At 47.0% G+C, this 72,089-nt stretch overlaps 1 protein-coding gene across 2 annotated transcripts; it reads left to right on the top strand.

Moving 5' to 3' along the window:
- The first annotated feature begins 15,367 nt into the window (after positions 1 to 15,367).
- On the top strand, positions 15,368 to 70,031 carry LOC135913124 (rRNA methyltransferase 1, mitochondrial-like). 2 transcript variants are annotated; one of them, XM_065445808.1, is made up of 10 exons: positions 15,368 to 15,509; positions 15,727 to 15,893; positions 21,475 to 21,772; positions 38,429 to 38,499; positions 40,274 to 40,328; positions 44,057 to 44,136; positions 45,966 to 46,059; positions 56,845 to 56,980; positions 65,122 to 65,238; positions 68,981 to 70,031. In XM_065445808.1, exons 1-10 carry the CDS (start codon positions 15,492 to 15,494, stop codon positions 69,019 to 69,021), a joined length of 1,077 nt encoding a protein of 358 aa, XP_065301880.1. In that variant the 5' UTR covers positions 15,368 to 15,491; the 3' UTR covers positions 69,022 to 70,031. The 2 variants fall into 2 exon arrangements, with proteins under 2 accessions (XP_065301880.1, XP_065301881.1); XM_065445809.2 differs by lacking the exon at positions 15,368 to 15,509 and adding an exon at positions 15,520 to 15,655.
- The last annotated feature ends 2,058 nt before the right edge of the window (positions 70,032 to 72,089 follow it).

The following is a 72,089-nucleotide window of genomic DNA, read 5'->3' as shown; positions in this document are numbered from 1 at the left end:
GACGCAAAAGCTTCTCGCTCAGTCCTCGTCGGCGTATAGGGGTCCAAACCCAAACACGGTCACCGGGCTGGTACTCGACGAAGCGTCGTCGGAGGTTGTAGTGTCGGCTGTCGGTACGCTGCTGGTTTTTGATCCGTAGGCGGGCGAGTTGTCGGGCTTCTTCGGCGCGCTGTAGATAGGTAGCGACGTCAAGGTTCTCTTCGTCAATGACGTGCGGCAACATGGCGTCGAGCGGCGTCGTCGGGTTCCTGCCGTAAACCAACTTGAACGGCGTGATCTGTGTTGTTTCTTGCACCGCCGTGTTGTACGCAAAGGTTACGTACGGCAGGACCGCGTCCCACGTCTTGTGTTCGACGTCGACGTACATCGCTAGCATGTCGGCAAGCGTCTTGTTCATGCGCTCCGTGAGACCATTCGTCTGCGGATGGTAGGCAGTTGTCCTCCTGTGGCTTGTCTGGCTGTACTGCAGAATGGCTTGGGTGAGCTCTGCTGTAAAAGCCGTTCCTCTGTCGGTGATGAGGACTTCTGGGGCACCATGTCGCAGCAGGATGTTCTCCACGAAAAATTTCGCCACTTCGGCTGCACTGCCTTTTGGTAGAGCTTTAGTGTCAGCAAAACGGGTGAGATAGTCCGTCGCCACGACAATCCACTTATTCCCGGATGTTGATATCGGAAACGGCCCCAACAAATCCATCCCAATCTGCTGGAATGGTCGGCGAGGAGGTTTGATCGGCTGTAGTAATCCTGCTGGCCTTGTCGGTGGTGTCTTGCGTCGTTGACAGTCTCGGCATGTCTTTACGTAACGGGCGACGTCGGCGGTCAGACGTGGCCAGTAATACCTTTCCTGTATTCTCGACAGCGTCCGGGAGAATCCGAGGTGCCCAGCGGTTGGATCGTCGTGTAGGGCGTGCAGTATTTCTGGACGCAGCGCTGACGGTACAACAAGAAGGTAGCTGGTGCGGACTGGCGAGAAGTTCTTCTTCACGAGCAGATCGTTTTGTAGCGTGAATGAAGACAACGCGCGCTTAAATGCCCTAGGGACAACGTCGGTGTTCCCCTCCAAATACTCGACGAGACCTTTTAGCTCCGGGTCGGCTCGTTGCTGTTTAGTGAAGTCTTCCGCGCTTATTATCCCAAGGAAGGCGTCGTCGTCCTCGTCGTCTGGCGGCGGGGGATCGATGGGGGCGCGCGATAAGCAGTCGGCGTCGGAGTGCTTTCTGCCCGACTTGTATATTACCGTGACGTCGTATTCTTGTAGTCTGAGGCTCCACCGCGCCAGCCGTCCTGAAGGGTCCTTTAAGTTAGCTAGCCAACACAATGCGTGATGGTCACTGACGACTTTGAATGGCCTGCCATAGAGGTAAGGGCGGAATTTAGCTGTAGCGCTTAGTTGCTTTCGTAGCTGTAGCTGTAGAATAGTTGCTTTCCGCTTTTGACAGCGACCGGCTAGCATACGATATCACCCTTTCAAGTCCTTCTTTCCTCTGGACTAGGACGGCACCGAGGCCTAGGCTACTGGCGTCAGTGTGGATTTCGGTATCGGCGTCCTCGTCGAAGTGCGCAAGTACCGGCGGCGACTGCATGCGTCGTTTGAGTTCTTGAAATGCCTTGGCCTGAGGCGTTTCCCACTTGAACGCGACATCACATTTGGTTAGATGTGTTAGCGGCTCCGCGATGCGTGAAAAGTCCTTGACAAAGCGCCTATAGTAGGCACACATGCCAAGGAATCTGCGCACTGCCTTCTTGTCGGTTGGCTGCGGGAACTTTGCGATGGCAGCTGTCTTCTGTGGGTCGGGGCGTACTCCTGATTTGCTGATCACGTGGCCTAGGAACAAAAGCTCATCGTAAGCGAAACGGCACTTTTCCGGCTTCAGAGTGAGCCCTGATGACTTGATGGCTTCTAACACGGTCGCAAGCCGCCTAAGGTGATCGTCGAAATTCCCGGCGAAGACAACGACGTCATCCAGGTAAACAAGGCACGTCTGCCACTTCAGTCCGGCTAACACCGTGTCCATGACGCGCTGAAACGTTGCAGGCGCCGAGCACAGTCCGAATGGCATGACCTTGAACTCGTACAGGCCGTCTGGCGTGATGAAGGCAGTCTTTTCGCGATCTCTCTCGTCGACTTCTATTTGCCAGTAGCCAGACTTGAGGTCCATCGACGAGAAGTATTTAGCGTTGCAGAGCCGGTCCAATGCGTCGTCTATCCGTGGAAGGGGGTACACATCCTTCTTCGTGATCTTGTTCAGTCGACGATAATCGACGCAGAAGCGTAGGGTTCCGTCCTTTTTCTTTACCAGGACTACAGGAGAGGCCCACGGGCTTTTCGACGGCTGGATGATGTCGTCGCGCAGCATTTCGTCGACTTGTTGCCTAATAGCTTCACGTTCTCGCGTCGAAACTCGGTAAGGGCTCTGGCGGAGTGGTCGAGCGCTCTCTTCGGTTATTATGCGATGCTTTGCAACTGGTGTTTGTCGAATCCTCGATGACGTCGAAAAGCAGTCTTTGTATCGTCGGCGAAGACTTCTGATCTGTTGCTGCTTACTCATAGGAAGACTTGGATTCACGTTGAAGTCTGGTTCGGGGATATTGCTCATCGGGGTAGATACGGCTGAATCCGAGAGGACAAAGGCATTGCTGGTTTCCACAATTCCCTCGATGTATGCGATTGTCGTGCCTTTGTTGATGTGCTTGAACTCTTGGCTGAAGTTGGTTAGCATAACTTCCACTTGCCCTGCGCGGAGTCGAGCGATCCCTCTTGCGACGCAAATTTCACGGTCGAGCAGTAGATGTTGGTCACCCTCGATGACGCCTTCCACGTCAGCGGGTGTTTCAGTGCCGACGGAAATAATAATGCTGGAACGCGGAGGGATGCTCACTTGATCTTCGAGCACACTCAAGGCGTGTTGACTACGATAGGTCTCCGGTGGTATCGCTTGATCTTGTGACAGCGTTATCGATTTCGACTTCAGGTCGATGACTGCGCCATACTGATTCAAGAAGTCCATGCCTAGAATGACGTCTCGTGAACACTGTTGGAGGACAACGAAGGTGGCAGGGTAAGTCCGGTCATGGACGGTAATTCTTGCCGTGCAGATCCCTGTCGGCGTAATCAGGTGTCCTCCAGCGGTACGAATTTGGGGGCCCTCCCATGCAGTCTTAACCTTCTTCAACTGGGCGGCGATGTGTCCACTCATTACGGAGTAATCGGCCCCTGTGTCGACTAAGGCAGTGACTGCGTAGCCGTCGAGAAGTACTTCGAGGTCGGTGGTTCTTTGTCTGGCGTTGCAGTTGGGTCTTGGCGTCGGATCACGGCTGCGTCGTGTTGAACTGAAGTTGGAACGTCGCGTCGTCAAGTCGTCGCTCGTCGGTGTAGTCTTGCCTTCCTGACTTCGTCGGGACGGCGGCGTGTCGTTGTTATGTCGTCGAGATCGTTTCGTCGTCGTCTTCGTCGGCGGCGGAGGATCTTCGTCAGTTCGACGAACAGCAACCGCACCTCCATCGGTTGCTGCTTTTAGTTTTCCGGATATGGGCTCGCTGACCGGCCCCGGGCTGGGCCAGTGTATGGTCGGCGCTGCGGCGACAGGTAGCGGCCTGGTGATGGCGAACGGGATGGCCGTCGAGGGCTCCACTGAGTAGCGGCGAGGTAATCGGCGATGTCACGTGGGCGCTCGCCAAGCTGTGGACGCGGCGCGTTGACGGCGAAACCTCGCAGTCCCATCTCCCGGTACGGACATCGTCGGTAGACGTGACCCGCTTCTCCGCAGTGGTAGCAGAGCGGGCGGTGGTCAGGAGCACGCCAGATGTCCGTCTTCCTCGCGTAGGTGCGCTGGGCGACGGGTGGTCGTGCTGGCGGCGGCGGCGGCGGCGGACGACGAAACTGTGGCGTGACAGGGCCCTGGCGTGGTCGCGGAGGGGGTCCTTGACGGCGTGCGACGGCGGCGTAGGTCATCGCTTGCGGCTCACGCTGCGGCGATTCAGGGGCTACTCCAAGTTGTTGTTGGAGTTCCTCACGCACGGCGTCGGCAATCGAAGCCACTTGAGGCTGTGATGATGGGAACAGCTTTTGTAGCTCCTCCCGCACGACAGCTCGGATAGTCTCGCGTAGGTCGTCGGCGGCCGGTGACTGAACTCCGACGTAGTTTGTCGAGATCGTGCGACGGTCGAATTGCCGGTTTCGCATCTCGAGTGTCTTCTCGATGCTGGTGGCCTCGTGAAGAAACTCGTCGACGGTCTTCGGTGGGATTCGTACCATTCCGGCAAAAAGTTCCTCCTTCACACCACGCATCAGCAGGCGGACTTTCTTCTCCTCGGGCATTTCAGGGTCGGCGTGGCGGAAGAGACGGCTCATTTCTTCCGTGTAGATCGCGGTCGTCTCATTAGGTAGCTGCACCCGGGTTTCTAGTAGCGCTTGGGCTCGTTCTCGGCGTACGACGCTTGCGAATGTCTTCAGGAAGCCGCTTCGGAAAAGTTCCCAGGTTGTTAAGGTGGCTTCTCGGTTTTCGAACCACGTCCTGGCCGCGTCTTCCAAAGCAAAGAACACATATCGCAGTTTGTCGTCGCTGTTCCAGTTGTTAAAGGTAGCGACTCTTTCGTACGTCTCAAGCCAGCTTTCCGGGTCCTCGAAAGTTGAACCGCGGAACGTCGGAGGCTCCCTGGCCTGCTGCAGCACGACGGGTGACGCTGGGGCTGCCATTGGGGTGGACTTGGTGGCCATCCTTCTCGTCGTCTCGGGCAAAAGTCCGTGTTCCGGGGGCAGTCCTTGCAGCCTGCGGCTACCTCGCTGGTTCTTGTCGACGTTGGTGTCGTCCGAGTGAGGGCTTGGGTCACGGCTTTGTGGGGGCGTCCGGTGCATGAACGCAAAGCACCTCCACCAGATGTCACGTGGTGGTGACATTAAGAACACAGTAGCAATACTGTGATAGACAAAACTAACTTTTATTGGGCGAACCTGTGCCCACAAAACAGGCTACACTTATAGCACAACGATAGCGGCGAACACGGTCGGCGATCGTCGAAAATCTGATCAGCGGGTCAAGCGCGTCGGCTTTTATAGAGCAGTCGTCGAATTTTCCAGACTAATCGTTCGGACCCGCGTGCCTTCCACAATGTTCTACACCATTCGCGTCGGGCGATTAAATCAGATAACATAACTTTCGGCGACAACAGCCAGGGGATAGAAGCATCGATACCTTTCCAGAAACTTCGGATACATGCAAGCGCGTCCCGCGCTGTGCGATAAGATTTGTTAGGTGGCGAAACCTGGTCGCCCGATAAATATAAATACACGTGTCAATATATACCTTATGTACCTCGATTGAACCAATCCCAGCTAACTGCAATATATCCGGTGCTCTTTAGGCGCCCGTATCCTTGCATGTTCTCCACAGCAACGCTATTTGGCTGTGACCAACGTTGAGCAGCAGATATGGCTTACGCAAGTGAGGAAAGAGCGGATATGGTTTTGGCTCTAGGTGCGTCAAGTGGACATAGAAGGCGCGCAGTTGAGCTATTTCAACGCTGCCATCCATGTACGCGTCCGAGCTCAATGACGATTGTGCTTGCATATGAAGCGCTGAGAGTGACTGAGGCTTTTACGAGGAAACGGCATAAATCTTCAATCCTGGGCGAGGACGTGGAGAAAGATATGCTGTCAAAGTTTTCTTCAGACCCACATGCAAGTGTTCGTATAGTGTGGATCGAGTGTTAAAGTCTTCGGTGTGAAGAGCACTTAAGAAGAGGCAACTTCTTCCGCACCACGTGCAGATGCACCAGATGTTGGAGCCCCGCGATTTCCAAAATTGAAAGGACTTTGTAAACTGGATTATAATCAAGACGGAAGAGGACCCAGGCTTTGTCAACAAAATACTGTGGACCGATGAAGCTGCCTTCTCACGTAATGCTCCAGTGAGCATCCACAACGCTCACTATAGCAGCGACGAAATCCTCACTGGGTTTTGAAGACACATCACCAATATCAATGGTCGGTTAACAGAAAGCTTTAGTTTAGGGGACGCGAGCGGCTTGCGTGCGCAATAACTAGAGGCGACGGTACCGCGCATGCGCAGACCCCTACGTCTGTGTCTGCGCATGCGCAGTACCCGCTCCCCTATTTCATGCGTGCGCAAGCCGCTTGCATCCCCTAAACTAAAACTCTCTAATGTATGGTGTGGAATTTACGGTGGCACTATCTTTGGCCCCGTGTTTTTTGATAACACGCTTGCAGGCGAAAGATACGTCAACGACCTCCCCGATGGGGCGCTTGAGAATTTTCTTTGCGAAGTTCCGTTGGCTATAGGATCAAGGATATTTGGTATCAGCATGATGGTGCTCCCGCGCACGGCCGCAGCAAAGCTTGCGAATGGCTGCATGAAATATTCCCGCAGCAGTGGATTGGACGGCATGGGCCCATTGCTTCCATGGCCGGCACGGTCGCCAGATTTAACTCCCTTCGATTTCTTTCCCTGGGGATAAAGGTTAAAGGGTATCCTTTCTCAAGGATAAAGTATACCGGACACCAACCTCAACATCAGAGAGCCTAAAAGAAAAAATAAGATAAGTCTGCAACTCCATCCCTGATACCATGATCAAGAACGCCTCGGAAAATGTACCTATTTCATGCCAAATGTGCATTGCAGCAGGTGGTGACCTCTTCGAACATACATTATAATCAAAGGGCACTCCTTGGATTGAAGGTCACTGGAAAATCATACCGGCCCCCTAACGCCGCCTCCCCACCCAACCCCATTATACTCCGTCGGCAGGCTGCTAGCTTTTCCCCATTTGAAGCATAAAAAAATAAAGCTATGTTCTTGTTCTCTTTCGTCTCCTTAGACGCCTTATCGCTTGGGCAACGCTCGGCCAGCAGCATGCCTTTGTACCTTATACCTACACCAGGCATAACGCCCTGTCGTGGGCCAGTCTCGCTGCAGTCGACCTTGTTCATCCATCGCACGCTTGAGAACAGCACAATAGCAGTGCGCAAGCGCCCCGTCACGTGGTATTTTGTCATATTTCGCGGGCTTTCTTTGGAACGCGGAAAAAGGACCACGTGAGATATATCCTGTTGGAAACAATTTGGGAGAAGTTTCTCAAGGTGCTCTACAACTATGCGCATAGCACTTTCGGTCTGCAGTCAATACTTAAAAAGTTGATTAATTAAACATAACTAATCAATTAGTCCATCCATCTATTAACACCTGCGATAGAAGTCGGTGGTAACTCCGTTAGACAGGATACCGGTAAGCTATATCGCAGGAGACGAAAGATCTGATCAAGAAACGCCAATGTATGAAAGCCTCTATGCCTACAGCTAGAATAGAACTGGCAGAACTTTCGAAGTTAATCAACAAGCGTAAGACAGCTGACATAAGGAAGTATAATATGGATATAATTGAACATGCTCTCAGGAACGGAGGAAGCCTAAAAGCAGTGAAGAAGAAACTAGGAATTGGCAAGAATCAGATGTATGCCTTAAGAGACAAAGCCGGCAATATCATTACTAATATAGATGAGATAGTTCAAGTGGCTGAGGAGTTCTATAGAGATTTATACAGTACCAGTGGCAGGCACGACGATAATGGAAGAGAGAATAGTCTAGAGGAATTCGAAATCCCACAGGTAACGCCGGAAGAAGTAAAGAAAGCCTTGGGAGCTATGTAAAGGGGGAAGGCAGCTGGGGAGGATCAGGTAACAGCAGATTTGTTGAAGGATGGTGGGCAGATTGTTCTAGAGAAACTGGCCACTCTGTATACGCAATGCCTCATGACTTCGAGCGTACCGGAATCTTGGAAAAACGCTAACATAATCCTAATCCATAAGCAAGGGGACGCCAAAGACTTGAAAAATTATAGACCGATCAGCTTACTGTCCGTTGCCTACAAAGTATTTACTAAGGTAATTGCATATAGAATCAGAAACACCTTAGACTTCCGTCAAGCAAAGGACCAGGCTACTCAACAATAGACCATATTCACACTATCAATCAGGTGATAGAAAAATGTGCGGAATATAACCAACCTTTATATATAGCTTTTACTGATTACGAGAAAGCGTTTGATTCAGTCGAAACCTCAGCAGTCATGGAGGCATTGCGGAATCAGGGTGTAGACGAGCCGTATGTAAAAATACTGAAAGATATCAATAGCGGCTCCACAGCCACCGTAGTCCTCCATAAAGAAAGCAACAAAATCCCAATAAAGAAAGGCGTCAGGCAGGGAGATACGATATCTCCAATGCTTTTCACAGCGTGTTTACAGAAGGTATTCAGAGACCTGGATTGGGAAGAATTGAGGATAAGTGTTAATGGAGAATACCTTAGTAACTTGCGATTCGCTGATGATATTGCCTTGCTTAGTAACTCAGGGGACCAACTGCAATGCATGCTCACTGAGCTGGAGAGGCAACGCCGAAGGGTGGGTCTAAAAATTAATCTGCAGAAAACTGAAGTAAACTTTAACAGTCGCGGAAGAGAACAGCAGTTTACGATAGGTAGTGAGACACTGGAAGTGGTAAGGGAATACGTCTACTTAGGACAGGTAGTGACTGCGGATCCGGATCATGAGACGGAAATAATCAGAAGAATAAGAATGGGCTGGGGTGCGTTTGGCAGGCATTCTCAGATCATGAACTGCAGATTGCCATTATCCCTCAAGAGAAAAGTTTATAACAGCTGTGTCTTACCAGTACTCACGTACGGGGCAGAAACCTGGAGGCTTACGAAAAGGGTTCTACCTAAATGGAGGACGACGCAACGAGCTATGGAAAGAAGATTGATAGGTGTAACGTTAAGGGATAAGAAAAGAGCAGATTGGGTGAGGGAACAAACCTGAGTTAATGACATCTTAGCTAAAATCAAGAAAAAGAAATGGGCGTGGGCAGGACATGTAATGAGGAGGGAAGATAACGGATGGTCATTAAGGGTTACGGACTGGATTCCAAGGGAAGGGAAGTGTAGCAGAGGGCGGCAGAAAGTTAGGTGGGCGGATGAGATTACGAAGTTTGCAGGGACAACATGGCCACAATTAGTACATGACCGGGGTAGTTGGAAAAGTGCGGGAGAGACCTTTGCCCTGCAGTGGGCGTAACCAGGCTGATGATGATGGTAGCACATATGGAGGCACATTCATTGTTTAATCCCGGTCAGCATGGTTTTCGAAGGGGCCTATCTTGTACAACACCGTTGACTGAATTTGTGCACGACCTAGCAACGGCACTGGACACGCGTCTTAGCGTGGACTGTGTGTTTTTGGATTTCAAAAAGGTATTTGATACCGTGACGCATTGTTTAATAATTAAAAAAATGACCTTTAAAATATTAGTCCTCAAGTGATAGCATGGGTGAAAGATAACCTACGTTTACGACAGCAGTTTGTGGTTGTGAATGGTACTTCCAACTACCCCGGTGAATAGCAGCGAGTGAACGCTTCCAACTATACAACCATGCCGAACGTTATTTAGTGCGAAGAAAGGCTGCAGACGCTCGCGCTTCTCATCAAATCGTCCGAAAAAATACGAGTGACTTCTGATGAATGATTACACTTTCCTCTCAAAGGTGGGGGTCCCGCGCATATTCAAAGTTTGCCCAGCCGATCTTGCGCAGTCAAATCTTTCGACGAGCCGCGTTGCTTCTTCCGGGTGGAATAACGAAAAGTCTTTTCCCCAAGCTTCCTCGGTTGTTGCACCCATAAGCACAACATAAGCTAGGCAACGCCGCAATGCGCAAACGGCGCCAGCGCTAGCGAAACGCTTCCCGCCAAAACTCCGCCGCCAGAAACCAACCGATGCGCGATTTCGATACCCGCTAATGTGCTTACGGACCAAAAAAGCGCGCGCTAGCACGTGACCACGGCGCTTCGACTAATAGGAGGGTCGACTATGCGGAGGCGTGGCAGGCGAGAGAGAAACGGCAAGGTTCGGAGGAGGTCGTTACTTCTTTATTCAGGGGTTTTACACACGCGCAGATAACAGCGCCGCTGAACAAACGACAGGACAAAATGCACGCGGCGCTATCCCACTATCAAACGTGCTTGCAGTGCATATACGTATATATAGCCATGCTCGGAGTGGCAGGATTGACGCGGTGATCAGCTAGGCTTTGCAGACATTAATAATGACTGGATCGCGCGTATGAGGTTTATCTACCTGGGCGGTGAAGCTAGCACGCGATCGTTAATTAAGGATAGCAAAGACACAAAATAATTCATTTCGCTCAGTGATAACGACAAATTTTTCACTACTCTGTCTTAGCGTAAAGAGAAAAAGAAATAAAGTTGTTTTGAAATTAAAAGAATTATTGTACTTTCCGTTCACGCAATTTTTCTGTTGTAGAAATGGGAATGCACGGCTTTTCCATTCACTTTTAGATACTTTTTTGTTGTGCATAGTTCAATTATGCACAGTAAATCGTGTTAGAAATAATAATATTTGGGGTTTTACGTGCCAAAACCACTTTCTGATTATGAGGCACGCCGTAGTGGAGGACTCCGGAAATTTAGACCACCTGGGGTTCTTTAACGTGCACCTAAATCTAAGCACACGGGTGTTTTTGCATTTCGCCCCCATCGAAATGCGGCCGCCGTGGCCGGGATTCGATCCCGCGACCTCGTGCTCAGCAGCCCAACACCATAGCCACTGAGCAACCACGGCGGGTAAGTGTTAGAAAACAACACTGATTCAACGCGGAAACGTTTCAGCACTTTTCCTGGGTAAAAAATAAATAAATAAAAGGTCCCAAATACGCAAGCGTTAAGCTTGGCATATACATGTACCTAAATATACACGGAAATTTCCGCTCACGGAGAACTCCGCCGACACCGGTTTTTCTGCGACAAGGGGCCCTTAACACTGTCGCGTTAAAATGAGACCCGTGACGTCCCACCGATGTTAGGGTGGCTAGAATTGGGAGGTGTGAAGACCGCGGCGCCGCCGCCATTGCCTAGGGAGGCCCCGCTGCGCGTTCCTCCCACGGGGGGAAAATTTGGCGCTTCCGTCGGGGGCGCGGGTACGGTGGCTAGCGCGGGGACGCCGTGAGCTTGTCAGTAGCCACGGTGCAGTGCAAAGTAACTCTCGTGGTCGGTGTAGTGCAGCTGTGTTTTTCGCACGTTTCCTGATTTTTTCATCAAAGTAGGTGGTGTAAGCTGCTGTCGCTATCCCTTGACACCCTGTGAACATGTTACAACGACATGGAAGGTCGACAGCAGTGCCTTGACATTGAAAGTTGCACCCTTGAAGTTGACTTATTCACAGTGGCGTAGCAACAGGGGGGGCCGGGGGGCCGTGGGCCCCGGGTGCAAGGGGCCAGTGAGGGAGGGGGGGGGTGTCATATACGTCTGGAGACACCCCTCTTTCCGCCGGCTACACCCAGCGGGGGGGTGACAGAAGACCTAAGGGCCCCGGGTGCCACGTGACATAGCTACGCCACTGCTTATTCACACATATATTCTAGTGGATTTGAAAAGATGCTGGTAAATCTGGCCTTCAATATTTTCAACAGTGCAGTTGTGCACGCCATGGACTTACACAAAGAAAAAATTGAGCAACAGTACTCAAATGAGCCAACAAGGGTGTTCATTGACGTGATGGCTCAAGCAATTGAAGCCATGACATCACGGTTTCCAGCTGAAGCTTTGAGGTATGCCCACAGCAACTGTGCTTATTTTCGTGTGCCGGTGGTAAATGCTTTTCGTGTTTCAGACGTGGCAGTGCTCAAGAAACTGCACCTAACAGCATGCTAGCATTTCTGGATCAGTGGTAGGCCCATGCAAAAGGGACCGGCTTCTTAAGCAAGGGCACATCAGAAGGTCTGCGTGTGACCATACATTCCACTAAAGACCTCTTGACGTATCTAACTGAGGAGCTTGGGTTCAGGTTCTTGATGACTTCCCGCCTCAGTCAGGACTGCTTGGAGCGTTCATTTGGTATTGTGAGACAGTCCAGCGGAGCGAATGATCACACCACTCCTGCGCAGTTCATTATTATAATGAAGCATGCAAGCTTATGCCTTTCAGTCTGGGGGTGCATGGGGACATGGGGGGGCTTCTGTATCCCTCAGTCTGTCTATACAACCTCATTGAGACACTCGAGGACAGGTTCACTCGTGCCTTTAGCACTACGCGAGTGCACGCAAAAGTTGTCAAGAATTTCTTGCTTCTAGCAGCCAATGTGCCACAGATTGGCTGCAGGAAGCATTCCGCTGATCTAACAGGATCGGTGTCTAGGTTTTATTGTATAACACGTATTCACTTTCTCCTCAAAGGCTTAAATCAGTGTGTCATCCACAACAAAGCCAAGAAGGTTAGGCCTTGTGTTTTGTAAAAATGTGATGTTATGCAATAAATGTGTTATTTCCAATAAATATGTATTAAATCGCAAGCGCTTTGTACTTTCTAGAATTTCTTCACCAAGGTGCTGATATATTGCATGAACTTCCTCCATTTAAAGCAATGTTACAATCCCAGATATGTGACTTATGTGCGGGTGACACATTCAAGGTTATTCCAATGCGCTGGCCTTGCGCGGCGACTCCTATGAACTATACTTTCGGCAAGGAATAAGCGCGCTAATCTCGACAAGAGGTGGTCGCAAAAACCGTTGCTGTGTCGGCTGCGTAGGCCGTGCTCGGTGTTTCCATGTGGAATGAGAGCAGCGAAACATTAAATTGTCTCTGCATCTACAATGTAGAGAAAGAAGTCTGGTCAGATTCTGACGCATTCAAACGCTATAACTAAGCGCTACCAAATCATTTCCCCGCCCGGAGGTATGCCGATGCCGCGAGAAACTACGGCGCCCTAAACAGCGCCCCGGCCGGCAGCGCCGCCATGCGGCAGGAACGCGTTTTGGGGCCAGCTTCCGGAGGCCGGTCTTCACACCTCCCCATTCTAGCCACCCTACCGATGTCATCAAGAAGGTGCGCGGTTTTCAGTAAACGGAAATCTAGATTTGCGAATGTGAACAGAGTTTACAGAGCATGCTCCTTACTAAGCTGAACCGAGTTGATGTTTATCTTTAACATAGTTTCAACGACATTTTAAAGGGACAATAAAGCGAAAAGTGACGTGAGCTGTGCTAGGAAATTACCCTTTCGTAATAAGAAAGAAAGATAAAAGAAACAAAGCCGCGTTACCGCGAGAAGACGCTTGAAAAGAACAGAAAAAGACGCAAACACGAACGACGGGTGGCGACGCTGCCTTGAAATTCCCGCACCAGCGCCCTCCCTGTGACGTCAAAGATTTCGACGCCGTCCGCTCGGGCATAGTTTATATTTGTAAACATGGACCATACCGTATTCTAAAAAAAAAAGAAAGGTCGAACACCTAACTTAAATATTTAGGAGCACTGACTGAACCGCAAGGAGCGAAATGAGAAAAACAAAAGTACTTCGCCATCCGTGACGTCACCCTGAAACGCCCACCCTGGGCTTTCAGAGCGAAATTAAAAAAAGACACTGTGAACGCCCCCTTTCTGTTTCAGTAATCAATCTATTACCGCGAAATCGACGAATTAAGAGTTATTTTCTAGAGTACCTTAGCAATTTAAATTGATTCAGCGCTTCTATTTACTGTTCAGATGGTCTATATCGTTACAGTGTAACGTCGTGTAGAAATTAAGCTAGGTATGCTAGTCTTGCTCATGAAAAAAGAAATGTCTACGTACGTCATGACGCATACATCCGCCTACTGGGTCTATCGTAACCGAAAGAAACTGTTTCGTAGAAACGAGCATCGTAGTAAACTGTTTAGTGCGCTCTTGCGCTTCCCAGTGTATATATTTTTAAAGGTTTAAACCTTCATTTAACAATAGAATTGACAATTGTCTATGTGTCAGTATTAACTGCTTAAACCAGGGTCGTACGTTCCGTAACATGCATTATCACCCAGACATTTGCAATGAACACTTCACTAATCCCGAATGAAATAACCAAATAATAACCTCCCAGAAAACATAGTTTCATGCACTGACAGTATAAATCATTCCGGGAAACCATCTTGTCTGACCTTTTCAAACATACGTTTCCCCGACTCCAACCCACATGATATCTTTTTTTTCCTTGTTTACCCTACCGGCAAAATTAATGTTGTTTTTGTAATTGATTTCATTTCTTTTTCTGTTCTCGACGTTCACTTCGTTATGTTCTGATACTGTCACTTCGGGTGGAGCCCTCCCCCGTATGCCTTCAGGCCTTTGAGGTGGAAATAAATAAAACATTAAACGCGCGGTATTTCTTTGAAGGCCACTTCATAGTATGGCACAGCGTGCGCTGCAGCCTGCAACCGGACAAACAGTGTGGTGCGCTTTCGATGGCCTGGCGTCACAACGCCGAACGTACACGCCTTGACAAACGACCGACATACGCAGGCAGCTGGGTATAAGATATATTTTGCCGACCATCTTGTGACCCATGAAAGCGCCGCACACGAGCAATCAATACCGCTGCTGCACATTATGTTTGTGCAGCAACACATATCGCTCACGAGCGATGTGTTGTTGTATCACTGCGATGCATCACTGCGAAACACACAACCAAACGAATCATACACCTAATGCGGGCTTCACTGCACTGCATCGCCGCCTTACAGGTTGGAATAGCGTCGAATGAAATGTTTACAAGAATAGGAAAATGCAGCGAACAACATATCCACCAACGTAGAAATTGTTTCAAAAGTGGCGGCGACTTTGGCCTGGCCAAGGTCAATATTCGCGCCAGCGAGTTTTTTTTTCTTTCGTTTTTTTCCCATATTTGACGTCCCGAGCACGCAAACACCCGGCGACGCGCATGTCGCATAGGATGGAGAAACGCGCGCTTTGTGCCGCATCATGCAGAATCCGCGACAGGTGCCGTCGCAGAATGAACCGTTACAATTGCAAGCGAGTGCTGCGATAAGAGACAGGCACGCGTGTGCAAGACGAGCTCGAAATCGCTTACCAAGTCTTCCAGGATAATCTCATCCCGTGTGGCCCGCACGGCGCCCGACATCGCGTCGGTCTGCTGCTTTCCCGATGAGCTGAGGTTCACATGCGATAACAACATACCTGATAATGCTGCACTTTCAATAGCTGCGCGATAACAGCGCTACGTGGGTGTGCTTGCGATGCGCGTCATGTTATCGCGCGTATTGCACATATCGAGCGAAGCGGCTGGTAGCTTCCGTACCGACGGTCGATAGCAGAAGAGAGAGGATTGAAATCGAAACTGAACGACTGAACAGCGAATTTTCTTCTTGTAGTCATTCTACTTTATCGCCTTGCCAAAGTTGTAAAAGTGTCCACGCTGCTTTAAGCAATACTGTCATTTTTTTCAGTATTTGTACAGACTAAACAAAACGTAAATAACATATATTTTGTGACAAGTAGTTGCATGTCGCACATAAATGGCGCTGCTGTAGTACTCGTAAAAACGCGCAATTCAAGCGGTCAACCTTGGCGCAGAAAACGTGCTCGTGTTTTGGTTTGTGAACATCGCGACTTTTCATCCTACTAAAGCGATTTGTCCAATGGCTCGTCCGCTCACTGTGAGTGAAGTTTTTTTCGAATGTGCCCAACCTTTTTTTTTCTCTGTGGACACTTGCTAACACGTGATACGCTTGAAACGCTTGCAAACCACGTGTAAAACCGAGAGGCCGCTTTGTCCGGTTTTTTTCCCCCCGTTCCCGGTGCTGTAAGGTTTTACAATGCCGTTTTTTTTTTTCGCATCTTCTTTGTGCTTACATGTGGCCTTTTCTTGTGCAGGCCTGGATGCAAGGGCTCTTGAAGACGTCGTACCTCAGCCCCCCATCCGTTTTGAATGCTTGTTTCTCGCGTCAGTCTAACCCGGAAGAGTGGGATGCACTTAGCGGGGATCTCCTGGCCATACACTCGAGGCGTGAAAAGGACAAACCAGTCTCCAAAAAGCGCAGGTACTTTAGCCCCCTGAACCCCAAGACGATTTGAGTGTTTGTGATTCGTGCATTATAAAAACTGAATCGATTATACAAACGTTGTATAGACGCAGTACACTCCGCTTAACGGAACTCGAGGCGGAAAGGAAAAGTGCTCCCTTTATTCGAATTTTCGTTCCAGCTGAAGAAACGAAAGTCAAGATGTACGTCATAAAAGCGTAGAGGTTTAGGGTTCTTGTTATATGGGGGCAAAAGAAGGCATAATTGGACGCTGCTTCATTGTCGCATATTGTTTTACGCAAATTGTGCGTTTACGTCAGGCAAATGCAGCTGAGGCTTCGCGAAGCCGCTGTGTATGAAGCAACACTGCAGGATAACAGCTCCTGCCCTTGATGCTTGTGCGTTACTGTAGCACACACAGGATAGCAACTTTGTAGGTTATCACAATTGTCATGCCCGTCATGTTGTCACTTTGACAGGATTAGCCACTTTGATGACAGCCATTATCACATCTTCCTAGTGATTGAGACACTGTTATTTGATATGTTCAAATTGTGTTGTGCAGCAGAAAGTGTACACTGTCAAAGGGCACCCTCAACAGGAAAGTGCAGCGTGTAGATTACGCACTGGCGCTCGTGCCTGCAAAGCATCGAACCACTCCACAGCTTGAAAACAGCTGAAATTTGAAACGAAAGCCTCCCTCTTGAGGCAACTCGGCGTACTGCAGAGAATCAAGGTTGAATGCATAAACACTTATATGCAAGCTGCACTGCCAGCAACATTGCCGATTATCGCACGTGGCTCAATAAATTGTCTAATGTGGAACTCGCAATATAGTGGCTGGAAGGGTGCTGCATGGCAGAAAAGAAAGATGCGTAGCTTGTGATATTAACATGGATGGCCCCTTAGGCCTGTTATGGAGGAACACAGAGAAGGACTGTCGATTTCAGACACTAATAATGGCAAAGGGAGGGAGTCGGTTTTGACTGAAGTTCACCTCCTGGCAGTGTGGCGATGCAACTTTTCTATTTCTCCTGAAATGCTCCCAATGCAGCAGCACTTTATAACCACATGACAGCACTTGCAACATACTGGCAAGCCTTGGAGCACCCTAAATAATTTAATATAATAGCTTTTTTAAGAAATAGTTTTGGTTTGGTTTTCCAGATGGTAACAGTGTCGTGACATCACTACGCTGGTTGCCTCGTGGGAGCAGGACGTTGCCACATTTTGGCACTTGCTACGGTTCACTCGGTCGTCTGCCATGCTGCTATATCAGGCCTTGCAATGAGTGGCAGCACAGGAGGCAATCCAGCGAGCTAGAAAATTGTTGTGTTGGTTATGTCAGTTAATCCAGTATTTTCATTTGATCTTTTCATGTGCTTTGCTTTAATCCCTTTCCTGCTGTTGTCTTTTGAGGCTAGCAGCATTCTTATGTAGAATTCCAATGGTAGAGTCTGAGTTGGCAACCGGCTCCGTGAGTGAGCACGCCACTACAGCATAGAGCAACGCCTCCAAATGCGCAATTGGGACACAAGCCCTGCAACAAGGGCAAGAATGTGGTAAGGGCTCATGCACACCACACAACTGAATATGCAACTACCCAGCATGGCTTGCGTGCCAGAGGTGATTATCATCTGCTGTCTCCACCCGCCGCGGCGGCTTCTCCGCAATGCAGTGTGTTTGAGCAGCATGCACGACACTACGAAGATGTAGACAGGCCACAATGGGAGATTTATTTCCTGAAAGGCAGGGTAGAAGCAAACATACAAAAAAAAGTGCAAATGTACAAAAAAAATGTGGAAACAATGTACAAAAATGTACAAATATAAAAAAAGAAATACAGAACCCACGTCCAGTGGGAATCGATGTAAGCAAAACTTTCTGTGCTGTTTGCGTTTGTTGATGGTATTTGGCGGAGATATTGATGGCATAGGACAGTGGTGATGGGATGTCAAATGTTACCTTGCCTGCACCACTTATGTTTGTCCAAGTAGTACATGGAACGCAGAGAGACTTCTCGTGCATTCACTCATTCCTTTACTGAAGAGAGCCCAAATGAGCAATGCTTTCTGACGATGCACTTTGTTTCTCCCCTGTCATGTTAGGTGTACTGCCACGAGTGCAGAGGGGTAAGGTTAATCACCCGTTTCCTAACTGCGTCGGGATGGGATTTAGTTGTACCCACTTTCTGCCTCCTCTCTCTCTCTACTCCCTCTCTGTTCTCCCTACCTCCTCAGTGTACTGTCGTTGCTGTTGCGCGTGAGCACAGAGGCAAGCACTGCAGCTCCTACAATGCTTTTGCGGGGGTTCACGCCTAATTACAGCATCCAGCGGGCATTGTTGCGTTCTCCAGGGTGTGTCAGAGGGCACCCCCCGATGCCGTGGCGTGCAAAGCTGTAGCAGCAGCAGGGGAAAAGTTCAAGGAAGAGGCAAATAAAGCTCCACTTTAATACATGAGCAAAATATCAAACTTTTACAAATTGATTACTTCTGCATTGCGGCTCTGCACATATGGCTGTTGGCATTGGTGAAGAAAAGGAGACACCCTCCAAGATAACATGTAGAAGGACAATTGAAAGTTTGATGTACTAGACGCCTAATGAAACGCATAAGGGAACGGGACAAGTGGATCTGGCCAGAGGTAAACGGGACACGAAACTAGTATCACACACATGGTGACAACACCGGTAGGCTCAGTGTCGGGTGCTGGGATTCTAATTGTCGAACTCAAATCATTATATGAAGTGAAACAGCCCTTTCCTTAGCAGACAGCATGGCTTTGCAGACTACCATATTCGGAGCTGTTCTTGCCAATTACTCGTTGCTACAGTCACTGGTTTGTGGCCTAGTGGACTTAGCAGATTGTATTGTAACAATCTTAATTTCCACGACCCTTCTCAAGATGTATATAACACAACCGACACGAGTCGTCAACTTCTACTATTGTCAGTGGTGAGTAGGGCCATTCATGCCAATCAGGGGACATGCTGCATCCACAAGAAGGTCACAATTATCTTCGCTTATAGAAAGGAGTTCTTGGCTAGATGTGACAACCGGAACACAACTGCAATAGGTAATGATACCTGTTGCAGCATGTGGACATGATTCAATGCAACAGGAACTCCGGGCACTCCAGAAATCTGCAGAGAAGCAACAAAATTAATGTCTTGTAGTCTCGTAAGCAAACTGAATCGCAAGAATTAAACAAAAGCGGCATTATCATTACTAATTACAACTACTCTGATTAGGCACAGACCACTTTCGTAGAACTCCATTTGCAATTTCTCCATGTTTGCTGGAAATTTCACGACCAATGGCCCTAGTGGTCTGATGCACCAAGCTTTCTAAGAGGTCGAAGCTGCTCGCTACATTCCGCTTGCAGGTTTTATTGGCTGCGTGCCTGCACAGGAGGTTACGATGCATACTCTGACAAATGTACAGTGGACTGATTTTTTAACAGTGCTGCATACCGCACGAGTGTCAACCAGCCGGCTGGTCAGCATCTTCTAACTGCGTGAAGCGGTGAGATCAGCAAGAGTAGCACATGTGCACCTACCTAGTTCTCTGGAAGCGCAAGTGTCGTCTGCTAGGCTGTCTCCATCAGCACAGCACAGCCCCTGGCATGATTAACTTGGTGCAAGCTCCCCGCCTTATGGGAGATAGCGGCTTCCAGTGAACTTGGTGCATGTGGCTTACTTTTGCTGGTCTTGTTGCTTCACATGGTTGGAAGGCGCTCACCGACCGGCCAGTCGCCGCTTGTGCGGTACTGTTAAAGGGCCCCTCACCAGGTCTAGCCATTTTGAGCTGACAAGCGCAGAGCATACATTGTGCAGTAACGATCGTGTCTGCAAAGTGTTACATGGCTACGCGCCGTGGAAAGATCTGAAATTTCAAACTGAGCGCCGTTTTTCCTTCTCGCGGCTGCCGCGCTCCAAGCCGGACGGTGACAAAATCATGCCCCTGCGCCTACGTAATCGTGTCTGCATTGTGACGTCGCTCGTGGTGACACGCGACTTCGAGAATTATTCAAGACAACATTTGTTATCTGTGTGATCTGTTGCTTGAATTGACGAATTGAAGTTTAGAGAAATAATAAAACACACAAACGGAATTTCTGTGTTTGTTGTTTTACTTCGCACTGAAACGAGAGAGTTGTACTTCCGATTCATCTGTTTGTTGCCGCGGTTGTGCAGTCATGTGCGCAGGTACCGAAACAATGTAATTTTCTACCTTGTTGCAGCTCATGATCATGCTCTGCTATCCACTTGTTCCGCCGCAGTATTCGTGTAGCATTGAATTATACCGCTAGTCATGTTTCCTTGTGCACAGCACGCAAAGTCATGTGCTGTGCGAATAAGACAACAGCTTGCGTGCAACGCCATCGACGAAAGTGCGTAGCGCAAAAAAAAAAAAAGGAAGAAGAAAATGAACAGCGACAAAAAAATGAAGGCGGGGCCTGTGACATATGCGTCATACGATCCTCGAGGTCCGATATGAGAGAATGCAGGGAAGGAATTTCGCTTGGGTAGGCTAGACGGAGCGAGTGGAGAGAGTGTCTTGCTTGGCAGTGGAGCCTGCTTGCTGAAATCATGAGTTCGCAGCACTGAAATATTTCTATCTCGGCTATTAATGAGCCGATTTGAAATTTTTTTCCGGCAGAACGCTCCCTAGAGGACACTTAACTTCTAGTGTAGAACCAAAGTTTGCTATGGGGCTTGGTGAGGGGCCCTTTAAAGAGTGGGTCAACTGTACCTGAACACATGGAAGAACATTACATATACAAGTCAAAATAAGCATAAATACTGATGTTTATAATATTATAGTCACTACTGGTCAAATAATAAGTAAATGTATTAAACAGTTTCCACAGATTTACCTGGTACCCCACCGTGCCTGTTTGATGGGCACATCGAAGAGGCAGCAAAGTTAGCGAATAATCTCTCAACTACTTGTCGTGTCAGCCAGAAGTGCCTGTGAAACTGCCATAATAGCAGAATATTTATTGCTAAACTATTTTCTTTGCTATCGGTATGTTAGAAATTTTGGTACCTCTTCATCCGAGTAGCACTGAACAACGCCCTCGACACTGCCGACAACTTTTGATCTTGACAAGGACGCGAAACAGGATCTTGAAGGATCTAAGTGGTCGCTTCAGCGTTGCTGTCAGATGCAGCCCTACACAAATCCGAACTTGAAGTGTCGCATTCAGAGTTGTTGCTCTTGAGTAGTGCAACCCAATGTAGTGGTGTCTGTCGGTACTGGAATCCCAGTGTGAATAGAGTCATGCTGGGAAGAAACAGGAAATGTGTCAGCCGAGAGTTCCGGTCCGCTTCGCCGATTTTCGTAGAGCAGTTTCGGCTGCCCTGCAGAGTGATCTTGCCTCTTCATGTGCTCTCAATCTGCCATTGGAACCGTCTTTCTCCAAAAAGCAGAACATGCTGTTCCAGAAGTGCTCTGAACCTTCCATTGGAACTCACTATTAAACAAATGAGTAAAACTACACCTATCATTTTCACATTGTATCACTCTCTTTGAAAGCCAATAATGCGGACAGTGCTGTGTGCCTTATGTCGCACTCCCTTGCATGTGTTCTCAGTATCAGAAGACCAACTCTGAAGGCAGCGGAGCAACGTCCAAGCAAAGAGCAGACGTCAAAACCAGGCCTGGGCGCTGAGCACGTGTTTGGACTGCACCCCGTGCTGCTTGCGCTGCGTGCACGCAAGCGAATCCTGTACGAACTGCATGTTGATGCTGGAAAGCTGTCCAGTGCGGGCAGGCTGGAGCAGAACCCATTGCTGCTGCAGATACTGGACCTGGCCAAGGAGCAGGAGCTTCCCGTCAACGGGTGCCCGCAGAGTCGCCTGGAGCAGTTGTGCAGAGGTGCAAACCACCAGGTGGGTGAGGGCGTCATGTGGCACATGTGAAAGTGCCATTAAGCACAAAGGCACATTAAAGAGGGATGGTGTTAATAACCCTTTCTTGTCTGAATTTCTTAAATGAAGTGACTCTGTACTTCTGGATGACTAAAGTCAAGGAAAATTTCCTATAGAGTTTTCAGTAATGCATTGAAGGTTTTTCTCGTGAACTCTCAAAAACTCGGGTGTTGTTAGCTTCATGCAGTCGTTCTTCAGACTTCTTCATTCACAATCGCAATAGTGTGAAACAGGGCCACAGATTACCACATTTACTCACATAATGAGCACACCACCTACTTTTCCAATCAGAAAGTGCGTTTTACAGCAAACCTGTTAGCCTCTAGTTGGTCAGGATTTTTCGTGGCAAGCTCATCCAAGATACGGCAGCTGGGAAAGGGGTTTATGCTTGAGTTTCCACGTCACAAAATTATGTTTTCTCGTGCGTTTGAATTACATTCCGATGCAATCATGTCTGTAGGTTGTGTGAAAGTCGTAATTTACAAATTTTCTGGTGCATTTTACTTTGAGTAATTCAATTAGTTCAATAACGCACTTGTGCTAGGTGGAGGACGTACAAGAAAGGCTGTATGCGGTGCTAACGTTACTGCTGCCTAGAGGCTGCAGCCTTTCAGACAGACCTCAAACGGCAGCTGGAAAAGGGCTTTGTCTTTCAGTTTCCACATAACAGATTTATGTTTTCTTGTATACTTCAATAACAGTCTGTAGTTATGTCTGCAGCTTGTTTGTATGTCTTACACATTTTGTTTGTATGTCTGTATGTCTTACACGTACACATGTTCTGGCGCAGTTTACTTTTAATCATTAATTTAGTTCAATAAGGCAGGGTACTGGTTTAAGCTAGTTGGTTACAGTTGAAGTTCAATGTTATTTGCGCACCACTTAGAACAGGGACTGGTCCTCGTTCCAAGTGGTGCATAAATAACATTGATCTTCAATAAGGCATTTGTGCTTGGCGGACTGCTTAGAAGAATGAGGATCTATATTGCACACTTACGCACGCGTGAGCTATGCCGCTTGTGGGGGTGCTTGTCTAATGCCAGCACCAGCTTTGCTGTACATCCACTTTCGCAAGGTGCAACAAAGGCGGATTTTTTTCTTTCCTCACATAATGATCGCACCACAAACTTGCTGCCATAAAGTAGGAGACATATGGTTCGATACGGTGTCCGATGCGCTAAAATGGCATCTAGATCCAAGACATTCTATTGTGCCCTAACGCTTGGTTGGAAGTATGAGACGCGGTATGATTCAGCGTCTGATGCGCCTTAATGGCAGATGGATCTGAGGTGTTTTGCTGTGCCATAGCACCAGATGGGGCACCTGACGGGTGACAAAAGTCTCGAATCCAGCTGCGATTCTGGTGTGTCGGACACTGTATTGTACCGTGGGTTTGCTGTAGACTGGTTTGCTGTAGACTCTTTTTAGACTGCCGTGGAAAAAAAAATTCACTTAAATTTCAGAGTAGCTAGTGGCCAACTCTGCAAATGCAGTTTTGGTTTCGTATCCGATTGTAACGAGCAAGCAATTTTCGGACCTATTTTTTTCTGGAAAAACGTGGGTGCTAAATTTGGGTAAATATGGTATAATAGCCAGTGGAATTTTAGGACTCCAAAAATTCAGACTTGATGGATATTCTGGACTTGTTAAATGCACCTTCAGGGTTCCCATAGAGCTAATGAATTTTTGTAACTGATTTTGCAGACGAATTTAGGCCCCAAAGTTCAATCTTCTTAACTAAATCGCTCGTTCCAAGCCATGCTACCCAACCTTAGAGAAGCCCATGTTGGATTTTCATCTGGCTTGGCTTCCAGTGGCCCGCTGTATAGCCTCTAAGATTGAAAGGCGCATACTCTCAGGTTCGTTTGATTCGCCTGGACCACTGTGAACTAGTTCACGCGTAGCTAAATAATTGTGCAGCTCGATTTCTTCGATGCAGATGCAGTGCAGGCATTTTGTTTTTTCCGACTAGTGCGTACCGAGTGCGTAAGTTTGACAAGTCCTTAACGTCTGGTATGATCGGCTTCTGAGGTGTAAATACACCTGCACTTGCGTAGATATAGCAGACTCGCGTATGCAAGGTTTTAACGACACTTCCGCATATGTGCCGTATCGTCTCCTGCGCTGCTGTTTCGCACCTGTACGTCTGCACCAAGTCGGCACCGACAGTAGAGAGGGTGCAGCAAAATTGTGAACCAGTCCTGCGCCTTTCCTGCATCCTTTAAACTGAATGGCATGGTTCAGTGGGTGCCTTTACTGCACCGCTGAAACAAAAGGCAGTGTGTAGCACCTTGTGAGCTGGTTCAGGGGGTGCAGGCGAATTGAATGAACAGTCCTCACGGAATGAAACGTGACAGGAGAGAATTTAGTGGAACCCTGCACACTTGCAAAAGTAATCGATAGTGCGATGCCATGTCGCTGGGAATCTGGTCACCAAAGGTGACGCGGACTCCGGTCTAAGTGTACGCAACAAAATTACGTCGATGTGACACGAAGTGAAGCCGGTAGAAGGGAAAGTATGCGCGTTAGTTAACCCTAAATTGATGCGTTTCATTCCGTGAGCACTGTACCTATCAGTAGAGAGCGCGCGCCATCCTCCTGTCTCAGAGGCCATGCCCACTCTTCCTTGGTTGACAAAATGGCATGGCACTTTTTATGTTTTCTTTCTTTTTTTCTTTCTTTTTTTGGTCAGAATTATCGTCATAACCACTTAATGCAGGATCTGTCTTTTTGTCTTCATTAAAGTTTCGGTTGCTGTTTTGCACTTGTGTCCACTGAGCAGGTGTTTCAGAGACATCGTGTCTTTGTGTGTGTGGGCGCGACTTTGCAGTTGTGGGATCTGACCCGCTGTAGTTGCTTAGTGGCTGTGGTGTTGCACTGCCAAGCACGAGGTCACATGATCAATGGCTGCATTTCAATGGGGCGAAATGCAGAAACACCCATGTAGTTAGACTTAGGTGCACATTAAAAAACCCCAGCTGGTCAAAATTTATCCGGAGTCTCCCACTACAGCATGCCTCATAATCAGATAGTGGTTTTTGCATGTAAAACCCCATAATTTAAATTTCAAAATTGAATTTGTGTGATCGGTGCCACCTCCTGTGCCTTCACGAGAGCCAAGTGGTGCGAAGAAACATGGCTCGTTTCTTCTATCTCCATGGTGAACTCCGTTGGCGGAGAAATTACCCGGTGATGCTCTTGTTGACTGTATATGAAGACTACGTCACTCATGCTCAAATCCAAGCAAGTCAGATTGCTTCCTAGCATATTATGAAGCAAGGCATTATTGGAGATTGCTTTAAGCTGCTGTAAGCCTAATACATTTTTTTTATTGGCTAAATGAGTTTTCAGACTCTTCTATTTTTCTGACTAATTTTTGTTCCTCGCGGGGTCGGGAAAATCGGTCGGCAACTATGTGCATTAGACAGTGTGATGTGACGCATGGATATTTCTCAAATTTCAGGAGAAGCGATATTTATGTGTGGAAGAAAGCTGACATACGCAAATTACTGACATACACATTTTTGAAGATAGTTTGGTTGTTTTACTTGATGTCGGATAATTCCTGCAAAGCTATGATACTTACAGGAATCATTGAACCAGAAATGGTTAAGGCTAACTGCATTGAAATTTTGTTTTAAGTAAACTGGTTACTAATTAATAGTTCCATATACCGCTGAAGTAATTTTCGAAAGTTGCAGGGCTAGTAATTTCATAATTTTCTTATTAGCAGCCTAGCACCTAAACTGATGGCATGTGTACCTAGTGGTTAATGGGCGTGACCCAAATCCCAGCACTTCTGAGATCTTCAGTGCGCTGCCTAATGCCTAATTCCCAAGGTCATGTCAAGGTGTCTAGCAAGTTTGTTTCGTCACATGTACATTCGTGTATTAAACGTAAAATTTTTAGGGGTGTGCGATTATCGAATCAAATAGTTAGCATTTGAATAATAACCAAATATGTACTATTTGATTTCTCGAATATTTGATACATTCAGTGTGGAGGCCCGTGCAGTGCCACACGTCGCGTGCGCCACGGAGCCCTTGTCCTCGGTGCCACCCAAACGAGCATGTCACTTCGTTTTTGCTACAAAAGGGCTACCGAGCACGCTGCTGATACTGCACAAGCTTGCCGTGACCTTGCAGATTGTAGAATCTTTGACAGGTGGCAAATCACTCTGAACCTAACAAAAATTCAAAGTCACTTAAGTATCATTTCATTTCATTTATTATCACCTTGAAGGCCCGAAGGCATTGCACAAGGGGGGGGGGGGGCAATACAAACACGTGTAAGAGTGGTTTTGTGCAAAACAGCAAAAAAAAACAAAACGCATTGCTGATTTTGTACGACTTTAAACAATCAAAGAAAATATTGGAATTGAAAGAAGTAACACGGCAATACATTCGCAATGGAAGAAACAAAAGAAAAAGACTAAGTGGAAGGGTTGACAAGGGTAGACTATTCCGATTGGTTTATGATGGGTTCATGAACGATGTACACTGGGAACAGAAAGTTATTCAAAGTGATTTGTTAGGTATTCACTAAATTTTTTTGTGGTCAGTACAGGTAATGAAGTTGTCAGGGAGTGCATTCCAATAAACGATTGCATCAGGAAAGAAGGAAGTGGTCGTGGCAGGTGAGTGGCCGGATATACGTGCTATGGCAGAGCTGGGACTTAAGCAAGAGAAAGTTCGTAATGGTGGTTTAAGAAGGTGGTGCCTTGAGCGTGGATAGTAAAAAAAAGTGCAGCAAGCAAAGACGTGATATGATGCGGCGAGACTTCAGTGTTGGCAGACCTATCGTTTGCTTCAAGGAAGTGACACTAGTGTACCGTGAATAATGTGAAGTGATGAAGCGGGTGGCTCGGTTTTGAACGGATTCCAGTGATGCGGCGGCTAGGTAATATTAAGATGGATGCCAGACAGCAGAAGCAAATTCGAGTTGTGTACGTACAAATGTCACGTACACCAACTTCTTTACCTCTGGGGATGCCTTCTTTAGATTTCTTTGTAGATACCCGAGTGAGCGCGCAGCTTTGCGATGTATTGTTTTGATATGTGTTATCCAAGAGAGTAATGACGTCAAAATAAGACCCAAGTACTTGTAAGATGAAATGGCGCTGATGTTGACAGAGCTAATGCGATAAGTGGACTGAAAGGGACTGCGTTTTCGGGTAAAAGACATAAATTTGCATTTCGATAAGTTGAGAAGCATGTACCATTTTTCGCACCATGACGAGATGGCGTCGAGGTCACGCTGCAGGCAAAGACAATCATCAGAGGAGTTAACAGTGTTGTAAACTACGCAGTCATCTGCGAAAAGTCATAGTTTACAATGTATGCTAGTAGGCAAGTCGTTTACATAGATTAGAAATAATAAAGGGGACAGACAGGTGCCCTGAGGGACGCCCGAAGTCACATCGGTAAGAGGGGAGTGGTGATTGTTTGTGGAAGTGTATTGTGTGCGCCTGGAGAGAAATTGTTCAATCCATCTGACAGGCACGTACCCAGGATTTTTTTTCGGGGGGGGGGGGCCCACCACCTCCATCATCATCATCATCATCATTGTCGTCATCGTCATCATCATCAGCAGCAGCAGCCTGTTTTATGTCCACTGCAGGACAAAGGCCTCTCCCTGCGATCTCCAATTACCCCTGTCCTGCGCCAACCGATTCCAACTAGCGCCCGCGAATTTCCTAATTTCATCGCTCCACCTAGTGTTTTGTCGTCCTCGATTGCGTTTCCCTTCTCTTGGTACCCATTCTGTAACCCTAATGGTCCAACGGTTATCTAACCGGCGCATTACATGACCTGCCCAGCTACAGTTTTTTCCTCTTTATGTCAATTAGAAGATCGTCTATACCCGTTCGCTCTCTGATCCAAACCACTCTCTTTCTCTCTTAACGTTATGCCTAGCAATCTTCGTTCGATCGCTCTTTGCGCGGTCCTTAACTTGCTCTCAAGTCTCTGCCCCATATGTCAGCACTGGCAAAATGCACTGATTGCACACCTTACTTTTCAATAATAATGGAAAGCTTCCAGTCAGGAGCTGGTAATGTCTGCCGTATGCGATCCAACCTATTTGCATTCTTCTGTGAATTTCCTTCCTATGATCAGGGTTCCCTGTGATTAATTGACCTATAGGTAAACATACTCCTTCACAGTCTCTAGTGGCCGACTGGCGATCCTGACCTCTTGTTCCTTTGCCCGGCTATTTATCATTATCTTCGTCTTCTGCATATTAATATTCAACCCCACTCTTACACTCTCTCTGTTAAGGTCTCCAATCATTTGTTGTAACTCGTCTGCATTGTTGTTGAATAGAACAATATCATCGGCAAACCGAAGGTTGCTGAGATATCTGCCGTCGATCTTTACTCCTAAGCCTTCCCAGTTTAATAGCTTGAATTCTTCTAAGCGCGCAATGAATAATTTTGGAGAAATTGTGTCTCCCTGTCTGACCCCTTTCTCTATAGGTATCTCCCTGCTTTTCTTTTGTAGAACTAAGGTAGCTGTAGAACCTCTGTAGATATTCTTTCGTGAAGGATGAGTCAGTAAGACGAGAAACTATTTACAGATTATATTTACAAAAACGTTGCAGCGCTGACCGGTTAGATTCACAGCGCGAGCCCAGTTCGTTCTTCCTCCTCTTTTCTGGAGTTATGGCGCCTACGCGCCTCGTTCAAGCAAACAAATACCACACGCATGTAGCAATATTTTCCAAGCTTTTTACGTAAGCGTTCTGTACTCCTTGATTACGTAGTGCCTCTACGATTGCTGGTATCTCTACTGAATCAAGTGCCTTTTCGTAATCTATATAAGCCACATAGCGAGGCTCATTGTACTCTGCAGATTTCGCGATAACCTGATTGATGACATGGATGTGATCCAGTGTAAAGTATCTCTTCCTGAAGCCAGCCTGTTCCCTTGGTTGACAAAATCCAGTGTTGCCCTTATTCTATTGGAGATTATTTTGGTTAATATTTTATATAATACTGGGAGCAAGCTAATGGTCCCATAATTGTTCAATTCTTTAACGTCTCCTTTTTTTGTGGGTTAGTATAATATCTGCATTCTTCCAGTTTTCTGGGACCCTTGCAGTCGATAGACACTTCGTATAAAGAGCCGCCAGTTTTCCAAGCATTATGTCTCCTCCACCTTTGATTAAATCGACTGTTATTCCACTTTCTCCTCCCGCTCTTCATCGTTTCATGTCTTGCAGGGCCCTTCTGACCTCATCGCTAGTTATAGGAGAGTTTCTGTATCCTGTTCATTACTGTTTCTAAGCGAGCTATCGTGACTCCTCTGGGTGCTGTATACAGGTCAGCTTAGAATTTTTCCGCTGCTTTTACTATATCTTCGAGATTGCTGATGATATTATCCTCCTTATCTTTTAGTGCATACATCATTGTTTGTCCTATGCCAGGTTTCTTTTTTACTGATTTCAGGCTGCGTTCATTTTTTACGGCTTCTTCAGTCTTTCTCATGTTATAGTTTAGAATATCAGTTATTTGTTTCGCCTTGTTGATCAGTTTTGACAGCTCCGCGAATTGCGTAATGCTGTGCGGCCGCCAGTCCCATACAACCGCGTAGAGCGCAGGACTCTGCGATTCTAGACGTACTGCGCTCACCGTGAAAGGTTAGAAAAACACCCACATAAGCACAGCAGAGAAGTGGCTATGTGAGGCGGTTCCAAACAAGTAATTGTTCTCCACTCCCGGCGGCGTTTTCTCTACTTCCTTTTTAAATAAAAAGATGTTGATCCATAAATATTCTCATAAACAACGGTTAACTTATTTATTATTCGCTTTTGCTTGCAGTTTGGTTGTTACCTTGGCTCTCTCCCTTAGTAGATCGCTTAATTTCTCAACTCCTTGCGATTTTTGTTTCCAGTTGCCAATTTTGCACGAGAAGTGCTATACAATTAGGGAAAAACAGACGAGGTAACGGGTGACAGTCATCTTACTTATGGGTTTAAGGGTTATTGCAGGGTTTCAGGATAGACGCTCTTTCACATTATTTTATTTCCCACCTTATCTAACCCATATCAAGTGTATATGGTTCCAGGCATCTGCCAGCGTCGCAGCGAGCCGTAACTCAAGGAAATAATGAAGCAAAGGGATAAGTTAAACGCAATTGGCGTTTTCTCCGGCCGCAACTCGTTCCACGAGAGTACAGACCAGCTGAGTAACAGCCGCATCCCTCTCCTGGTCCCAGGACCAGCCTAAACAAAGAAGGTTGAACTAACAAAAGCAACAGCTATGCACGTGACGGTTGAATAGATGGTGACAATTGAACGCATCTCGAGTTAATCGCGCGGGTGCGGAATCTATGAGAAAACTATCCTTCACATTACAAGAGATGCCGATAACTACTGCCATCTAAAAGGAGTGAAAAAGGCAGCATAATGCTGACCGATGAACAGCTGCCAAGTCTCAACATTGATCTCGCGGCGCTTTAGGAATGTGTGAGGAGTGGTGGCATGGGCGGGGAGGGGGGGGGGATGCCACTTGATTTCGGGGGGGGGGGAGCCCGGGCCCCCCCGGGCCCCCCCCCTGGGTACGTGCCTGCCATCTGAGTAAGTTATTACAGATTCCAAGTCCAGATAGTTTTTGCAGCAAGAGCTTGTGAGGCACCTTGTCAAAAGCTTTTGAGTAATCTAAGAAAACGGCGTCAATCTGCAGGTTCCTGTCCATGATAAGCTGAATGTCGTGGGTGAATTCGGCGAGTTGGGAATCACACGATAAGTGTTTTCGGAAACCATGCTGAAATGGGTAGAAAAAATTATTGCTTTCAAGGAATTTCATTAGCCTTGAGGCTAGAGTGTGTTCTAGTATTTTTGAGGAGATGCTTGTGAGGGAGATTGGACGGTAATTGGTAAGGTTCGAGCGGTCACCTGATTTAAAAATGGGCAAAATATTACCTTTCCTCCAGTCACCTGGAATGGTCCCCGTTTCTAGCGATTGTTTGAATAGTACGCAGAGTACTTGTGCTGATACATGAGAGGTGTTCCTCAGAAGTTTACTGCTAATACCATCACAGCCAGTGGAAGATGATGGTTTAAGACTATTGATTAGTTTAAATATGCCCTCCGCATATATGTTTAGGTCTGGCATAGTTTGCACTGAAGCAGTAAGTGTGGGCAGGTCAGATATGTAAATGGGAGCAGTAAATACAGAAGACAAGTAGTTATTTAGGGCGGTTGCGCATTCATCGTTATGAATAGGTTCACCATCGAGGTCAACGAATTCGATGGTGTTAGATCTGTCTTTAGTGGAGAGCATGCGCCAAAATTTATTTGGATTTGATTGGAGAATGGAGAGTAGATCGTGACTGTTAAATTTATCTTTAGCTTGACTAACCTCCTGAACATACCGTTTTACGCATGCGCGATACCTTTCCCACGCTGCAGTGTTATTACTTTAATTTGCTTTCCTGTAGAGACGTTTTTTACGTTTAAGAAGAGATTTTACATGTTTAGTGAACCAAGGGTTGTTATAGTCTGATATTGCAACAATAGTGGGTATGTACTTATCTTTTAGCTTTGACATTGCGTTTCTAAATAGCTCCCAGTTGGAGTTCACTGAGCGTGACGAAAAAGTGGTCTGAAAGTTTTGCCAAAATGACTCTAGTCCACTGTTTATGGCCTCATAGTTACCTCTCCGGTAGTCAGAGAGTAGTTTTTGGGTAGGTGATTTCTTACTCAGTGGAAGACGAATAACAACGGGCAAGAGACAATGATCGCTGAAGCCAGGAATCGCGGTAATGGCGGAAATGTTGTCTGGGTGACTTGTAAGAAGTAAGTCGAGTATGTTATCGCCTCTGGTTGGACATGCTATTACCAGCTGGAGGTTGAAATCTTCTGTTACTTCAAGAAACTGCATTGCTTCAGTAGAAAAGGTTCCTGTTGATACAGACAGCCTATTCCAGTTAATCTGGGGGTAATTAAAATCTCCGAAAAGAAAAACCAGTGCATTCGGCAGCTTGTGTGTAATGTTCGATAGGGATTGGGACAGCAAATCAATGAAAGCTTGCTGTTTATCAGGTGGTCTATAACAAATGCCAAAAACTGTTCTTATCGTATTGTTATAGACACATACCCATGAAAGTTCAAGGTTGCTATCGTGACATATTTGGTAAGATGATAATGTCTTTCTAACAGCGATAAGAACGCCTCCTCCCCTTCGGCCTTGTCTATCGTTACGGTATAATGTGAAGTTAGTGGTTGATGGAAATTTTCGATATCGTCTATGTCCAAGTTCAGCCACATTTCTGTTAGCAAGATGATATCGGATTCTGTGTCGCTAATATAGCTGTGTAACTGATCTCACTTTGGCACTACACTTCGTATGTTAGTGAATGCTATGCTGAAATTCAAAAACTTAGGCGGCCTTTTGGGTGTGGAACTTGAGCTAGTATTCTTGAGGCATTATTTGGTCAAGACCGTGGGTGTACTTACAGAATTTATAGTTCGCGTGTACGCATGACGCATTGGTGGTGTGCATTCTTCAACTTTAGAAGACGCAATGTCATAGAAAAAACATTTATTACCGATATGAAGTTTATCGAAACTGAGTTTGAATGCACATTTCTGAGTTCGGGTGAACTGTAATAGTTTAGATCTAGACGCGCGTGGTAGCCTCGAAGTCTTCTCTGATGGCATAGCTGGTATTTTTAAATTTTTGTCCATGAGACAGAATGTTATCTTTTGTCTTAAAATGGGTGAATTTTACTATGATAGGCCGCTTCTTTGATTCGCAAAATTTACTGATTCGGTGCACTCGCTTAATAGAGTTGGGTTCTAATTTAATGTTTAGATTATCTGCGCACAATGCCAGTATTTTATCTTCGGACTCCTTCCATGGCTCACCGACACAGTCGTCTAATCCTAAGAATAGTAAGTTATTTCGTCGTATCCTATTACTAGTATTTATGCTTGCAGTTTTTAGGGCTGCAATATTGTTGCGGATCTGAGTTGCTTGGGATTTTGAAGATTCATTGCCTGGTGTTTGTCTGGTGCATTCCAGCAGTGTTACGCGTGATTGAAGGGACAATAATATCTTGTCTTGGTTTGCTTGAAATGCTCGTATTTCTACGATTTCTACTCGAATTGCCTCTAACAAAGGGGTGAGGTCGGTAGCATCAATTGGGCCTGGATACAACCTGAGATCACTTGACAATAACAGCACAAGTTCTGAAAGCAGTTCAAAAGCAAACATGTCACTACATAAACAAATCACAAAGTGCCAATTTACGTGAATGGGGCAAGACACCGCAATGAGAAAGTGGTCACTACTACGAAAATCCTTCGAGTTGCCGAGGTAACAAACCTGGAACGATACATGGATCAGCACGGTGTGCCGAGCGGTGTCGTGCCCCACGCAGGCGCCATTCCATTCCCGGTTAAGTAGTGCTTGGTGCAGTCCTATGACAAGTGATGTAGGCGAGGCGGGGTGTTGCCAGACGGGCACTTCTGTGCGCGCTGGAGCTGGATTTCGAGTAGAAAAGGTGGCGAAGAAGGGTTGGTTGGTCGCGACGGGTTCAGTTACGTTGACAGAAGATGGCGTCAGCAATCGTAACGGGTCCGGTAATGTGCATGGGAGAACAAGGGGCCAGCATAGCAGCACCTGGAACGATACATGGATCAGCATGGTGTGCCGAGCGGTGTCGTGCCCCCAAAACGATCCTTAAACGATTTGAATGCAAAAGCATTATGACTTCTCAAATTAATTGGTTACGTCCATGATACGTAATGTCATACATTGTCATGTGTACTTCACAACTCTACCTTGATCCATCTTGCTCTAATTTGTACCAACCTTAATCCACTTAATCAACCTTAATCTGCCTTAATCCACTTTAATTAACTTTACTCCACCTTAAAAAAGGGGCCCTGAGCCACATTTTATCGAAGTGGATAAATGCACTTGAAGGTAAAATAGGCTATTTCAGAAATGCTTTGCCGCAAAAAGCAGAGTTGTTAAACACACCCTGTGTGGTGCTTCCGCTGCTTCTTCAATGCCTTGCACTTTGAAGACTACGGTGGAGAGGGATGTGTCGGCTATGCTCTGCCTACTGAATGCACACAGTCCAAATTGGAGTTTTGTTTTTTACATAGGCACTACTACTTTCTATTTTAGCGCCTATGACGCACCAAACGTAAGCCAGACGCGGTTGTTCTCGGCAAGTCGCAGCGCACTTAGCCAGTGGACTTGTAATTTCAACCCGCGGCAGCCGCAGTACAGTGCAGTCCATGAACAATATCAAGAATGAAAAATGTGATCTTTATAACCGATCATCGCTATATCTGGATTGCCGTAAAAACTGCCGAACATATCCATGTTGTTCCAAAACCACATTTGCCACTTCACTAAAAGATGGTCATTTAAGAAGATGAGAAATAACATGTTTATTTATAACTCTAAACTGCGTGTCAAGTGTTAGGCGCACTGAAATATTGCGAAATCTGCACTTGCTTTCGTGAGAGTTTCAGGTTCACAACTGCAGTGTCCAGCTGCTGTGTGAACGCTAGTGGCAATAATTTCATCATCATCATCAGCTTATTTTCTGTCCACTGCAGGACAGAAGCCCCTCCCCGCGATCTCCAATTACCCGTCCTGAATCAACCGATTCCGACTATCACCCCACCTAGTCTTCTGCCATCCTAGACTCTGCTTCTCTCTTGGCACCCATTCTGTGACCCTAATGATCCACCAATTATCTAACCTACGCATAACATGACCTGCGCAATAATTTAGCGTGCATGAAATCGAGGAGGCACTCGATCGACAACAGTGCACTTTGTGTGATGGGTCATTATCAATTTCGCCTTCCTCGGCATCAGTTGTGACAGCGATTGCCCCGTCGGAGATCTCTTCGCATAACGAGGCAGCACTATTTCCACTTGGAAACTGCTCCATTGAACCACTACCTGTTTCATCGTCAGTACTAACATCCTTCCCATACTCGATAATGTCAGTGGCTTCCACCGTGTTGGTTCCACTATCATCGGGGGTTTTGCCATGGTGCACATAGCCAGCCTTTTTCGTTGATTGTCATGGCCCCTGGGTGCAGCCGTCATGATCGTGGTGCTCATGCATGAGCTCATACTTTGAGTCTTGCAAAATTTGCAGCATCGTCTCGAGCGATGCAACATTGCGCTTTGTTGGCGCTGTCTTTTATGAACTGAGCTGTCCGCTGCTGCTTCTGCAGCGCACTTCCGCACTCACTGAGAAGGGGGCAAAGGGTGGATGCTGATTCGCTTCTTGCTGTCTATAAATTTTCTTTCTCTCCTTATGCTAGCACGATCGTGGGTGATGCTGATGCAAAGTGGCTGGCACCATCTTGTGGGGAGCTCCACCAACTAGCTATGCTTTTTGTGGCTTTCGAAATTGGCGCGTGGGTGGGATGCGCTGCTCGGCAAATGTGAACTAGTGTAGGCAAACGTATCACCCTGCCTCAGCATCGTTCGTATAAGGGAAACTTAGCAATGCAAATATCACGATTATTCTGCTTGGAAAGCGCCATCCAAAGGGCAAGCTTTTGATCGTTATACCTGATATGCGGTGAGTAATATATCGATATATGTTGTTTTTCCTATAGCCCTAATGTATAGGTTGAGACTCCTTAGTTGGCTCATTGTTATAACCGATGTATTGTTATATGTGGTATTGCAATACAATGAACTCTCATTAAGACAAACTCGGTTAAGCTGAATTCTCGCATATAACGAACAACATGGAAACGTTTGTTTAGTTTTCAGTGGACTCAACGCAAAAAAAAATAATAATCTGCTTCAGACGAACAAGCTTAAGACGAAGCTTGCATATGGCCTGGCCTTAAGTTTTGTGGGGTTCAAGGCTAGTTGAGCATTCAAAACTAGCCGAAATTAGCGAGACCTGATAGCTACGACACTGATAAGCAGGGTGGCCAAAGTTTAATTGCTATGCAGGCAGCCGTGGCCAAGTGTGAGCAGACGACAGTCCATTTCTTCTGGAGGTATATAATCATTGTCGAAATTCGAAAGCAGATTTTCGCTTACTTCAGCCTGTCTATTAAACTTTGTCAATAAATATACACAGTAACAGTACAAAGAATGCACTGATTACGAAATAAAGCATCCAGGAAAGAGTGATGAAAAGTTTTTTATTAAAAAGAGAGCGTACGAGAGAAAGGTGGCCTTGTGCTCCACTTGCGAGCTCCACGCGCCACGCTGAACTGCAAAATTTGGCTGAGATGTTCACAGCAGCGTATGCTATCTTCAGACTAAGTCTTTTCACCAAGCCCGAGAGGAGGTTCAGGACCCCTTTAAGCCACCTTACTCTAACTTGTTCTAACTTTAATTCTGTATTGCTACTGGCGGCAAACAAGACACTGATGACGTTAGCGGTGATGAATTTGTTACCACTTGTTGCGGACAACGCCGGTTTTTCTTCCTCATGGGAAGTATTATAATGCTTTCACACTAAAAATACTGCAAATGGCGCCTGCTCTTCATCGTCGGCAAAGGCTGCATGCGGAGTGGTGGTAGAGTCACGTGATGCATCGTCCTTTCGTCTGTTGCACAGATTGGCCTTACAATAACCCACCTGCCGGGAAGTTGGGATAACCCTTTGAATCTTGGAGAAAAACTGGAAAGCAAGACTTTCTGTGCAATAAATAAAGGATGGCTGCAAAACACAGGTCCACTATTAAACTGAGAATTTCATTGGTATTCCGTACAACAGTGCATCACTAACACATTAGTTTAAGAGAAAAGGAAGCACTTGATTCTATTCAACAGAAATTTTATGGATAAGCAAATATTTTTCAGACCTTCGTATACTAGAACTGAGCTGTAAATCAGTGCTGGCATACTAATTTGGTGTTCCCTTCAATAAGAGCAGATTGTGCTGTATGCCTTGATTTCTATCGACGTGTGCTACTGACAGCTTGCTAGATTCTTGTTATGCTGTGCTAGGAGACTTCCAAGCATGTGTTGCACCACATTTGCCCTGCGAACAGTTTTTTGTAAACGTCAAATTTTGTGAAAAATTTTCTGATAGTCGGCATTTGTCTTCATTCGGTTCGATTCATTCGAAGTCTACTAATGTATTCGGTATTCGCACATCCCCAAAAATTTTCCGTAAAGGCTTTCCCATATCTACATTATCTGACTCAATGTGTTTTACGCATGAGACAATTTTGTTGCTATTTACCTTCAGAGGGACGCTACATGCGACTGTTAAATGTCTGTTTGTAGAGTGTTGTAAAAATCTAAATGTAGTATGAACTCAAGTATGACAGGTAATTTTAAGTCCACACTTACAGCACATTGATAATATTTTTTATGAAAGCCATTCTGCCTGCTCATTCATCCTCACTTTCCTTGGGCAACGCACTGCCGGAAGATTCTAGGTGTGGATCTGTGCTCTTTAGAGCGTTCAAAATTCGGTGCTCCTTTTGTGCGCACAATAAGTGTGCCTATGTAAGGAGAATCCAGCGAGGCGTAAAACGGCTCATCCAGTGCCTACTGGTCTGAGGCGTGCATCGAAATGTTGTGATGCTATAAATGAATGAATGCACCAAAAGTGCAGTAAAGGACATGAAAGTAACTCATGTGTTCGGTACCATAAGTACTGCTGGAAAGGGACTGGAAGTAGGTCGCCACCGGTGAACTAAGGAAGGTGAGAGCAGTGGCCAGTGGGGAGCGACGGGGCCTACGCGTGACGTTGTGTCACATGCATATGGCATGTTATACTTAAAATGTCGTGCAAAGTGCAGCGTGATGTCTCCGCATTCACAAGATGCCGGTAGCATTGCACTTTACATAGGCAATGGCCGCCAAGTCCTCGATTTGAGAGCCATCTTTTGCAGGACCCGGAAAACATTCTCTTCCCGCTCCATTAAAGAAGTGCTTTTCGTTGCCGCCAGCCCCAGCTTCGATCACTGCAAACTGTCATGTAGGCGGCACTGTTGCTGGCATTCTTAGCAGCCAAAATCTCTTTCTGCTTGCTGCATTGCTGATGATGCCATCGTGCACCTCAGCATCAGGGAAAAGGGATGACAGCCCATAGGGGTATGTGGTATACTGTCCTTGGCAAGTGTATCATCACGGTGTGCGCGGTGATCGCGTGCGTATCAATTTTTATTTTCTACTTCCATCTATTGCAGCGCCTAGTGACGATAGCGATTGATGCACGCTGCTTGTTATGTTTCAAAACTAAAGTCATGACTAGATTCATAGAGTAGCGTGAAAAGCGTTGAGACCTGAATATAATATGAGAAGGAAAGTATGCATGTTAAAACATAAAAAAAATAGCTTGTATTATGTGTGGATTTTTACAAAATTTGTTCAGAACCCTACTTCAGCAGCACCTCCGGTTCAGTGGGTTGTCAGATGGTGTCTTGCCAACTTGTGCAGCAGACGAGTTACCGACGCTGGTCTTCTCGCAGCACCAGCTGATGTTGACACAAAATTATCAATTAATTTTAGTTTTAAGCTAAATGTGGTTCATTATATTGTTTTTATTAAATTTTTGCTTCGTTAACAAGAGAGGTTCAATTGCATTTTATTACTTGTGTGCGTTAGCTTGTTACAACCTGTTTTTGTAGAACAAGGTTTGCCTGTATCTTGCAGGGGGTGTGCCTTGATACATCCAGGCTTCCTGTTCTGCAAGGTGAAACCTTGTTGGGCTCCTTGGACGATAGGTAAGGTGCTTGAAATGAACCAAGTTGCTGACTAAGTCCAGGAAAACTGAAAGGTTCACTGACCGGGCTTTAACATTCTTGACCCTTTTTATCCCATTGATTCTTTTAAGAATCAAGGTTTTGCAGGAAATGTCTGACACTGAGAAAAACAGACAGCAAAACTATTTTCAGAAATGGGAATGTCAGTAATGTTAATTCCATAGTTTGTCGACTTGTGTCACAGATAAATATACTTGTGCACACCCCAGATCCCCGTATGTATCATTGCATCAGAGGTCAATGTGCAGCTAGTAGTGGCACACGTAAGTACGCAGCGCACGGTATTGGGGCACCAAAGGCAATGGCTTCTCTGTAGGAAAAATTTTTTTCCCCAAATTTTGGCCTGCTAAGTTAGGGGTGCAGCCCTCACACGAGCCTATATGCTAATGTGAAGTTTTTGCTTCCCTAAAAGAACATTGTTCCAGAAAGGGTCAAAGAACAAGCTAAAGCAGTGACATACATCAAACATTGTGATAAATATTGCAATGAGTGTACAGAATAAAAATTGAGGTAGAAGGTAGAGTTTGTTGGTGCACTTTCATGTCACTCTTCACCACTGGTTAAGGCTGTCATTTTGTGATGCCCCATGCACTGATTGCTCGACTGCTGCTGTGTAGCACTCAAACAACTGCATGAAATCTGCCTCATCAAAGCTGTGTTGGCTGTACTCAAAGAAAAAATTGTATGTGACATAGTGTCCCTCTTGCGGGGACCTGTACTTGAGATTCGCAGTGGTGTTTGAAACCATTCAACCCTGCCGAATATGGAACTGCCATTTTTAGGGCCTTGAAAGAGTTTAAAGTCTCATGATGTGCTTTAAAATTATTTAATTTTGCTTTCAGCTCAACTTGGTGGATCTTGTGTATCTGACTGCGAAGTTTATGCAAGCCAAGAGTCTAGCCAGTCTGATCTGATTAGCACCTTCGTGGTAAAGAGGCTTCTCTGTTTTGGTGGCTAGTGATGTTTTTTGTGAAAAAGGCGTAGGAGGCCACTTTATTGTTAAACAAAAAAAGGTTTTCGCTTATTGCCTAGACGGTACCATTCAGTCTATCTCAAAATTATATGGGCTGCGTTGCCTGTGATCTCCATGCTGGCTACAGGCTATTTAAGGAAGTTCTTGTGGTATGTTAAAAGTTCCAGTGCCTTGGTGAATGAAAACAATTCTTGTACTCATCCAGAGGTCTGGAGTGTCAGAAGCGCCACAGAAACTGGACCACACAGCTGAATGGCATGTATGGTACAGGCGCAGAGTAGCCCATCTACTTTTGAAAAAGGTTGTGCATGCGATGACTGTCTGTCCATTGCTGCGCGCTTTCAAGTAGGCAGTATTATTGTACAGTTAACTTCCGTTAATTCGAATGTGACAGTAAGCACTGATATGGGTTTATAAGGGTTGGATCAGGTTCAGTAAGGTGGTTAAGGACAGATAAGGGTGAAAAGGATCAGATTGTGATAAGGTTGATAACAACATATAAAAGTTGATAAGGGTCAGATGTAGTCCGATAAGGTTGATAGTGGCCAATTAGGGTTTATAAGCATTTATACTGGTTGGCTCAAGTTTCTTAACATTGATAATGACACGGGGCTGCATGGAGATGAGTGAGCGGCACAGTGCTTACGCATGCTTGGACAATTCCCATAGGAGTTTATAGATAAATTTTTTGTGCTAGGCCTGTACTTTGTGCTATGTCTAATGAGTTCTCCCCCACCCCCCCATCCTCTTGTTGCGTTTCAGTGACATCAGGGATAAGCCTGGTAGGCTGCTATGGCTCTACATGGATAGGATACTGGTAAGATGAACTTTCAAGATCTTGCACTACATCCTGGTTAAAGTGGACTTGCACTGTAGAAATTATAAGTTAGTAAAATAAAAATGTTTCCTGAACACCACGCGCACTTTATAGAGGGAGGCACTGATCTGGCCTAGTTAGTTCTGTCATATTGGGAACATTTAAGTGGAAGTGGAAGCGCTGTGTGTTCTCGTTTTTAGGTCTGTCCCTGTCTTTTTAAGTGCTATTGGATATCCTGTTGTAGAACGAGGTGCAATGTGCCGCAATGCGCAATTTTGATGCAGAGGAAGTTTACGTGAAATTGCGTATTATTTGTGCACCTTTGTGCTTCCAGTATGCGACGCACTACATTTTGGTCATGAGCGATGCATTGCGGCCATTGGTCCCAAAATCACGTTACTTTGCTTGTTTCGTGGTAAATACGTAGGTTCAGATCCATGATGTAACAAATACAGTAGAACCTCTTTGATGCGATCCCATTATACACGATTTTCTTGAGCCAACATTCGCAATCGAGAAATGACCAATACACAAATACGAGAAATACACAAAAAATGACCGAATACAGTTATGCTTCTTTTTTACCGGTTCATACATTCTCGGGGAACACAATCCTTTGGCACCAAGGGTCGCTAAATCGCCAAACTGCGATCATATGACATGTTTTTCGTCCACTAGATCCCATGTAAACAAGAAAAGGTGCGAGGCACGTATCGAGAGCAGTAGCGGCCCGCAGCAGCAGCTTCCTCCCATTAGTTGCCCACTTGTCTCGCGTGAAAACGCCGATGCGCCCCGAGTTTCCTGTTCCGGTATCAGCACATCTGTTCCCCGGTCGTCACACGCCGCATTCACAGCTATTGCCTTCCAACCTCACTGCGATAAGTGTCTTCACCTATCTGTTCCACAGTGTGTGTGTCTCTGTGCCATAGGAAGAATACTGAACACCTTTTAACAGGTGCTGACACAAGTGCACTGCTGTTCCCTGCTGCAGGCTGTGCGAAGTGACCGTCATGTTTCACATGTTTCGCTCAGGAGCCATCGTAGGCATTGTACTCTGGCATCGTATGCTGGCATCATGCAAAAGCTCGATTGTGTTTTTTTGTTTCGCAAAGGAAAACGACAAAGCGCAATTGAACGGCAATGTGCGTTTGAACAACAACGGTCGCTCGGGCGCCACCAGCTTTACGCTTATCGGTGTCTCGTGCTGCAACGATCTGTGCCGAGTGGTCGTCTCAAAACTTCCTGCCAAAATGCCTCGCTCGAAAAAGCTGCTGACCCAGGCTGAATTCGAGGAACGCAAATGTAAGCTTTGTCGTAGCCGCAAAAACGACAGTGCACGGCTTGGGCTTCTCAGTCCCCATCAGTGTGGCGCATCGGCATCTTGTGCTGCAGCTATTCATGCAGCACATCGCATTACGTAGATGTCGACTAATTTAACTCTTCCAATATTTTTAACAACTTCGGATGTTTAGTATGTTTTTCTCACATCTTTCTTTCGCAACATATATGAATGAGGTTCTACTGTGCTACTTTGTAAATCATGGCATATTGGACTAGGGACGACCACAGAAACAATACACTGCTTTTTGTGGCCATCACTGCCAATGTTTCTGCAGTCTCTTGTCTAATGCACTGTGATTTAAATGTTATGCAACTCCAACTGGTCAGAATTTTTGTTTTATTCGGAAGTTATGTGTCATATTATTTTTGGATATGAAAGTATGAGACTTGCGGCACATGCATTACATGATGCATGGCTGTATCTTTCTGTCCTATGTGACAGTTATTTTTGGTAGCAAATGCGAGCATTGACAGAAGTCTCCCTAGCCTTCATGTGTGAAGCAGAGTGTGGTGTCTTCTAGTTTAATGTGTTCACCTTGGTGGCTTAGTAGCTGTGGTGCTTTTTACGTGTGTCGCAACGAAGATGGCATTTACTGGACCACGGAAAGGCTGTCACCACGAGGTGGAGACAGTTTTGGCAGACTTTGTTCGGACGCATAGAGCGGCTGCCCTTGATTCAGATTCAGTACAGTCAACGACTGATTTTTCGGACCCTCTAGGGAACGTAAAAACATCCGAAAATTCAGGCCGTCCGAAAAAATGAATGCATGCAAAAAACACACTTTTTTTCTTTTTTATCAGATATAGAGCTAAAGGGCAAAGTACCAGGTTTCCGAAACCCTGCCAAAGCATCAGTGAAGTGGCTATAAAAAAACGCATTCAAAAACTCTGTATGCAGCCGACTGCCGGTTTATTATGTACATGTGCATCATCGGCAGCCAGTTTTATTGCTGCAGTGGCTTGAAGAACTTGTTTATTGTTCTTTGGACGGCGTCCCGGTTGCATGCGATCATATTCACCTCGATCTGAGCAAGGGTCATGTCAGCACTGTACACCGATGAAAGAGTCAACAGTGCTCGCCTCAACTCGGCGCTTGTAGGCGGCGCAGGCATTGGCTCCTCATTTTCAACATCGGAGTCTTCTGAATCCCCCACAACCTGACTCCTTGCTCCATGCCGAACTCCTTGCTCACGTCAGCCTGCGATGGCCCGCTCACGACTTGCTCAATAATGGCGGCTTTCTTCTCCATCTTTAACCGACGGTACTGCTTTCCGCGCTTCGATGCCATCAGCGAGGACGACGAAGATGGAGAGGGGGCCATCGTAGCCAAGCGAAATCCTCAAGTTACGAACAGTGGAGTTCGCAGACGAGCGTCGAAGCACCTAGGCCTAGCGTCGCAGAGCATACTTGACACAACAGCACAACCACACACCACGCTAGCCAAAACGTGGCCTACGCAAACAAAGGAAATGGCGCCGCTCCGGAAACTTCGCCGGAGGTGGAAGTGGAAGTGCGGCGATAAACAGAGCCAGTGTGGCCAGACCAAATCGGTGTGTGACGGCTAGATTTGGCTAGTTGTGGTTCAAAGCGGTGATATGCTTCGGCTGCAAGTCGATTTCCTGTGCAAGGGCACTGCGCGCGGAGCCAAAGGGCCTTCCGTCGTGTCAAAAAGTCCGGAAAATTGGACGGCGGGGGGGGGGTCGAAACTTCAGGTGTCCTTATACATTGATTCTATGGGGCTCGTCGCGGTGCCGCTGAGACGTCCGAAATATCAGGCATGCCCGAAAATTTGGGCGTCCGAAAATTCAGTCGTTAACTGTAAATGCCGTTTTCATTTTGTGCATTTGTTCGGCCTACATTCGAAGTAAGTTTCTTCCTTTTTTTTGTTTTGTTTTTCTGGCTTTGGATATTTGGGGATCTGCTTAGAATTGGGGCCAGCCTATATTCGAGTAAGTGCGGTATGTAGTGTGCTTTGGGTGTGCATTAAGCAAGCCAAGGTGGTCAAAATTAATCTGGAGCCCTCCACTGTGCTGTCTGTAATAGCCTCTGTATTGCTTGTGGGTGTTGAACACTATCACTTTATTTGTAAGTCAATTGACCATCGTCTGTTAATCAGGCATCTGACGAATCAATCAGTTAATCAGTAATTTGATCAATTGGTTAATTTGTCATTGATGAATCAGTCAGCTAATTAGTTATTTGATCAATCAGTCAATCCTTATTTGAACAATCAGTATCCTAGTTAAGAGTGCGTGTGCCCCCTCATTACCACAGTGCTTTGCCGTGAAGGCATGCTGGGCTTCTGGCTTTCCTCCTAAGAGCCCAGTAGGAATTTTCATATGTGCATCGAACAAATTGTGACCGGTCACTTCCTGCTTCTCATGCAGGATCCAATGAACTTTGGGGCTGTTCTTCGATCGTCTTGCTATTTTGGTGTGCAGAAGATTTTCATGCCTAGCAAAGACAGGTTAGTTATTTTTCTTTTTTGTATGGCATTTGTTTGTTGAACCGCAATTTCTCACTGCAGCACTGTGGATTGGCACTGTTGAAAAAGCTGTTGCCATCCAAAAGAAGTGTGCCTGACAAAGCTAGGGCTGCCACAGTACTTACAGTAGGAATAAACCCAATAAATGAACTGGAAGGTTGGTTCCCCATTCGGCATTTGCTACTGTGACTGTGATGCCAGTGTGATTAGTTAACCAATAATCGCTTAGCATGGTCAGTTGTGGCACTTGCTCATACCTCAAGTACTGGTTGCCCAGTCACATTCTGTGATTGACAAAATTCTGGATAGCGCAGCAGTGCGGCAGCATATATTTTTGGGGGGTTGCAGCATCCGACAACACTTGAAAGCAGCTATGTAACTAGGCTAAGGGAGCCACACTCAACATGGCTCCAGGTCTGCGTTGAAATTGCACATTGCAGTCACTTTCATGTGCTTTATGTGTGCTGGGAATATCGATGGGATCTACTGGGCGCTAGCTGAATGTTGATCAATAAAAGAATGCTCACCCTTGCGACTTTTTGAAACTCGTTGGGAACAAAAATGAAAGCGCGGTTAAACCTCATCATAACAATGTTGGTAAAATCCACAATTTACATCATGATATAGAAATTTTGTTGTATTGCGTTTCATCTTTCATGCAAGTGAGTACAGTTGCCCCTAGATTTTTCTTACACAGAATGGGCAACAAAATTTTCCGAATTATCATGAAATCAAAAAAGGTAAACTTGAATGAGAAAAAGTAATCTTGTTGAATTTAAGAGTCGGTGACGAAAGATATGGTTTTCGTGACGTGTTGACAATATCTTCACATCTGTGGTACAAAGCGAAGCCAGCCGCATTTTTGCATCTACTCTGGCCCCGTGGCTGATACTGTTTCTTGCAGTAGGATGGTACTATCACGAAATGTGCTGCCAGTGGTGAGCAAATGCGTTGTCTGCCTCTCGTTTCAATGTGTCTCCGAAACTCGAGACTACGCAACCTGCACTACTAAATGTGCGAGAGGACAGCGCACACGATGCCGTGCCATCTTGGCACGCCTGCTCTTTGCATGTGAGGCCGGTCACCCCTAAAGCAGGGTGTGCACGCTGTGTGTATGTGCTTAGCCACATTGACAGCCGTGTGCGGGCACTGTCACGTTAGAAAAGGAGACGTGTGCCAACCTACGTTTCCCCCCCTTGTATAGCACACTTGATAGTGTTACCGGGAGTTAGCTCCCGCTTTGCTCGGGACTGGAAGATGGGCAATTGTCAAGCCAGCATTCTTTTCGGCTCACCATTGCACGCTTTTACTTGCACTCGAAGCATACAGCATGAAGGGCGCAGTAGGTTCTTATTGCACTTTATACAGACCATGGTTATGCGGCGCATGATATGAGGGGCGCATACGTAAACAGCCGCTTGCAATTCAACCATTTAACCATGTGTGTTCGTGGAAGTTTCCATTTATTGTCTAGGTACTCCTACCCGGTGGCAGTGAAATTTCATTGCATTGAAATCGTGTATAAACACACCTCATTATGTTGAGGTTCTATGGACAAGCAATCATTAAAAGTTATTACATGGTTCCTTATATGAAGAATTTCGTTATATGTTATATTGAGCTTTAACTTTAAAACGGAATTAATGACCTTGAACCAGTGTAAAAGGCACTTGTGTTGGTTCTCTTGCTTCTCATATGCGTGACAATGCCTTAAGAATTCGCAAATTCACTGGTAGTGAAAAGAAGCAACGACCCAACATAATGTATTCCACAAAACATTGCTTGTGTCTGTCCTTTCTCACATTTCGCAGTTGCCGTCTGTCGCCAACAGTGAGCAAGGCCAGTTCGGGAGCGCTGGAACTGATGGACTTATACGTCCTGCAGACGCCGGAGCAATTCGTGACGGTGAGAGAGCGGGGGTTGTTATCAAGAAATTACTAAAAGATAGCTTTATGCCGGCACACACATGCCCGCTACTGAGTACAACCTTGCCTTACTGGCTTTCTGATATGTTTCCCGTCTCCTGGCTGTGGCTGTAGACTCGCAAACGAACTAGCCCACGTATGAGGTTATTTATTCATTTATTGCCTACATTTCACCTAAGTACATGGGTTGCTACAAGGTTCGGACGGTACCAAGTGCGACAGCTCAGTGCATCGAAGTGGCACATGCAGTAAAACCTTGATAATTCAATTTTAGTTTAGAAAATTTCGAAAAATGTTTCACACTTGTACCTGTGTGCATGGCCTTCTGGAATCGGGCTAGTGCGCAATGCCAGGTTTCGATGACCATGGTGCGTTCTGGTTAACTTCTGCATGGCACTAGTTACTGGTCTGCCAATCATGGTATCACTATCGTCATCATATCGCAGCATATATCTAGTGCGCTATTGTACGTCTTGCTGGTCGTTGTTTACCTTCACCTTGCTTTGGGACCCGTCGCAGTGGCTTAGTGGCAGTGGTGTTGAGCTGCTAAGCACGAGGTTGAGGGAAGAAGTCCCGGCCGCGGTGGCGACATTTTGATGTGGGCAAAATGCAAAAACACTTGTGTCCCGTGCATTGGGGGTACGTTAAAGCTCCCCTGGTGGTCAAAATGTAATCTGTGGTCCCCTACTATGGCATGTCTCATAATGAGATCATGGTTTTGGCACGTAAAACACCAGAATTAATTCACGCTTTTGGGCACACAAAAGGGCATCGCTGCAATAAACTGGAGTTGATATAAAATGCATGGTATGGGTTTTTGCTCAAGACAGTTGTGAAGAGCTTCAAGGTGACTGGAATCTCGGAACATTTTGGATGGCATAGAGGACAATGAGCTTTGTGAGGGCACCGATGAGGCGAGCTTTTCAAATGGCGAGGGCAGCAGAAGCCACACGGATGATAAATTAAAAGTGTTAATAGTTGGCTGCCAGTGGTTGCATTATTCTGCATAACAGTTGGTGTGCAATTTGAGTCTACAGTGAGTCGTCATAGGCTGGCTTCGTGTAAAGACCACACCCTTTAAATAATCCGGAAAAAAGAAGTGTGGGCCTTTACACATCTAAATATATTAGCCAAGAACAGTGATAGTGAAACTAATTTTACTCATCTGTGGTTATTGTAGGTAAAGTGAAGGTGCTTCTTTACCGAAGTGGTTTTGTTTTTGTCATGCTTATGAATCGCATCGCAAACCTCTTTCAAGTGGGGAAGAGATGTTTAGAATCTTTTTTTTAATTTTCTGACTAAATAAAAATTCACCCAGACAGAGTTTTCCATGCTGATTTCAAAAATATAATTACTTTTTAAATTGAATGAGTGGTTCCAGATTTAATTAAAAATTAATCACCTGTTGTTTATCAGAACGGTTGTAAGAAGAGTATCAGCCAGAATGTTTATAAAGACATATGGCTGGATACTACAAAGTGTAAGCAACGCAACTGCAGCACTGCTTTTTTTTATATTGCAGGTATTACCAATTGGTACAGCAATTTGAAGTTCAATCTCTAGACATGGCAATCATGTGGTCCAATTAGTAGCCAGATCTCAAAATTTACAAAAGCGAAATTAAAAAATCTGCTCCTAGCATTGTGTAGTACACACATGTAGCTGTTTGTGGCGGCTAAAATTATGGTTCTATGTGCCCTGAAGACCGAGATAGCACTTCGGCAAGCTTAAGAAACACCAAAAATGAGATTCTGAGGAAACTTGAAAAAGCAAAATGAGCTTATTTTTATAACAGAACACCACAAAATATTTGAATATATACAAGTGCTATTGCATTAGTAGCCTCCAGGAATGTAGTCTGTTGCGCTAGTATCACTACGGTGATGCCTTCTGAGCACCCGCTGCAAGTTTTCAGCAGACGCATGCTCAGCAGATGTAGCCAGCTTGTTTGTACTGGCAGCAGTGTCGTCAACGTGATCTAGTAGTTCCAATTTTTGGTTAGTAGCAGGAGTTGTCGCTAATGCTTGAAGTTTTTCTTGAGCTTCACTCTCAATATGCCGCGAAAATTCCGGCTGCAGAATAGTAGCGTCATGCTGAAGCGTTGATGAAACGCGGCTGTTGTCAGAAGTGCTTTAGGGGACTAGGCCTCACACACCATCGGGATCTCCGGCGTCGCTCGACTGCGGGAGCAAGCTGTTATCGATGTAATTGGGAAGCGGTGTGGCGGAGCGTTGTTTCTCGAAGTTGTACGCCAACTTCCTCTTCCTTATTTTGTCAATTTGTACTTTGTAGCGTACTTTGGAGCCACGGGTTGGCATCGCTGTCAGCGTGGAAAACTTCGGTGGCATGCACGGCGTGTGCGCAGCAGCCGTGGAGTGATGCAGACGATGCCAGTCTAGCCAATGACGTAGCTAGCTGAGAGTCACATGCCTTTGTCGGCAACTTACAGCACACATTGGGTCTTCTTTTTGAGGCGGAATTTGTTCACTGCCATTGCACGGACGAAGCCGGTGGGAGTCTGAAAATGAAGACGAGAGCTTGCTCTTTCAAACAATGGACAAGTTGGCATGACCGAACGACTGCGGGGGCGGTCACGCGCCGTTGAAGAAGAGTTTTTTTTACGGAAACTTTGGCTCATATTTGGCTCACACTGTTGTGAAAAATTTATATTACAGATAAAATATTGATTTAGAACGCGCAAAATTTGGCAAAGCGGTAGAATAATTGAAAATTCCAAAAATACCGTTTTCATAGTATTGATTTTTACGCAATGTTTTGGTCTCTAAAACCCGTGTACCCCCTTAAGGTCATATTGTTCATGGCTGTAATATAATTCAGTACAGGCAAACCCAACTATAATGATGGCAGTTTTAACAATACAGTCGAACCCGACTATATTGAACCCGTTTACATCGAATTATTCGATATATCAGAACATTTTCTGGACACGGTATATTTACATTGAGTATATACAGTCGAACACGGATACAGTGAAAGCTCGTTAATTCGAACTTCAATAATTCGAATTTATGGATAATTCGAACTGTACGATTTGGTCCGACCAAGCTCCACAGAAGTCTATGTATAAAAAAGTCCGTTAATTCGAACGCCAGAAGGTTCCCTCACGGATAATTCGAACTGCGCTCGCCTCGCACACGGCCAGAGAAACGCGCCTACTACCTACACACAAGGCTGTATTGCCTCCGAAACGGAGAGAACGGCGAGAGAAGGCAAAATCGGAAAAAAAATCTAACCGACGCGGGGTCAGCCAGAAGGCAGCGGCGGCTGCCGCCTCCCCGTTCTACGTAACCTCCGAGATTTCTTGGCCGTTGCGAATCTCGGAGGCTTTGCAAATCTTGTACAGCTGCTAATATTGTGCGGAGATGGCACTGCAAGCTCCAAAACACAGCGAATCAAGTACGTCGCAGCTGCGCTTGCAATCAAGAACCAACGAATCAGGGCTTTCGCCACCTTCACGTGTTCAGCGTCTTTGTCTCGGCAGTCTTCATCGGTTGTGCACCTCTGTTGTCAGCGTAGGAGGTATCGGCCGTCGCGATTCATTGTAATGGTGTTAAGCCTCGGCTAACGTTCGTTTCGGTGGACATCGGTGGTGTGGCACAGTCGGACCCAGAGCTTCGACTTGAAGATGGCGTGTGCCTCGGGCACACGCCATCATTTTCTGACACGCCAAATTTCTGACATGCCCTACTGCTTCCAAATCGCAGTGTACTGTTGCCCTCCTTCACTTTCGTTAGTTCGAACTTTCGTTAATTCGAACTGAAGCGGCTTCCCCTTGCGGTTCGAATTAACGAGCTTTTACTGTATATCGAACTCGAAGGGGATCGCGAATTAATTCGATATATCAAAAATTCAATATAAAAAATACAGGCCCAGAGACTTTACCTGTGGCGGACGATGACCTACCGATCGGCGCATTCAAGAATGACAACTATTTCCGCACACACGACACAACGTAATGCTTTATTTGCGTGAAAAAAAATCGCTTATGTTGGTCTGCTTCTTCGCCTTGCAAATTAAATTAAAGACGCCAACCTCGATCTTATCGAGGCTGTTCAGGTGCGAAAGCCCGGTTCCTTCCATGTCGCCGCAACAACGGCGAATCAAGCTGAACGCTGCCGCCACTTCAGCGGCGGAGTACGAGCGTGTAGCCGCGCCCTCGTCCGGACGATCTTCGTCGCCACTCGAGCTGTCAGCCTGGGTCCCTCCGACTGCAGCTACAATATCCTCGTCGGCGAGGCTCGCAACAGCCTGAACATTGCTGTCAACGTTCACATAATCGTCAGCAGACACTTCGGCTGGAACGGCAGCCGGGAAAAGGGACGACAACACGCGAAACGTGTCGTCCATGCACTCGTTGTCGCCGTCGCCGTCTTCGCAGGTTTCAGGAAGTTTGGCTGTCACGAGGCCTGCCTTCCGGAAGCAGTTGGCCACAGTATCCTGCTTCACGTCTCTCCAGGCGCCCGTCATCATTTGAATGGCCCCCAGCAGGTCAACCTTAAGCTCGGTGCCCATGCAGAGGTTCACCAAATGCCTATCAATGAGTCGCCTCCTGTAGCCGACTTTGAACGACTTAATGATGCCCTGGTCGAGCGGCTGCAACCTTGCTGTCGTGTTCGGCGGCAGAAACTTGAGCGCGATGTTTTCGAGCTTGCAGGTGGTGTGATGGGCCGAGCAGTTATCGACGAGGAGGCATGCGTGACGCCCCGATTTGCCCAGTTCGGCGTCCCACGCTTGCAGCCATTCTGTGAACAGCTGACGCGTCATCCACGCCTTCTTATTGAAGGCGTAGCGAACGGGGAGCTGCTTACAGTTTTTGAAGCAGCGTGGTGCCCTTGCTTTGCCAATCACAAAGGGCTGGAGCTTTTGAGAGCCATCCATGTTAGCAGCGAGCAGAACGCTCACGCGGACTTTGCTCATCTTGCCCCCGTGACACGTGCTGCCCCGGACGTCGAGCGTCTTGCTGGGCAGCATCTGCCAAAACAACCCGGTCTCGTCGGCGTTGAAGATTTCCGCGGATGAAAACTTCACGCAAATTTCCGGCCATTCCTTCGAAATCCACTGCTGGATATCCTGGCTGATGACGGCTCTGCTTTCCCCAGAAATGGTTTTGCCAACTATCTTATGGCAGTTCTTAAACCTCTGCAGCCACCCTGTGTTGTCGGCGAAGTTGTCATCACCGAGTGCAGCGGCAAACCATTTGGCTTTAGCCATTAGCATTGGGCCATCCACCGGAATGTTCTTAGCCCGCACCTCTAAATACCACGCATAGACGGCCTTTTCAACTTTCTCGTGGGCAGGAGTGCGCACACGAGAAGCTCCCGACGTTCGTAACTCCGCCGCTTTCGACTTTATGTCCGCCTTGTTTTTTAACAAGGTGCTTAGAGTGCTCCGAGGAATCCCGAAGTCGTCTGCCACCGTTGCACTTTTCTCGCCCGCCTCAACACGCTGAATGGCTTTCAGCTTTGTCGCCAAGTCCAGGTTCTTGCGCTTCTTGACGCTGCTTGTGCTTGCTGCAGCCATTGCTTCCGCGTCAGCTCACCACGATCCAGTCACACGTGTCGTGAGACGCACGCAAAACAATAATGAACACGAAACACAAGAACGCGCACAAAACACAAGAATTCACGTGCGCAGCCACCGCCAACAAAACGCTCGCGATGGCCACCTCTGAGGGCGACAGCGACGTACGAAAGGCACGAGCTGTGGTTGGCTGAGCAAAACTCGTGAAAAAGCAACAAGAAAAAAAAGGCAAAAGGGGGAGGCCACCGCCGCCTTCGTTCCTGGCTACCTTTTCCGAGCCGATCACTATGGTTACGCGGGGGAAAGATGAGAGACATTGGGAGAGAGAAAAATAAAAGCAGTTGCGCAAGCAGGGTGTTGCCGCAAGTCGGAGAGCGTGCGCAGCGGGAGTACAGTCTGAGCCTCCCTCCCTCTTGCTCTCACATTTTCCGAGCCTTTTGGGGGAGGCGCGGAGCACGCGGGTGCAGCGAGTGCCGAGATCGCGTGGCGTTCTATATATCCAATGGTGGGTAAAAATATCGTTCGATATAAACGTACGAATTTCTATACTTTTACACAGAATTTTCAAGGGGATAATTTACGAGTTCGATACAGACAATAATTCGATATATGTGGGTTCGATATATCCGTGTTCGACTGTATAGCAAAAATTACGCTTACATCGAACAAAAATAGCAGCGACTCCAGATATATTGAATGCCAAGCGGCGGAAAATGCCCCCGGAAATTGGCTTTCTCTTGCAGTGGCGGGAAAGCCCGGCGGCGCGGCTCCCTCCATGCAACCGCCCTCCCTATCGTGACCGCGCTGTCTCGGACGAGCCGTCGACACCCCCTGCAAAAAATTATCCTGGCATGCCCGCAGCGCTTGCTCAGGCAGCCAATCTGAGGCTCTTGTGTCCTCGTGCTTTTCTGCTTCATTGTGTGTGCGCCTTGTGGGCCTTCTCCCGCAGTGTTGCCGTAATGAAGCGGCAGAATTCCCCTTTCGTCGTGAAGCTCGAAATTGTAAATCTGGTCGAACGCGGTGAGAAGTCTGATGTCCCTGCAGCGTTCAAGATTCCGAGGAGCACTCTCAGCACAATCTTGAAGAATAAGGAGGAGATTAGGGCTAAAGCGTCGAAACTCGCAACCCGGTGCCCGTGGTGCCCAACGCGTATGCACTGCTGTGTACAAGTGGTTCATCTGAAATTGCTTCAGCCGTGTCGACTTCTGCATGCTCGGTGATCACTAAATTCTGATGAATGTGACAAAGCCGTTGCCGGTGTTGCCGAAGTTTGGAGCGAGCTGTCAAAATTTCCGGAAGCTGTTGATGAATCAACGGTGCACGAGTTTGTGAGCGCAAATGATGGTGTCGCGACCACAGGAAAGTCTGAAAATGAAGACTACATTGCCGACATCGTGCCGAGCAGAAGTGAAAGTGGGCACAATGAAGAAAGCCACAATGGTCCTTGGCCCACATCCTCCGAAGTGATTGGTGTGCTCGCACTAGTCGGGTGCTTCTGTGCGAATGCGAAAGGTTGCGGCCTCAGCTGCTCCGACTCCCTTGACAATGTGAAGAAGTGCGTGCGTCGCAGGCAGCGAAATTGCCCAAGCAGAAGAAAATGCAGAACTATTTCGTGCGAAACTAAGCTAGCTTCATCCATAAAGTGATGTCATAAATGGTACACGCTTTTATGACATCCAATTATTTAGCAGGCTTATATCGAATTATGCTCTATATCGAACTGTTAAGTGTTTTCTTGCGAGTTCGACATAGCCGGGTTCGACTGTATCTTCGATAGAACTGAGTAGCCATTGCACTATCAGTTTTTGTATTTGTTCTCTGGTAAACTAAGCTGCTTAATACAAAGCTTCCTTGCCATTTTATCGGTTATAACAATTAAATCTGGTCTACGGGGTGTGTGGGCCGAAAAGAGATATCCTGGGGGGGGGGGAGGCCACACCCACCTTTGTTTCCGGCACCCCGCACTGCACGCCTTCATCGCATCGTATTGCTAGCCTTCTGCCCCTCTCCCGTCTCGTTTTCACTCACTAATGTCGGAGGGGTGGAAGGGTAATGGTAGAGGGGCGATGAAGGATTGCCATGCGACACAAAAGGGGGTTGTGGCGGACATTGCAATCTTCTATTTTTTTTCTTTTCCTGTATTTCATCTTCCTTTTCTCATAGGTACAGGCACCCAGTAGCGAGATTTAATTGTTCTAGCCAATAACACAGCATGGGAACATTGTAGTACAGTCAAACCTTGATATATCGAACACCAATATATCGAATTATTGCTTATATCGAACACATTCTATATAACCTGGAAAATCATGTGCATTTAAATTATTTTTATTTCAAACAGGGTCCGACGTAAAGTGGATATATCGAATTCCGCCACCCCAGGCCAGGTGCGCTTGGTTGGCAGGTGATGGGCGTTCTCGACTGCTGCGCACTATAGCTGCACACATCGATCACGCCAAGGGTGCCATTTGAAAGTAGCGGCGCACGCACGCACGTGGCGACTTGGCTAGTTCGACAATGTCAATGATGCACTGCATTTGCCGCACTGACTACATCTCGGTGCGACGCTCTGCGCCTGCTGCGCCTCGTGAGGACTGGCGGTTTGCATCCACAATGACGCGCGACAGCGCATGTTCACTGGGCTCACTCGTAGACGCTTTGGCAGACGCCACTTAATACTTTGTTATTGACAGTGTTTCAAAATGCTTCGATTAATGGATGTGGAGATCACAGCAAAAGTAGCGGCCGAACGAAGACTCTTCTGAGGTTGATCCCGCAAGCGCTGATGTTGCCCTGCTCCCGACTTCAACTGAGGCTGTAGCTGCTTTGGCCCTTCTATGCTATTACTGAGGCTCCGGCCTATCGCTTGCGGATCGTTTAGACTATGTTGAGGACTCCATGTTTAAGCACGCGGCTGCCAATAAGAAGCAGGCTGCACTGCTGCAGTACTTTCAGCTAAATAAACAAAAACTTTGTGTGAAGCTTCAAGTGAGTATACACTGCACCATGATTTGGGCGCGATCGGGGATCGTTGTTCGGAGTGCATGTTTTGTTGTGCTGCGTGAGATTGGCCTAGGCCGCGCCGACTTAGCGTGGCTGACAAAGTCGGTGCAGTCTAGGCCAATGCTTCGTATAGTTAGAGGAGGCGTTGCCTAGGCTAATTGCATGCGGTGCAATCGACCGCGCCCTCCTGGCTGACGAAGTTGGCGTGGCCTTGGCAACTGAACCCACACTCTGAACAATCCCTAATTTCGCCCTTGGTTTATTGATTGATTTGCAGAAGTTTTTGATGCGTTTTTTACATGAGTTTCTATATAGAATTCTGTCTATATCGAACTTTTTCGCGATCACTGCGCTTTTCTATATACAGTAAAACCTCGTTAAACCGTACCCGCTTAAACAGTAGTTTCGGTTTAAAAGTAGTAAAGTCAATTCCCCGACTCAGCGGCCATTGAATATAATGTATTTTGTAACCGCATAAACCGTACCAGCTTATTGCGTACGCATCGGTTAAAACGTAGCGTTTCCACTTTTCGTCGCGCAAACACGGCGGTGCGTCGTCTCCATCGGGCGGCCCGGCAGAACAACAAGCCTCAGAGATCGGTACAACGGCCTCCAAGCGCCCTGTGCGTTTGCACGTGAAGCCGCATCAACATCAACATCATTGCGACGCCGCATGGACGCCGTGCGAGAGAGCGTTGTGGCGTCGTGCAAGCGAGGACTCGCGTCATGCCGAAGCTAGGATAAAAAAGACGCCGGGTGCTCAGCATAGAAGAAAAATTAAACATCGTCCGTGTTACCGAACGTGACACGAAGAAGTCGGCGCTGGCCCGCGACATGGATCTGCAGTTCACTACAGTGTGTGGCATTTGGAATGCGAAGTTGCTCGGCAGCGCTGCTGCGACCGCGAAGAGATATGTCGGCTACTAGGTTCGACTTTTCACCATCGTTGCCGCTGTCGTTGCCGAAGTGTCAAGTAGCGACAGTGATGAGGACGACACGGAAAGCGACAGCACGGGCTATTCAGGCCCGACAGTGGCAGGAGCTGCGCGTTACGTCAGCCTCATGAATGCGATCGTCGCAAGGAGAACAGGGGCGCGATAACGTAACTATTCCAAACGAAAAGTTTTCCGAACTCCGGCACCCGGCAATGAAAAAGGCGCCCCGGGACTTATGCAGCACTACTGCGCGCGTGCACGGAGAATACGTAACGCCAACGAGGAATCTGCCGTGCGAGTGTTTGCCGAGAGGAGGGGGGCTGGCTGAGAAGCTGGCACGCAGCTTCAGTAAGTTTGAGGCCGCTGTCGTCGTGCTAGGCCGCCGCGACATCAAATGAAAATAACACTTACGTCCCGCGAAGTGAATAAATACTGCATGTTTTTTCCCCTTTCATCGCACTCTCTCTGAGTTCCGTTTTCGACAGGTAAGTGGGCGATCTCATGCTATTTCGCTTAAACAGTACTACCGTTTAGTACGTACTTTTTCCGAGCTCCGGCCGACTACGGTTTAACGAGGTTTCACTGTATCGAGGTTTGACTGTAGTTGGTTCGTTTTGCCATGGAACACACACAAAAGTTGATAGTGCTGCAGCTGTTGATTGTTACCTTCGAGTATTGTTAAAACCGGTAAGGCTACAGGATGGCTAGACTGTACTTCTTCCTGTGTAAATAAGATGTTTGAATGTTTGTCCCCTCTGCGTATTTTCTTGCAACCTGGTCATAACACTTATTGGTCGCATCTATGGGATTTTCTTGGCACTTGAATATTGTCATGAGTGGGTATGACTGCGTAGCAAAGCAGAGTGTGCGACCAAGTTTATTTGCAAATGTAACAGTGTCAAGCTGCAGTTCTTGGAATACCTGACAGGGCTGTTGTAGTTTAGAGGGAAAGTGATTGAATAGCTTTTGAACCTCTGCTTGTGGAAAAATTCTGTTTCATATTGATAGGTTAAGACTGCCTGAGCAACAATATGCCACAAGAACTAAAGAAATATTGCAAAAAGTTTATGCACGAACAGAAATGTGTACAGTACTTGGTTTTCAGTTATGTTGTGTGCTTTCCTGCATTGTTCTGGCATTTTCTGGCCAGAACAAAAACATTTCTGTATATGTAAGTGAAAGGGCTTTTATGCTAAAAATATTATTTTTCCCATTATTATGGTGTTTGAGACATAGAAGTGTCATATTTAGGCTGTGCTTTTGTGTGACAATGGTTATTTGTGCAGGAGCTGAAGGCGAAGGGCTGGTGGATTGTGGGGACCTCAAGCTTTAACGACTCGACAAGACATGCATCAGGCACTGAAAGTCGCAAACTCACTTGGGACCTGCCGCCACCTGACAAGCCTGCGCTGTTGATTGTAGGTGAGTAGCTGCTAGGGTGGCACGGGAGAGCAAAACCATTTTAGCTGTATGAGTGAACCACCTTCCTACAATACCCAAAAAGCCATGCTTACCGTGAGAGGAGGATTAGTGAGCAAGGAAAGACGTAAAAGTGAGTGACACTGCTTTTGAAGCTCCCACTGTGACGCACGGAGTAAACTTGTTATGCTAAAGGTACCACATTGTATTCTAAAGGACCCAGAGAATGGACTTTGCAGGTTTCAAGAACATTTACGGTGCCACAACTGCCTGAATACATGAAAATAGTTCCAAACTCGTTATGATGCACCGACGTATCAACATTGTTAGCTTGTGTGGAAGTAAAAGAAATGTGCAGTCGCATATTTGCTGCACTACACGAGGTGTGCACTCTGATTCCTTGGTCGTGGAGATCATCTTTGAGCAGCATTGCTTTATTAGCGGAACCAGTGAAGGGCACAAGTGGGTTTTGTCAACTAAAATATTCACTACCCCCATTTGCCCTCTAAACCACACCGCTGCCTTCCTGTCTGTTCCATTGCTCATTTAGCGGGTCTTATTTCACGTAAGAGGACAAAATAGAGTGGGTCTAATCATGAAATGCACTGTGCAAAAGATAAGTGGCGGTCTATTAGAGTTTCAGAATGGGTACAGTGGAACCTCGGTTATACAACTTTCTCTGGACTGTGCTAGAACATTGTGTCATCCGGGCGGCGTATAATCTGACCAACAAAAATTTTGTCTACTACAATACAGTAAAACCTCGTTAAACCGTACCCGCTTAAACAGTAGTTTCGTTTTAAAAGTAGTAAAGTCAAATCCCCGACTCAGCGGCCATTGAACATAATGTGTTTTGTATCCGCATAAACCGTACCAGCTTATTGCATACGCATTGGTTAAAACGTAGCTTTTCAACTTTTGTCGCGCAAACACGGCGGTGCGTCGTCTCCATCGGGCGGTTTGGCAGAACAAAAAGCCTCAGAGATCGGAGCAACGGCCTCCAAGCGCCCTGTGCGTTTGTGCGTGAAGCCACATCAACATTGACATCATTTCGACGCCGTGCCAGAGAGTGTCGGAGCGTTATGGCATCGTGCAAGTGAGGACTCGCGTCATTCCGAAGCTCTGATAAAAAAGATGTCGGGTGCTCAGCATAGAAGAAAAATAAGACATCGTCCGTGCTGTCAAACGTGACACGAAGAATTCGACGCTGGCACACAACAAGGATCTACTGTTGACTACGGTGTGGCATTTGGAATGCGAAGTTGCTTGGCAGCGCTGCTGCGACCGCGAAGACATGTCGGCTACGAGGTTAGACTTTTCGCCATCGTTGCCTCTGTTTTTGCCGAAGTGTCGACTAGCGACAGTGATGAGGAAGACATGGAAAGCGACAGCACGGGCAGTTCAGGCCCAACAGTGGCATAAGCTGCACGTTACGTCAGCCTCATGAATGCAATCGTCGTGATGAGAACAGGGGCGCGATAACGTAACTTTATTCCAAATGGAAGTATTGCAAACTCCAGCACCCGGCAATGAAAATGCGCCCCCAGGATTTCTGCAGCACTACTGCGCGCGTGCAAGGAGAATACATATCAGCAACGAGGAATCTGCCATGCGACTGTTTGCCGAGAAGAGGGGGCTGGCTGAAAGGCTGGCACGCAGCTTCAGTAAGTTTGAGGCCGCTGTCGTCGTGCTAGGCCGCTGCGGCATCAATTGAAAATAACACTTTTGCCGCGCGAAGGGAATAAATACTGCATGTTTTTTTTCCCCTTTCATCGCATTCTCTCTGAGTTCCGTTTTCGACAGGTAAGTGGGAGATCTCATGCTATTTCGGTTAAACAGTACTACTGTTTAGTACGTACTTTTTCTGAGTTCCGGCCAACTACAGTTTAATGAGGTTACACTGTACACAGTTTCGCATGAAAGAGTTGCGAGGAGCTGCAGTTCAAGATATCGGCTAATACTCTGCCGGACTCAAACAAAAGTCACCTAAAATCTAAATGTAAAAGGAATACAGTTAAATGCCGATATAATGAAGTACAGTCGAATCTCGTTAATTCGAACACGCTTAATTCGAACCGACGCTGTGGTCCCGTCAAAGTTATGTGTATTCCAATGGGCGAAAATGCTCGGTAATTCAAACGTTCAAGCATTTGCAACAGTTAATTTGAACACATTGGTCTCCAACCATGTTATCAGCAGTGCGCCGAATCACGTAACAGTGCTTCCGACCAGCATTGCCCTTTTGCCCCGCCATAGACGAAAAGCTCAGAAGAGAACTTTCAACGTTGCGCCTGAATAAAAAAAAAATAACCATAGCAGAAATTTCACTCTCTCTCAAATGGCAAGGTTGCTGCTTCTGCATCGTGCCGGAATGCCTCAGCCGGACTAAGCGTCAAAATGCACGCTGCGGGAGGGATCGGTCCTGGGCCGATTTTTCACGGCTCGTCACGGCGCCAGGTGAGCCGCGAATGGAGGAGAGGAGAAGAATGAGGAAAGCAGAATGGAGGCCCCTACAGTGACGCATGCGTGGGAAACTGGTGTCATGTGGACCTGCCCAACCGCTCTAGTTGTACTCACGTCTGGTTTAGCTGGGCCACTTGTTTTGCACTTTTGTCTTCTCGCGTCATCTCCCTCGCACTTTCTTTGGTTGGCTTGGCTTGATCTCGTTCGTGCTTACTTTTTTACTATGGTGAGTCTAAACCGAGACGTCCTGATGAAAAGGTTGTGGGAGACAGTATGCCACATCCAATTCTGTATGACAAGACAGACCCTGAATACAAGGACACGAAGGTGACACCCAGTACAGTGGAATCTCGATGATACGATCACGGCTGATACGAATTTCTGGATGATACGAATTTTTCTGTAGTCCCGGCCGAGCCCCATTACTTCGCAACGTGTTAGAGAATGGTTGTTACGAATCAATTTTCGACCCGCGTCGGTTGATACGAAAATTACCGAAGACATTGGAAATTTGAAAGTGTGCTTGGCGAAAGCCAGACGCTGCTGCCGTCTGCGCTCCAATTCATTCGCTTTGGTGTTCGGCGATATCGCCTGTCGCTGCTGCCGCTTTCGTTCTGCTTCCCTGCCTTTGGTACCCGGCGATCTAATCAGTCGCTGTTGGCGTTTCTTTTCTGCCTCCCTTGCTTTCGCATCTGGTGATATGTTCATTCGTGGCATGCGCATTCGCTCCTTGTTCTTCTGGCGTTTGGTGTTGGTGGAATCCGGCGTCCTCTGGCGCTTCCCCGAACCGCATGGCGCGCAACACGGGCCTCTCACTCGACTGCAACGAAACGGCTGGCGAAGGAGCGGCGGTGCCACCGCCGACGCACGCGCGCCCGTTCTACCGCTACTGTGTGACGTCACGGTTGCTATGCGCAGCTGCGCCCCTGACCGGGGCGCCGGTTGCTAAGGAGGGGAGGAGGTTGCGCCGCTGCGCGGAGGAGAGACCACAGTTGGCACGATTCCAGCACACGGATGGACGCGACCGCGAGCATGAGCCCCACCGATGGCAGTGAAAGAGAACAGCGCGCAGTTACGCGATTTGTCCCTCTCTCTTTTGGTGCGGAGGCGCGGATGCGGCGCCGGACAGCGCGGAGGCCGCGACTGGGCGCGAAGAGTTTGAAGCGGTGGCACTTGTGTTGCTTTTGTGCTTTTCTTCATTTTCCGCGTGCCATTGGACGGAGTGGCTGCTGTGCTTCCGGCCGCGTTCTTTGTGTTAGACGTGGGCGACGGCGAAGGACGCACCACCGGCGGCTGAAACGCTGCATGCGCGCTAAGTTCTGAGGCGTGCGCGAACGAAATCAGCGACGACACGTGCGCGCGTTTTCATGGATTTGAACAAAGCCTGCTAATTGACCTGACAAAGAATAAGAGGCAGAGGACATTAGAGAATTTTCTACAAGAAATAAATCCTTTTTACGTACGTGTGTCTGAGTGAGTTCACCACTGACTCTTTGATTTAGCTAGTTTTAATTGTTTCGATGATACGAATTTCGGCTGATACGAATATTTTTCGTGACCCCGTGAGATTCGTATCATCGAGATTCCACTGTAGTAGTACCTCATTCCCCTGGACTTTTGAATGCAGCAATGCTGCAACAGAAGGGAACACACCAACATGATTATGATCAGTATAAACGACTTCAACATTTTGATAAGACATTACTCGCGTTAAGAACGCAGGACGAAGAATACAAATACAGCGCCGATCTGTCAGCAGACGAAGGAAAAAGCATGTGAGCATGCAGAGGGAAGCAGCGGCGGAGGCCCAGTCTGGTCTCAGCAATTCCACTGCTTCGGTGGCAGTCTTAGGTGGCAGAGGTACCGTATTTACATGATTGTAAGTCGACTTGAATGCAAGTCAACCCCCCTATTTCGCGTGACAGGAAAAAGAAAAGAAAAAAAAAGGAAGAGCATACCCGAGGGCACATTCGATAACGAAAATTTATTAGCAGCTGACATGGTCACTGGACTATTCATCTTCACTAGTGCTGCCATCGTCATCGCTGCTACGGTCCCGCAGAGCGTCGTCATCCAGCGAAATTTCACATTTGGCAAATGACCGCACCGCGCCATCTTGTGGAACAACAGCCCACGCCGAATGCACACAACCAAACACAGCCACCAGGGAGGCTCTTTTGACGGGTCCAGTTGGCGTAAGTTTGCGGTCTTCTGCCGCCAGCTACTCGTACTCACAGCGGAGCAGGTCCTCAAAAGGCGAAGATCCGCGCTTGTTTCATGACCATGTCGCACTTCTCTGGCAGGGACCGATCACGCATTTCAGTGACGTACGCTGTAAGCTTGGCCTGCAGCTCCGGAAAGCGTCCAGACTTCGGCACGTGGGAAATTCCTCACTTGCAGTCACAGGTGAAAATTTCGCTTCGCTACAGTCGCCACTCTTGCACCACCCGTTCAGAAACATTGAACTTGCGGCTCGCTACGCAGTGATTTGTTTCTTTGGTGTAAAGGATGGCAGCCTGCTTGAATGCTGCTGTGAACGAGTGCCGAATGATTAGCGGGCTTGGAGCACTCATGACGACTGTGGAAGCATAGAAGTAGCACGTAGCCGGCAGTCAAGTGGAACGCGTCAAACTAATGCCTTTCGTCAAACTATAGAGAAAGCTAAGTGCAACAGGGAAAGAGAAACCTGCGAGCGGTGTCTGCTCCTCCATGAACTACTGATACTCCCCGCAAGCGCCGCCGTTCTAAGGGGGCCGCCGCAAATGGAACAGCGGCGCTTCCATCAACTATTGACACCCCCCCCCCATGACTCTAAAAAATTTAGGAAAACCCTTTCGGAAAGTGAGCTCCCGTTGTAGCTCCCGTTGATCTTGCTTTATTGGCATGGCCATGTTTTGGTTTCGACTGTAAGTCGACCCCCCTACTTCAGATTTTCAAATTTAAAAAAAAGTGGTCGATTTACAATCGTGTAAATACGGTAATTAGCACCATCCATCAAGCTGGCAAGAAAGCAAATCCACTTCTCTCCCGCCCTTCTTTGCGACTACGCTACCCTCACCCTCCCTCTTAGCTCCCTTGTAACTCCCTCACATACGACGGTCTCAGCGCGCCCATGCCTACGCTGGCACTGCCAGCCTGCTCCTTGAAGTATTGTTATCTGCTGTTTTTGGGAAGCGAGTGTTGGCCGGTGTGGGTAGTTTCGTGGTCCGCGCTCGCTCTGTGCTTCACGACTTGCAGCGTTTGTGCATCGTGCTATGGCGCACGAATACTTCAAGAACAAATATTTCTTTTAATTAGAACAAAGTTTCGGGTCCCTTCAAATTCGTATTATGGAGATTCGACTGCATTTACCTTTTGTAACTTCTTGTCCATAGAGCACCATGTATTTAGAATTTCTAGACAGTCAGACCTTGACATAGCGAAATTCCCAATGTAATTGACTATTTTTCATTTCCCCATCTTAGTTTCAGTGAAAACTGTGTTTGTTTTTTTCGATTTAATGAAGTAATTTCGTGCCACGAAGCTTATGAATTTTTTCTCCATTTCAAGCATGTGCAGTAGAATCTCATTTATACGTTCTGGGGGAAAAAAAAGGGATAAGAAACATACTGACTGAGAAAACGTACGATCCGAAGTAACTAAAAAATTTGACAAACTCAACTGTAGTTGACATCTACGTAATGTGAAGCATTGCGCGAATCTATACGGCACGGGATGTCAACGCGCGTCAAGCTCGTAGCACTTCGGCAGCCCGAGTGGCATTTTGTTTTTCTTGTGCATAGTGTTTTAAAACTGCGACGAGAGACGCAAACGAAAACAAGCTGGTGGGCGACGCAGGCTGCCGTCGCTGCAAAATGTGGCACTCGCATCATACCGCCTGTAACAGAGAACGGCGGCGTGTTTGGGTTATTGCCTAGTAAAAGTGTGCGGTACTGAGTATTAAGAAACTGAGTGTGTGCCAGCATTTTCACGTGAGATGGGCTGGCGAGTATAGCGGGGAAGCTGATGCAGCGGGCGGCTGCTGTGCTCGATTGCGTGCACCTTGCGCATTTTTTTGTTTACATGGGATCTTGCATCCAGAAAACATGTCATATGATCACAGTTTGGCAACGTACCAAGCGTTGGTGCTGAGATATAATGTTTTACATGAACATATGGACTGGTAAAAAAAAAAAAGCGTGGAGATTGGGTCATTTTTTGTGTTCTTGATAGCAAACGTTAGTACCAGGAAATCGTACATAACAGGATTGTATCAGCGAGGTTCTATTGTACTTGGATGCTGTATGGCTAGTAAATCTAAAAAAAGAAAGGCTATAAAATTGTTGGGGGAGTCAAAAAATTTGTTCAAGCGTCCTTCCTCATGAAAAGTTTTGAGTGCCATTTGTCGTGTCGGCAAACTGTTTGCAGAGGCTGCAGGGGGCATGTCAGCTCGCAGCACTGAAAGAAACACAAGAGCTGAGAACTTCTGTGTAATGGGGATGAGGAGGAAGTGAATGCGCGGTAATGGGATCAAGCATGCGCTAGGGGGGCGGGGGGGGGGTGGTGGTAGGGACAGGTACTCGCGCCTGTCTGACTTGTCCTCACATGCCATATCTTGGAGATAAGTGAAAAGGTTGAGCCGAGATGGTTGGTGCCTTGATGCGTATTGGGTTCCTGTGCATCTCGAGTTTCTGAGATACAGTGCAAAGTGTTCGTTCACATTGTGACAGCGTGTTTGTGGCCATCAAGTGAGATCTGTTCATGTTTGCCTGAGCACACGTGACATTGATCACACTACAAACCTTACTTTGTGTAGTTGCCTCTTTGCTATTGCCATTTGTGCTCTGCTTTTCTGGCAAAACTGTGTTTTTCTTTGTTTTTTTTTTTTTGCTCAGAACGAATGTATCTTTTTAAGCCTCTATTTTTTATTTGTGGGCACCATCTGTACGCACTAAGTGGGCACCATCCATAGCATCCAAGATTTACGGCTCCGCGAAACGCAACACATGCAAATATTTTGATGCTGTCAGTCATGTCGATGCATTGCTCTCAGTGATATCTGCACGGCTCGCGCAAGTGCTCATCATGGTCAAAGCTTGTTACGTTGGGCATACTTTCAACGCGAGTCCTGGTTGCGGCATCCATTTCTTAGCTTATGTGCGTGCTGCTGACGTACTCGCATGAGCGAACATGGAGGTGAAGTTTGTTCAACACTCGGAAATTGTGATTGTTGCAAAGATAAGTGGGAAATCAAACATACTACTCATGTCACTCAGTGCCAGAATAGCCATGCGGGGCCATCTAGTACGCTGTAGCGCAGTAAATGGACGAGGCACCGTGAACTCAACTGTAAACTGAGGGATAGCCTCCGAGTTTGGCGCATCGTGGGTGCCAAAATCGGAAGTAGTGGCTTCTACGGTACCATCCAAAATCAATTTGGAACAGCGCACCACGGTGACATTCGTTAGGTGGAGCATTGCAGGCGAAACACTGCTCCACCGTGGCCTTTGCAGGGCAAGGCATTGATGAAGGATTGGGAGCGCCGCAAAGGGAAGCGATGGCCATCTGTGATTTGCATTGAAGGACGTTTTTGCTACAAAGTATTTCTGAAACAGTGTAATTTAATGTCAAATGCATTTTTTAACGTCTACAAAATTTGGTTCAGGACTTAATGCCTCTCTCTGCCCTTGCATGATATGCAGGTAATGAGGGTGAAGGGGTGCAGCAAGAGTTGTCTGCCCTGTGTGACTCCATCCTCTGTGTGGCCCCTTTAGAGAAGGACAGCCCCATTGGCAGCCTGAATGTCTCTGTGGCAACGGGTAAGTTTATTTTTGTTTTTTCTTGTCTCTGCTATTACCCGACATCATCGTAGCTGTGATCTAGCCCAGAATGGGACTACTGACAACTACCCGAGATGCTAGAACGTGTACTTTGTTTGCACTGATAATGATGTCAATTGTTACTGCACTAAGCAGTAATGACCTAGGGAACAGGTCATTACAGGTCTAGGGAATACTGGTAATGTGTCGCTGTTGTGTAATGTACTTTAAATCGTTCTTGTTTACTTGTTACGAAAGGCATGAAAAGAAGACTTAGCGATACAGTAAAACCTCCTTAATTGGACCCTCACTAATTCTGGAAATCAGATAATTCAGGCTCGTCGTCTGGTCCCAGCAGGCGGATGGATTATTTAATGCAATCAAATCCTCATTAATTCAGATGCATTTGGTCGCACATCGGTTAATTCGGACAACTCTTGGCGCTTGGCAAGTGCGGAGTGCTGCAAATTTGCGACCCAAAAGAGCGAAAAGAGCGCTAGCGTCCAGCTGAAACGAAGTGGCGGAGTTCATATCACCATAGTCATCAGCGGAAATTGTATGCAAATTGCAGCAACGCCGAAATGCCTTGTTCATGTTTGTGCCTTTAAAGCCTTTTCTTGCATTTACCACCGCTCATAACTCCACATTGGTCGCATGCCTTGAAAGCTGCGTAGTCACCATCCATGATTGCATCGATAGCGGCCGCAGTTTTTACAGCAAACGGTAGTTTCGTGTTGACTCGGTGTGTGTGTCGGCCATGTGCCTTCAGAATCGCAAGGTTGCCATCCATGATCGCTTCAGTGGCGGCCTCGGTTTTGTCCGTAACAGTTGGGGCAAACAGTAATTTCATTTGACTCAGTGCAAACCTGTCGAGGATGAAGAGCACTGGCTGCATCGCGATGGGCGGATGCTCTGTTGATTAGCTCACTGGCAAAAAAAGTTATCAGGATGTATGCGCGGTAGTGATAAGTGGTTCTGAGATGAAGGTACGCCCACAGGTTCACTGCGAAGAAAGTCCCAAGACGTTCGCCGCTGCGAGAGCCAATCAGTCCCAAGATGACGAGAACTGTAGCTTCTGCACTGCTTTTGTGCAAAATATGAAGCAGAATTAGCTGATTCATTCAGTAACTAAAAACTTGTTGACGTACTGAATGTTTCTTTGTTGTTGCTTTCTTGATACTCTTGATAATTCGACACTCAGTTAATTCGGGCATGTTTCTCGGTCCTGTTAAATCTTAATTAACAAGGTTTTACTGTACAGATATCCTTCCTCTAATCCGACTCCGGTGAATTTATCCAATAATTTCATCCCGACCGAAGGCCCTGGCCAGCGCCTATGCATTTCCATGGGCCCATAGTTGCATTACTTCGATCCTAAAATTGTCTTTTGCTGGATAATTCCGACTTGACCAGTCAGCATGCACGCACCTGACCCCTGTGGTGATCCCTGTGGTGACCCCTTTACTGACAGCGTCAGTCTCGGCAGAACTCAAAGGACACTGAATGCTTTAAACAAACGTCTCCTCTTGTCCAAAATGCCAATTTTCAGCCTGCCGTTAGAAATATCTTCAAGCAACACTGGTAGCTTGCAGTGTCTAATTATGGCATTGACCTGATTATAACACACGTGTTTTCTTTTTTTTCCGAGAAAATTGGGCCAGAAACCGTGTTTGCAGTGTTTGTATGCTTTGCTGCATAATACAGCTATACTTCGACGAAGCTGACGTTAAAATAATGTGCGGCAAAACTGACAGAAAACCGCCTACCATCGTGGAACACTGTTGCCCATTTTTCTTGCCAAAAATTTGGGTGCACGTTAGATTTCCACCTGTTTAGCAGCTTTAATGTTATCTCTAAGTTAGTTTTCTAGTTTGGACACATAGAAATAGGGATGCATTTGATTTGGGGGCTTGTTTGAATTAGGTGAATACTGCCAAATAAATTCAGCAGAATGTTATGACGTTTTTTTCTGCATCTTGTTTGATTCAACATGCCAGATAATTTGATCAGTTGAGTCTCGTCAGGATTGAATTAACGGATGTTGACTGTAGAGTCGATCCCGGATGTATCGAACTCAGATGTATCGAAATATTGTCTATATCGAACTGTTGTAACATCTCTTTGGAAATGACTTGTAAAAGCATAGCGCTGTCCTATGGATATATCATAGTCCCGTTCATCGCCACATTCGATATATAGAACACTGCGCCCCTGCAAGTGTGCTTGTCCTAATGGAGCCGTGACCACTTTTGACTTCATCGGAAAAATCCATGTTGACAAAACAGCGCTGTTCTAGCAGATGCTGTCGAACAAGACAATCTGGAGATTAGGTATTAGGTTTACAGTCGAACCTGACTATGTTGAACCCGTTTACAGCAAATTATTCTGTATATCAAACAATTACTGAACATGGTATAGTTACAATGAGTATATGTAGCAATAATTACGCTTAAATCGATTCAGTGCCCCCAGAAGTTGGCTTTCCCTTGTGGTGGTGGGGAAACCCGGCGTCGCGGCTCCATCCAACCGCTCTCCCTACCGTGACCATGCTGCGTCGGGCGAGCCGTCGACACCCCCCTGAAAAAATTATCCTGGCCCGCCCGCAGCGCTTGCTGAGACAGCCAATCAGAGGCTCTTGTGCCCTCATCGTGCAAGATGGTGCAAGTGCGAGTTGTCTAGTTGCTTTTCTGGTTCATTGTGGTTGCACATTTTGGGCCTTCTCCCGCAGTGTTGCTGTGATGAAGTGACAAAATTTGCTTTTCGCCGTGAAGCTTGAAATCATAAGAAGAACTTCAGTTTGGCCTAGTTGGTGTTTGTGTGTTCTCTTCCTCTGTACTCGTCTTTATTTGCGGTCAATATTAATGCGATGAAATCAAATCGGGTCAAAAGCGGTGAGAAGTCAGATGACCCCACAGCATGCAAGATTCCGAGGAGCACTCTTAGCTCGATCCTGAAGAATGACGGGGAGATGACCAGGTGCCCGTGGCACCCGACGCGTACGCTCGGCAGTGTGCAAGTGGTTCATCTGAAATTGCTTCAAACATGCCGGCTTCCGCGTGCCCGGTGATGACTGTAAATTCTGATGAGTGCGACAAAGCCGTTGCCGGTGTTGCCGAAGTTTGGAGCGAGCTGTCAGAATTTCCGGAAGCCGTTGAGGAGTCAACGGTTGACGAGTTTGGGAGTGGAGATGATGGTGTCGTGACCACGGGAGAGCCCAAAAACGAAGACTACATTGCCAACATCGTACAAGTGAAAGTGGGCACAATGAGGAAAGCGATGATGGTCCTTTGCCCACATCGTCCGAATTGTTTGGTGCACTCGCACTAGTCTGGTGCTTCTGCACAAATGTGGAAGGTTGTGGCCTCAGCTGCTCCAACTCTTTAGACAATGTGGAGAAGGGCATGCGTCGCAGGCAGCAAAATTGCCCGAGCAGAAGAAAACACAGGACTATTTCATGCGAAACTAAGCTAGTTTCATCAATAAAGTGATTTTATAAATGGTATGTGCATTTATGACGTCCAATTCTTTAGCAGGCTTATATCGAATTATGCCCTATATCAAACTGATAGGCGTTGTTTTTGGAAGTTCGATATAGCCGGGTTCGACTGTAGTTGCATGTCGAATTGCGTTTTGACCCCATGTGGTCAAAACTAATCCATAGCTCCTTCTACGGTGTGCCTCATAATGATTCTTGGCCTTGGTGCGTAAAATTCCAGAATTAATCTTTTTTTTCTCCCCACAGGGATAGTCCTACATCACCTCTCCCTTGCTGAACAATCGTGAGGTCAACACAAGAGGCACAACAAACGAAGCCATCACATCTTCTTGTTTGTGGGACATCACTTGGACAAGGTTCAGGTGATGTTCTGCGCACACCCCTTATCGGGTGACTTTGCCAGCAAGGCTGGACCCAGCTGGACTGACTACTGCAACTTGTGCAACGTGCCTCCTGGTCTTTGCTCTGTCCTAGGACAACACTTGTGTTGCATGCTACACTGTTGATGCGAGAATAGTGGGCCGTGTGCAGTTTTTCTCCATACATTGTGGGGATTGTGCAAATAGCAAATTTTAGGGACCCAGGGAGTTGCCCGCTTTGTAGTTAGAGTAGTTTCAAATAGTTAGAAGAGACTGAAACGTTAGGTCTTCTTGCTAAACAGTGACTGTTAAGGAACTGCTCTTCGAAAAGTCTCTCTTTATTTATATATATTTTTATCCAGAGTTTGAAAGAAATTGTCATCAACGTATTTACTGGGATCTAGGCCAGGCTTGATTCTGAGTCGACCCCTGAAAGTCCGAATCCAGAAAAAAAAGGGGGAAAAAAACTTGCCTCGAATGCAGGCCGAACAAAAAAGTGAGGACACTGTTAACAAAATGAGAACATTTACTGCATATGAACACGCCAAGCTCATTCTATGTCTCTATCTTCCTTATTGCTGTCATCTCCTCGTTGCAGCCATCACACACAAAATGCGTCCCCCATTGCCCCCTCCAACGACGAACATTTTTCTCATCAATGCCGAAGTGCCGCCCGACTTGAATGTTTGGCTATGCCTCTGCGGCTAGCACAACTTTTCGTTTGAAAGCGGCAGCATAGTGGCATCGCCTGTTTGATGCCATTATGATAACGTTGCGCTGCATGTTGATACGACACAGCTAAATATGGTGACGTTGCTTGTGTGCTTCACTTGGCTGCTGGCACGGCCAGTAGCGGCTGTGATACTGGCCTTTCTAGATGGCGCTAGCTATGCACCATATTTATGAATTTCAATAAAACAAATTGGCCATTTTCTTAAAATCCTCAAATCTAAGCCAACCATAAAGTTTGGCATATGATTATTTGAAGAAAACTGTCTGCCTAGATTCGAATAAATATGGTATATGGTTTGTAAAAAAATTAGTCTATAATAGTCATTATAGCCAGTGACAACCTTAAAATTTATTGGCAGGTACACTGCTGTCGAACTTAAAGGAAATTTGTGCAGATGCGCCAGCCAATTGCATTCTTCATTCGCGTCATCTTGTGGCGATGTTGAAAGTCTTTCAATGTTAGTATCTCTTGAAGAACTGCCGTATTTACTCGAATAATGAGCATACCCACCACTTTTCCATTTAAAAAGTGCCTTGTTTCTTTTCGTCACGTAATGATCGCACCCCGAACTTGCTGCCATGAAGTACGAGACTCGTGATACGCAGCAGTACGTGGGGCTAGCAGCACAACCCTATCAATTGTCACATTCCTCCCCCTTTAGTTCTTGTCATGGAGAATACCGGTTCACAGGGCGTCTCATCCAGGCACTTTTTCGCAGTGCGACACGGCTTTCTCCTGATGGGACGACTGCTGCTGGCAGCTCAGTTCTGTTGTGGGGCTGACTTTGTGGCTGTCCTGGCACAGCAGCAGCTCCTGCAGGCTCCACAGGCTCTGTTGCTTGTTGTTCACCTGGCTGATACAGAGGCACAGTGTTTGCAGGTGGTGGTGGCTGTACTAGGTTGGGGTGAATGTGGTCCCCATGTCTGTGCCACACAGTTCCATCTTGTAATACAACCTCAGATGAGGCACAGCTCGTAGGACCGCTAACAGAAACAGGTACCCATGGTGGACCTGATCTGCAGTTCCTGGGGGGCTACCTTGTACACATTTGAAAAGCCGATGTTCGTTTTCGCAGTGCATGATTGGCCTATGCTGCGCGGATGTCTTCAGTAGCGGGGCGCGACCATGTTTTAGATGACGTCAAAATGACAAAACACTCCTCTCAATCATTCAGACTTCAAATGTTTCATCTGTAGGAGCAGAACGGGTTCGAAGTCTGTCCGTTAGGAACGGACAGAAACCGGACTAGGGTGGCTAGAATTGGGAGGTGTGAACACCGCAGCGCCGCCGCCATTGCCTAGGGAGGCCCCGCCACGCGTTCCTCCCACTGGGATAAAATTCGGCGCTTCCCTCGGGGGCGTGGGTAGGGTGGCTAGCGCGAGGGCGCCATGAGCTTGTCAGTCTCGTAGGCCACGGTGCAGTGCAAAGTAACTCTCGTGGTCGGTATAGTGCAGCTGTATTTTTCTCACGTTTGCTAAATTTCGATCGCTTCACAACACAGCGAATTTAAGTGGCACAGAATGGGATGACGTGAAGGTCAGAATGCGTGAGTGCTTCAGGTCTTGGGGCAAGCTTCGAGCGCACGAGGAGCGTGGGGAGATTAAAATCGTCTCCGACGCGATCCTCCTGCTCTCGAAGCCACTGTCCGGCGGGCCTGGTGTTGCTTCGGCTCTGGCCTCACTCCGAAAGGAACTTCGGATTCTCCTGCAGCGACTTTGGGACGGCTTGAGGGCCACAGCCTGAGCAGAGCTGTGGGAAATGGAAGCGTGGTGCAGCAGAAACGTCCTACGTAAGCATCTTTCAAGGAAGAACACAACTCTCTTTTCCCTAATAGATCCAAGTGATGGTAGCATAGTCGATTCACCAGATGGAGTTCTTGCACTGGCGAGGCAGTTTTACATGACCTTGTGTGCCTCTCCAGCTGTCTTTCCGTTTGCTTCACCAGCTAAGCCGCCACAAGCGTGCGACTCAGCCATAGATGAGGACGAGCTATTTTCGGCCTTGTGAAGTCTATGAAGCGTAATCGCAGTCCAGGATCCGATGGTCTGACAGTCGAATTTTATGATAAATTTTGGACACTGTTAGTGAAGCCGTTCACATCACTGGTGAACAGGCTACTCGGTGAAGGGGCTTTGTCAGCGTCTCAACGAGAGGAGCTAATCACTCTCCTTTGTAAGGACGAGCCGACGAGCTCCGATCTGAGAGCATGGCATCCAATCACGCTTCTGAACTGCGATTATAAGCTCATAGCAAAGTGCCTGTG

Source organism: Dermacentor albipictus, chromosome 2, assembly GCF_038994185.2.
Source record: "Dermacentor albipictus isolate Rhodes 1998 colony chromosome 2, USDA_Dalb.pri_finalv2, whole genome shotgun sequence".
Taxonomy (NCBI): domain Eukaryota; kingdom Metazoa; phylum Arthropoda; class Arachnida; order Ixodida; family Ixodidae; genus Dermacentor; species Dermacentor albipictus.
This window is presented reverse-complemented; position numbering and strand designations above follow the sequence as displayed.

What these genes read in the sequence shown, in the direction of transcription:
- LOC135913124 (XM_065445808.1), top strand. An exon ending in TCTACATGGATAGGATACTG is followed by an intron (nt 40,329 to 44,056) that starts GTAAGATGAACT and finishes CTTCTCATGCAG; the next exon opens with GATCCAATGAACTTTGGGGC. An exon ending in CGCCGGAGCAATTCGTGACG is followed by an intron (nt 46,060 to 56,844) that starts GTGAGAGAGCGG and finishes TTATTTGTGCAG; the next exon opens with GAGCTGAAGGCGAAGGGCTG.